Source organism: Andrographis paniculata, unplaced genomic scaffold (assembly GCF_009805555.1).
Source record: "Andrographis paniculata isolate CXL003 unplaced genomic scaffold, ASM980555v1 Contig10END, whole genome shotgun sequence".
Taxonomy (NCBI): Eukaryota; Viridiplantae; Streptophyta; class Magnoliopsida; order Lamiales; family Acanthaceae; genus Andrographis; species Andrographis paniculata.
In genome coordinates this window covers 2,590,154-2,660,088 of record NW_026137380.1, presented here as the reverse complement: position 1 = coordinate 2,660,088, position 69,935 = coordinate 2,590,154, and the positions used below count along the sequence as shown (strand labels likewise).

Here is a 69,935-nt window from a genome sequence, read left to right as displayed (position 1 = left end):
TTCTCACGGGTACTCTTCTTGGAAAGATCTTACCGACGGTTTTGCGAGTTTCTGTTTGGCGGGGAAGTTTGTTTTGCAGCATCTTAATCACCGCCATATTGTGATTCGCCTCACTACCGAGGCTGACTACATGCGACTTTGGATTCGGGGGACTTGGTTCATCAAAGGATTCCCGATGAGAGTTCTCAAATGGACCCCCGATTTCAAAACTACCGAGGAACCTCCACATGTTCCGGTGTGGGTTACGCTCCCACTTCTTCCTCTCCACATGTATCACAGAGATCTTTTATTTACAGTTGCTGCTGGCATTGGGACCCCTCTGAAGGTTGATACCCCTACGGCGACTCGGAGTCGGTGCTCCCACGCCAGAGTCTGTGTGGAAATTGACCTTACGAAGCCCCTTCTGCATGCCTTCGAGATTGATGTGGGTACTGGTGTGCTCGAGCAGCAGGTCATCTACGAGCGGCTCCCTAGCTTCTGCTCACTCTGCCGCCATCTTGGGCACAAAGCGGAGGCTTGTTTACGCAGACCTTCTTCGCAGCCGGTACCAGTTACCATCTCAGCTGCGCAGGATCCTCCTGCTGCGCCTTCTGGTCGCCATGACTCGGTGCATGGCCCTTCTGAGATCTCTGCAGCCCCCGCCTCTGGTGATATCATGGAATCCCGGCCCCCCACTGCTCGACGCCGTCGTCGGCGCCGCAATCGAAATAGGGGTACGCCTTCTACTGGTATTACTAATGCTTCTGGCTCCTTGCAGGCTCCTCCTCAGCTCCTCCGACGGGACCCCCAGCCTTCTACCCGGAGACCTTCCGATGACATCCCGGAGTTGAATGGCTCCAGACGTCTTCGCTCTGGTGTGCGGGTGACCTTTGGGGAGATACAGGTGGCCCCAAATCCATCACAGACGCCCGAGAAGTCACTGCAGCTCACACCGGCGCATCTCAGCGGCCCTGCGGAGGCTCATCGCCCCCACGCCCCTCCTCGGGTGACCTTTGCCCACTCACGGGGGGATGCCTCCGCGATGCTGCTTACTTCTGGTGTTCGAGTTACCTTTGGGGACTTTCTGGCGCCTTCGGAAACCTCGCCGGCCCGCCCTCTGGCCGGACAGACTACAGCTGAGCCTCCGATTGACAGTCCTGCCTCCCCTCTGGATGACTGTCGGCTGAGTCCCACTCCAGCGACTCCTGCCACCGCCTCGGCCCTTGGTCTCCTTCCGCAGCCCCTATTGGCCACTCAGGTACCCTCGTCGCCTTTACCACTGCTTGCTGATGATATGCAGGTGCCGCCGGAGCCTGTGTCGCCTCCTCCTGCTCAATCCTTGGCAATTTGGGGACTCCCCTCTGGTCATGGCCTGGATAAGGGGAAGGCAGTGCTGCTCTCTGAACCTCCTGCATCCCCTATCCGCGATCGACGTGATCTTTCAGTGGACACATGCCTATCGGCTACTGGTTCCCCTTCCTCGGACACCCAGCGGGACGAGGACTCTGCACTACAAGCCACCTTCGCCGAGGACTCGGATGGTGACTCGCCCCTTATTAAGGATGGCCAACCGCCCCTCCTCGATTCACTATCTCTTTCTCCGAGAGGTACCACTGATTTTCACTCTGGTGATCTACCTGCTGATGCAATTACAGGGACAGAGCTCCTCCCTGAATCTGGTCCGAACCCACCCCTCCTGCGGACTTCATCGGAACCGCTCCCTGTTGTCGCTCTGTCGACGGAGTCGCATCCGAGCAGGGGGGTGTGCGTTTTAAACCAGGCCGCTGAACCTCCGTCTCTCAGCGGATCTTTGGAGACAGTGTCAGATGACCGGCCACAGGCTCTGCCGCCGGCCTTCTCTAGACCGATCACCCGCAGCATCTCCCGTCAGCAAGTAAGTGCCTCTCGTCGCCCTTCTGCCAGTTCCCGATGACAGACACCTCCCTCTTGGTTTGGAATGTGCGCGGAGTTGGCAACCCCCGAGCTCAACGAGAGGTACATTGGCTCTGCAAGCAGCACCGTATCCGCATTCTTATTCTTCTGGAGCCTATGGTTTTTGCGGATGTTGCTTTCTTTTGCCGGCGTTTTGGCTTCTCCCAGATGCTTACTAACGCGGTCAATTCTATCTGGATTCTTGCTGATGACTCCTATAAACTGGAGCCTATTTCGGAGATCGATCAGTGTCTTCATGTGCAGGTTTCGTCTCCGCAGCACCGCCGGCCCTTTTTCCTATCTGGGATCTATGCGCGATGTTCTGTCACCCAGCGCCGTGCCCTCTGGTCTTTCCTACAGGTCACAGCGGCCTCGTCATTGGGGTCTCCTTGGCTTATCGGTGGCGACTTTAATGCCATCGCCGACATATCTGAACGGAAGGGCCCAGGTCGCCCTAAGTTGCGCTCTATTCAGGATTTCTCAGCGGCTATCCTTGATGCGAATCTTATCGATGCCGGTTTTGAAGGCTCCCCCCATACATGGACAAATCGACGAGTTTGGGAGCGCCTGGACCGCATTCTCTACAACACTGCCTGGGAGGATTTCGCTGAGACGACTCGTGTCAGACACCTCCCGCGGATGCATTCGGACCACGCCCCGCTCTTGGTCCGATTCTCGCATGAAAGACACCGCCTTGCCTCTGCATTCCGGTTTCAGAACATGTGGACCAGACACCACACTTTTCAGGACCACGTCCGCCAGAGTTGGGTTGTCCCGACGGGCACCACCGGTCTCCTCAACCTGCGACTGAAACTTGGACGACTCAAACAGGCTCTGAAGTGGTGGAACAAACAGGTATTTGGGAATGTTTTTCAGGTATTGGCAGCAGCAGAAAAAGACGCAGAGGAGTGTGAAGCGGAGTTCGATCGGGATCCCTCTGACGCCAACCTCCTCCGCCGTCAGCGTAGCGCTGCGGCTTTGACGCACGCGATTGCACTGGAAGAGGCTTACTGGAAACAGAAAGCAGCCTGTCGGTGGGCGGTCGAGGGAGAACGGAACTCCCGTATGTTCCATTCCATGGTGAAGGAACGACGCCGGCGGACGACAATCTTCTCGATGGCTGACGGTGCTCGTACCCTCACTGATCACTCAGATATTAAGCAGTCAGCCATTTCCTATTTCTCTGGGATGTTGGGACAGCCTGATGATGCCGACACGTCGGAAATGGATGCCTTGGCAGACCCACCGCCCCAGGTTCCGCCGGCCGAGTGCACTCGGTTGCTTGAACCGCCTACACTTGCGGAGACTTGTGCTGTGGTCTTCTCGATTGATCAAGATAGTGCGGCTGGTCCCGATGGCTTCTCTGCCGCCTTCTACCAGAAATGTTGGGAGATCATCCGGGAGGATGTGTTTGATGCTGTACTGGATTTCTTTTCGGGAGCCCCCCTCCTGAAGTTTTATACAGCGACGACTCTTGTACTTATCCCCAAGAAGGAGGGGCCACTTGCATGGGCTGATTATCGACCTATCAGCCTCTGTAATGTCAGCAGTAAGATCTTCACAAAGCTACTCACCACGCGCCTTAGCCCTCTACTGCCGCAGCTTCTATCGCCGCATCAGAGCGGCTTTGTCAAAGGCCGCGCGATTGCGGACAATATCCTGTTAGCGTCGGAGATGGTCCATGATCTTAATCTGAGAGGAGGCTCGCACAATTTATTGCTGAAATTGGACCTTAACAAGGCCTACGATCGGGTGTCATGGCGGTTCTTACGGCACGCCCTTTCCAGGTTCGGTTTCCCGGCTCACTTCATCACTTTGATTATGAACTGTGTTGAGCATGCGTGGTACTCGATCCTTGTGAATGGGGACCTGGGTGGCTTCTTCCCCTCCTCGCGAGGCCTTAGGCAGGGAGACCCCTTGTCCCCGACCCTTTTTGTCTTGGCTGCAGATCTCTTATCACGCGGCTTGGAGCGCCTCTACAGCCGTTTTCCGGATCTGTACTATCGGTGTCGTGGTCGGTTCCGGCTGACGCACCTTGCTTATGCGGATGATGTCCTCATATTCGCTAATACCTGTGGCAATCGCATCAGCCTTCTGACCGACTTTCTGACGACTTACGCACGGATTACTGGCCAGAAGGTGAACTGTCAGAAAAGCCAGCTTGTTTTCAGCCGCCAGTGCCCGGAGACTATTCAACGACAGCTCCAATCGGTGACTGGTTTTGGCGCAGCTGAACTCCCTCTTACATATCTTGGCGCGCCCCTCTATGTGGGCAATCGGCGCAATATTCTTTATGAGGAACTCCTTGGAAAACTCCGTCGTTATCTGCAGCGCTGGGATCGCTCGGTTCTATCTCACGGGGGTCGATTACAGTTAATCAGGAGCACTTTGTTCTCGCTCCCCCTATATCTGCTGCAGGTACTTTGCCCCCCCCAGGCGGTACTTCACTCTGTGGAGCAACTTTTTGCTCGTTTTTTCTGGGGTTCTTATCACGGGCACCGCCGCCGCCATTGGATCTCCTGGGCGGATATTGCACGGCCACAGGAGGAGGGTGGGCTTGGCATTCGTCGCCTGGCCGATACGGTTCGGGCCTTCTCGTTTAAACTGTGGTGGCGACTCAGAGATGGCTCCTCCCTTTGGGCTCGCGCGCTTCAACAGAAATATTTTCGGAATTCCTTTCCAGGACTTGCACCCTGCAGGAGCTACGACAGCCCGGTTTGGAAGCGTCTCTGCCAGGTTCGAGATGAGGCACAGACTCAGATCACTTGGAATTTGGGGCGCGGGGACTGCTTCTTCTGGTATGATATTTGGTGTGGAGATCGTCCGCTATGCGCTGACCGCCAGGACCGCCCTCCGCCGATACGGGTGAAAGAGATGTGGGTTAACGGGACGTGGGACATGCCGCGCCTCCGAGCTTACCTCCCTGAAACCCTTGTTCAGCAGGTCTCGGCGATTCCTCCTGATCCCCAGACTGCGGATCAGCCGATCTGGAAGGCCTCGACCACAGGTACTTTCTCTACAACCTCAGCATGGGAGATGAGCCGAACAGCTGGAGCACGGAGCTGGCTCTCTTGCAGCTTGTGGTCGCCGCTTCTTACTCCTACAATGTCGGTATTCCTATGGCGTTTATTTCGCCGTCGGATACCCGTCGATGAGGCCTTACGGAAGATGGGCCTCCCTATTGTCTCTTGCTGCCAGTGCTGTCGGGAGTCTGAGACGATCGAGCACTTATTCTTCTCGTCGGCGGTTGCCCAGCGCGTGTGGCGCCATCTTGCTGATCTATTTCATATCCAAATCCCGCGGACACATGCGCCCCACCTGATGGTTTCCGCTTGGCGTCTGTCCTCCCCACATGCGCGGAGTATCCGTACTTATATACCGCTCCTGGCCTTCTGGTTTCTTTGGACGGCACGGAATGACGCCAAACACCGAGGTATCCAGATTTCATCTGACCGGATTATTTGGCGTATTCACTGTCATTTGCAGGTCTTAGGCCGTGCCGGCCTCCTTCAGCGTCAGCACTGGCCTGGGGAGGTGCACCTAGCCTCTAGTCTCGGTCTTCGCCTCCCACCTCCGGTTCTTCGGCCGCCGGTCATGGTACACTGGGAAGCCCCGTCTCCAGGCTGGTTCAAACTCAACACTGATGGGGCATCGCTCGGGAATCCAGGCGCCGCTGGAGCCGCGGGCGTCATTCGGGATGCCACCGGCGCCCCAATTGTGGCATTCCAAGTTCCCCTTTTGAATACGACGAACACTTTGGCCGAACTGCAGGCGATTCGATCTGGAGTGGACCTGGCGGTTGCCCGCGGCCTCCTCCCTCTGTGGATCGAGACGGACTCGGCCAGCAGTATCTCTCTCATCTCCTCCTCGACGGGACACTGGACTCTCCAGCCTTGTCTCCACCACCTGCGCCTACAGCTTCGCAGCATCGAGTGGAGGATCTCTCATATTTTCCGCGAGGGCAATAAAGCGGCGGACAACTTGGCGTACACCTCTGTTGCCCTTCCTCGTATGCGGACCCTTGAGCCGGCGGACATCCCAGCGAGGACCCGTGGCCTCATCCATGCTGACGCGGCGGGCCTCCCGTGCTTTCGCTTCCGTTAGCTTTTAGTTGCTTACAATCTTTATTTACATTTACAGCACTTGTACCGAACTTTGCAGAACTACGTATGGCTTGATCCCGTTGGGGTACGTAGGCAGCTCTTTGAGCCCAGCCAAAAAAAAAAAAAAAAAAAAAAAAAAAAAAACCCTAAACCCTAAACCCTAAACCCTAAACCCTAAACCCTAAACCCTAAACCCTAAACCCTCAACCCTAAACCCTAAACCCTCAACCCTAAACCCTAAACCCTAAACCCTAAACCCTGAACCCTAAACCCTAAACCCTAAACCCTAAACGCTAAACCCTAAAATTTTTTTTTGGCTAAAATTAGGATACGACAAACACTTTGGCTGAATTGCAGGCGATTCGATCCGGCGTGGACTTGGCGGTAGCGCGCGGCCTCCTCCCTCTCTGGATCGAGACGGACTCTGCCAGCAGTATCTCTCTCATCTCCTCCTCGACGGGACACTGGACTCTCCAGCCTTGTCTCCACCACCTGCGCCTACAGCTTCGCAGCATCGAGTGGAGGATCTCTCATATTTACCGTGAGGGCAATAAAGTGGCGGACAACTTGGCGAACACCTCTGTTGCCCTTCATCACACGCGGATCCTGGAGCCTGCGAACATCCCTGCGAGGACTCGTGGCTTCATCCATGTTGACGCGGCGGGCCTCCCGTGCTTTCGCTTCCGTTAGCTCTTATTTTTTGTATTTTCTCTTTACTTTTCCAACACTTGTACCGAACTCTGCAGAACTACGTATGGCTTGATCCCGTTTGGGTACGTAGGCAGCTCTTTAAGCCCATCCAAAAAAAAAAAAAAAAACCCTAAACCCTAAACCCTAAACATCCAAAGTAGGTAATTGAAAGAATAGAAATACAATAAACCAATGAAGTAGTACCTTGCTTCTAGATGTGTGTCATAAATAAACACGATTTCCCAACTTGACACCCAACACATTATGTGAAGATCAATATACAAGATTAAGGTCAAAATCATCTTGCAACACAAAAGCATCCAAAATCTATGCGAAGTGGCCATTACAAAACAATACATCACATCAACAAGTAATTGACACATAATTCAACATTAGAAACATTATTGAAATACTATTTCCAGCAAAACCCTCCAATTAGTATATGCAAACAAAAATTATAAATCTTAAAATAAGAAACTAACTTCAAATCCCCAAAACCATGGCAAAAATTTCAAAGCAAGAAAACCCAAAAGGTAATCGTATTTTAATAGAACACCCAAAATGTAAATCATTACAAAAAGAATAAAATAAAATAAAAATCATGAGACACTATAGACAAGGGAAGAAGAGATTTTGGTACACACTTTAAATCGATTTTAACAAAAATCTGAAATATGAAATATTGCAGCAAAAAAAAGATAAACTACCTTCAAAGCGGCACGGAGAAGGAAAGGAAGAACATCGATGTCGATCTGGAAGCGATGACACACCATTAGCACCTGCAGTCGAAGTCCAAGAATGAGTAGGCAAGTGGATCGATTGAAGAGAAGAACTACAGTTTGCGTTTGAGGATGTGGGCAGCGAGGCTCGCTGTCAACGGGTCACGAAGGGATGGCGGAGCGCGGTCGATGGCCGAGGCAAGTGGAGGCGGCGCGCGGTTCAAGGGTGCAGAGCAGATTACAGTGCCGAAGGTGAAGGAAGATGTATGAAAAGAAGAAGAAGAAGAAAACGAAAAAGAAAAGAAAAGAAAGAACGAAGAAGAAAAGACGAAGAAGGAGATCGAAGAAGAAAATCAAAGAAAAAAGAATAAACATTGAAAGGGGGAGGGGCGGTGCATTAAGAAAAATATTGAAGTTTTTATTTTAATTTTAATTTTTAATTGTATATAATAATTTAAATTTTAAATAAATAATTATTTTAATTTTAATGTGCATATATTAATATATAAGTATTATATATGTATATATGATATATTATTTAAAATTACTTTAGATTAGTTTGAAATTAATTAAAATTAAAATTATTGTAATTGTAACGAAAAAAATACCGCAACAAAAGAAAAAAAGTTTTTGTAACAAAAAATTTATAGCGAATAAGATTTCGCTATAAATGATCATTTTTTTTTAGTAAAATTGTACATTTCAATTTTTTTTTAAAATCAAATTGAAATTAAATTTCCACGATTTTGATTTGTTATTTCCGATTTGAGTTTCAGTTATGTCGTTTTAGTTCAAAAATCATTAATTTTAGTTTAAATGCTTAGTTTATATATATATTCCTTTTTAATTCTTCAGTTTTATTTAATTTACAATTAAAAAAATATATAATTTTGATTTATTTTTAGACTTGTAATTACACAAAACTAGAACAGTTATTCTTAAACGATTAAACAAACCAATCAACAATATTATTTTGTCCATTTGTAATTATTTAGTGCCCAAAAAACCTTAAATACCAAAAAACACAAACAAACGTAAACCAATTTTAAAATTCGAAATTAAATGAAACTCACTTGATTAATGGGAAACAATCAATATATATTTTACCAGTTAAAAAAAAAATTAATAATTCAATTCAAATATTATTTTTTATATTAACATTCTAAATTTTTATATTATAAATATATATACAAAGTGACCCAATATTACCCGAAAATATGCCCTTCAGATAAATTAAATGCGGATGCATTCACAATGCAATCACCCACCTTGAAGTTGCAGCAGGTTAAGGTTAGTTATGCAGATCCACATAAAAGGCCACCAACCCTTCACCCAATCTCCATGTTTACATTTGAAATAAATAAAACAAATTAAGCCTCACGAACACCACATGTGCTTTACTTTATGCTAATTCGTATCAAAATTAAATACTTAGATCATATATAATTAAAATATGCTATCAAATGATTTAAGGCTTTGTTGATGTAAGATACTTTCACTTCACACTATTTATTTTTCAAAAAATATCATATCAAATATTTTTTGTTCATAAAATATCAGATCAAATACTAATTTTTTTTATTTATTTATTTTTTTTACTTTTATTTTTTAAATTTTCAAAAATCTCTAAAAAAATCTCTATCCTATCTAAACAGAGCTTTACTTTCTGGGGGTTGATTTGTGTTAAGAAATAGTCTCACCACGAGCATTTCATAATTCTCCAAGCACGAATCCTTTCAATCGATCGAGTAAGAAAAATAATTAAAAAACAAAAACCTTAGAAATATAAAATTTCAACAAGCTAGGTACGTAACCATAGATTGGTATGAATAAAAATGTTGATGGACACATGAATATGATCGAACATATAATGCTAGCTAGTTATGCGCGCGGCTGTATGGGATACTTATCGATACAGTCAAACCATGGGTTCGAGCCGCACTCTCGCGCTGGGATTTCCCTCAAAGCTTTCCAAACAGCACTGTTACACTTGAAACCCGACCCGAAGGCAATCTGCCACACTCTGTTGCCTCTGGAGACCCTTCCTTTTGCTTCCGTATAAGCTAGCTCATACCACAGTGAACTGCTAGATGTGTTCCCGAAGCGGTGCAGCGTCATTCTAGATGGTTCCATGTGCCACTCGCTCAGCTCCAGATTCTTCTGCAGTGCATCTAGCACCGCTCTTCCTCCAGCGTGTATGCAGAAGTGCTCGAACGCAAGCTTGAAGTCAGGAATATAAGGCCTCACCCCGCTGCCCACCACCTTCCTTTTCACCAGTGTGATAAGAAACATCAGCTGTTCCGACAATGGCAGAACCAGAGGTCCCAGCGTCGTTATGTTAGTCTTCAGGGCGTCACCGGCCACCGCCATCAACTCTCGAGCTAATGAAACTCCAACTGTGCCCTTGTCGTCCTCTCTTTGGTACACACAGCTGTAGCTGTTGTTGTCCGATCCTTTGTGGGTCCGAATCGAGTGCAGCAGCTCGTACTTTGACCGCCGCTTGTCTTTGCCCTTGTTTGACAGAAGAACGGCCGCTGCTCCCATGCGGAATATGCAATTGCACAGCAGCATGGAGCGGTCATTTCCAAAATACCAGTTCAGGGTTATGTTTTCTGTGCTCACGACGACTGCATACGTGTTGGGGTTCGCCTGTAGCAGGTGCTTCGCCAAGTCTATGGATATCAGGCCTGCGCTGCATCCCATCCCCCCAAGATTGAAGCTCTTGATGTCAGTTCTGAGCTTGTAATGGTTTACGATCATGGAAGAGAGCGATGGGGTTGGGTTGAACAGGCTGCAGTTCACGATGAGAATCCCAATGTCCTCCGGCTTAACCCCCGTCTTGCAAAAGAGGGAGTCCAACGCACCGAACATGACGGCTTCTGCCTCCAACCGGGCTTCCTTCATGGACAGGCTCGGCGGGCTTGAAGTGATCCCCCTTGGAAAATAGGTTTCGTCACCAAGCCCCGAGCGGTGTGCTATTTTCTTCTGGAAGTTGATTGACTCTTGTTCGAACGCCCCATTCTCATTTGTCATCTTCAGGAATGAATCAATGGACAGCTTCCTTTCATCCTCTGGCTTGTAGCAGGAAAAATCTACCAAGTAGACGGGCCGCGGTCGCTTTGCCCAGCAGAGGCCCAGCAAGAACATTAGTGCAGTAGATCCAATGACGACGGTGGCGGCGGTATCTAAGAGGATGGTTTGAGTGATCCATATGCCAGAGGAAAGGCTGATTGCTAGGCCAGTGAGCTGAGTGGCGGCTGTGGCGATTAACAGAGGCAGCAGAAGGAGGGTGGCAGGATTGCACGAGTAGCCGTACCCTAATTTGACGTACTTGAGCTTCACAGAGTGCAAAAAGTCGGGCAATTTTTGCCGGATCCTGATGACCATAGATGAAGAGTCCTTGAATGCCACTTCCGCCAGCAGCCTCTCGTCATGCATCTCTATGCTATTATTCATTTCTCCACCGGACCCCTCCATCTGAAAAGGAGAAACTAAAAAGCAAGGAAAACGAATTCGATCGATCAATCGGTCGGTCGGAAGACTCTAGCTAGCTAGCTAGCTAGGACAAGCAAGGTAAACCCAATATAATCAAACCCTCGAAGAAAACACCACTGAACTGAAGGAGAGGGGTGGGGAGAGGAGGGATTCGTTTGCTCAATCGATCGTCTTCTCGACTCGCAGCTGTATGTATATTTGATCTTGTCTAACACGTCTCCGCGCTAGCCAGCTGTAAGCCTGTATAGACCGAGGGAAACAAGTATATGTTTTTATAGGGATGGTACCGGTACTGGTTATGTTAAAGATGGAAGAGTGGCGGAGAGAGACGGGACGAAAGTGTGCAAGAAAACTTGCCTAATCGGCTTAACAATAAATGACAGGAAATGCATTCGGACAGAGAGTTCACCTACCTCTCCGAAATTGGATTGGGAAAAGTTGGCATGTATAAATTAAGAAGAAACAATTAATAATAAATTCCCAGCCTGTCTTCGGAGTCTAGTCTAAATGTGCCAACCAAATTATAGGTAATGTTGTTGATCGGTGTGGGGCTAGAGACCAAGTGGCCATGTGAGATTTCGTCCAAGCAATAACATTTGAAACATATCACGATAGGCCGGTGGGTGGGTCTTTGCTTTATGGATTGACCAATTATATATAGTGGAATGCATACACCAACCTGGCTTTTGTCCAAGTTTCTCGATCAGGGTAACGTTGCTAGCGTTGCTTGTTTGCTAATTCTCACCATTGATTTGCCTATAGTGTGAAAATTGATCTAATCTAATTTAAGAAAGAGATTGTTCTTTTATATATATAAATATATATATATGGAATTAAATTTGATAAGATAAATCACTTAAAAAAAATTATCTACAACCGTAAAAAATTTTCAGTCAAACTAGACCCTATAAGATAAGTCATACTAGGCTAGGCGAGCCATGTATGACAGTTGACCTGAGGCGTCGGGGTTTGAACCCATGACCTTATGGTCAAAAGTAATAAAGAGAGATAATTTGATAGTAAAAATTTAAAAAATTACTATTATTAATAAGAAATTATCCATGAGTTTGGAATTTATCAATTTTTCAATAATATGGCATTATGAAAAAAAATAAGGATACTTCAAAAATGGAAAGACGATGCAAAGTATCTCTTAATGGAGACAATAAATACAACCTCCTAAGTGATAAATAAGATCTATTTAGGCCATACATTCACTCCACGCCACATATAATTTGGAAATTGAAGAAACCGAAGAAACCTAGTACTTAATATTCCACACTTTTTGATGTAAGTATTATGTTTTGAGAAATAGACATTGTAAGTTTGATTTGAAGACGGATGAAATTATATTTTTGGAAGATTCCACTAATAGTCCTTCGTATCTTCAATTTGAACACAAAAAAAGTGGTAAAATCTCCCAAGGTGAAGCTTGTTGATAAACTGAATATAGGAAAGCAGCATAAATATGATCATATTAGTCATTATAGTCTCAGACATAATTTGAAAAACACTCACATTGAAAGAAATTCAGAATTTTGGACTATTTTAGAGATAATTCAAACCCAAAATGAATTACATGACGAATTTATTTAATAAGAATCTAGTATTAACAAATAACTCAAAACTCATTAAAGAATAAGGACAGTAGCTATGCAATAAGAATTTGTTTAATTCGAAAGGAACCAAGTTTAAAAATTGGTTGAACCATCCTTAGATATCAATATTATTGATACAAAATAGATTTTCAAAAAATAAAACCGATAATAATAAAGATGTGATTCAAAACAAAGTAGGACTTGTTGCACAAGAGTATTTTCAACTTGAAGGGTTACACTATGAAGAAATATTTGTTCTATAGCTAGAATTGAAGTTGTTCATTTATTATTATCGATTGCTTTCACTTTGAAATTTAAACTATAAACGTCAAAATAGTTTTTTTTAATGATTATTTCAAGGATGAAGTTTATGTTGCTCAATCAAATAACTTTAAGGATTCAAATCATGTCTATAAATCTATGTGCATGCTATGACGTTTTCATCTCACTTACTTGCAAAGAATTACAACATAGACTTTGTGGACAAAATTGTATTCTTCATATGATCAACAAATGACATTGTAGTCATTCATATTTATTTGAATGATGTCATTTTTTGTTCAACCTTAGAAAAATTGAAAGATAGGTTCATAAGAATCATGTTAAAAGAATTTGAAATGTTTATGATAGATGAACCCAACTACTTTCTAATATTTTAAATCGAACAACATTTAGATGAGATATTTCTTAATAAGAGTAAATGTGCACAAAATATGATCAAAGGGTTTGGATTGGACAATTCTATGGAAATTCAAACTCCAATAGGATTACAAGATAAATTGACAAATAATATATCTGGAAATTCAGAAGCTATATCGAAGCATAATTGGAAATGTTCTTTATCTAACAACTATTCGACTTAATATCAATTGTAGTGTTTGTGTATGCACTCAATTTCAATATGAACATAAGGAATTCCATATGAAGGTGGTGAAAAAAATATACTCCCTCCGTCCCAAAACTATAGTTTGGGTTGGGTTTGACACGGAATTTAAGAAATATTGATATTATATTGATAGTAGGTAAAAAGTACGGGTAAAAGACTTTTTTGCTCTTGTGAGTGTATTAGTGTAAAAAGTAGTGGCAATTGTGTAATAATAATGAATAAATAAAGGTAGTTTTACAGTGATATAGTTATTTATGGAAATGAGACTATTATTTTGGGACGGACAAAAATGGTAAACATGACTATTGTATTGGGATTGAGGGAGTATTAAATTAACAATAAATTTGAGATTATGATACACAAATGATTCATCTCTGAATCTGATCGAATATACAAATGTCAATTGGACCAAAAGCTATGATGATAACTGTTGGATTTTTTGTCCTTCGGATCCACCCCAATATTATACACAACACACCAATTATCTAAGCAGCCCATTCGAACCGGGCCTGGCTTGTGACCCACAACCCACTTACTGACTCTTACCTGTAATCCGCACCCGCGCCCATGACCCGACCCGTTACCCGGCTGGGGTCCGCGTCCCTTTGCGATGCTTGATCTGGGCCGTTGATTATAGATCTTGATCTTGGCCGTCCATTTTCATTTGGCATGTATATATAGAGAGAGAGTCATTCTTTGATTAATCTTTCTAATCTCACTCTCTCTCTACGCTCACTACTCTCTGGCCTTTCCCCTCTCTCTCTCGACCCACTGCTCTCCTCTTTCCAGTGACTTTCACGGCGGTTCACGGCGGTTTTTCAGTGGTGCCTTCCTCTTGTAATCTTGTGGAGTTCCTGTGGCATGTTTTCCCTTTTGTGTGTAGTCGTTCGTAGCCGAAAGGGGCTCGTTCGACGCGGTAGGCCTTCGGGTGCCTTGTTTGTGTCGATGTGGGGTTATATGTCGTGTGTATCGCGGTCGCGGCCGGTTCGTTTGTGTAGTCGTTAGATTAGGTGTGTATTGTGTCGATTTTGTGCTTTTCTGAGTTGGTTGGGGCTGAGCCTAACCAAACTAGTTCAATATTTGTGTTGTTACTTGATTTCATAAATAAAATACTTAGATCCGTTAATAAATTTCATAACAAGTGGTATCAGAGCTTCGGTTGAGTTTTTTATTTACGAAATCGTGATTTATTGTTGATTTTGTAAAGTTCTACTCAATACTTGATAGATCTGTGTGAAATCGAAAGGATCTGGTTGAATCGAACCTGTATTAGTGCGTTCGGTTCTTTTTTCTTTAGATTTGTTCAAAATCAGCCCTGTTTGAACTCGATCTGTGATTTTTAGGTCACTGTCGAGTTGTTTTATGTGTTCTTCGAACAAAACCGCTACTGTATTCTGTAGATCGGTGGAGTTTGAGTAAGTCTCGGTTGTTGTTTAAGAAAATAAACCTGATTTTTTTTTTGCTCGCCTTATTATTAGTTAAGATCTGTGTTTGTTTGGTTTTGAATCTAAAAGTTTTTCCAAAATCGTAAGTGTTTTGTTAAAACTGGTTTGGATCTTGCAAAATTCTTTTAGATCTATAAAACCGTCATCTATATCTTGTTAAAGTCTTTAAGAGACTTAAAATCGGTCTCTGTATTGAATTAACCTTTTTGAATATCTTGAAAACCGATTTGAAAACTGTTTTGTGTTTGGTTAAAATGTGTTAAATTGTAATCTGTTTTTCAGTTAAAAGTTTTAAAAACCAAACTGTTTCTTTATAAATCGGTTTATTCTGAATTTCAGTGGTACATATCTGTTTCTGTTTGTATCGTGCTAAATATCCCCTAAACTTGTATTTCTATGATCTAATATTAGTTAGAAGAGAAACAGTGTCATTGTTGGAGATAATTGTTGTTATATATTGGCTAACCCCTATTCTCGAAAGAGTATAGGTTTATGTATATTTTTTCTCTTGTATACTGTAGGGAAAATATTGTTACAGTGCTTCAAGGGTAAAATCTAAAACCTTAACTTTTGTTACTACTTTTTCAGTCACTCTGTTAATTCCGCACAAATCGATTGTAAAGACTATTGGGATACCAAGGTTGCAAAACTCCGATCCTCACTATTGTGAGTGATTTTTCGAGTACCTTCGGTTGAATAGTCACGAGTGAATGTTGTAATAGATAGCTTTATTAATTGCTCGTGTTTGATTTGTTTGTGTGCTATGATTTGTGGTATTTGTTTGGTTCTCATTTTGTTTTTAAATAATTCGTATTTTTGATAAATTGTTTTTAAAAAACTATTTTTTAGCCAAACAATCTGTGTTCTTCTCAAAACTGTTTTTGAGTAAACTGTTTTCGAAATTGATAATCATGGCTGGACATAATAACAATAGTAATAATAATAAAAGAGCACATGCAAGTGACTTAGCCAATTTGATTGATGTGAATCGAAATGTGGGGGATGTGTTTGATGTTATGACAGATTTAATTTCAAATTCTTTGTGTGCAAATGAATGGATTGTTGATTCTGCATGTACATTCCATATGACACCTTTGAGAAGTATTTTTTCTGAATTTAAAGCTTTAACACACAGTTATGTTACTATGGCTGATAATCGTGTGTGTAACGTTGAGGGAATTGGTGTTGTCAATTTGAAATTTAAATCTGGTAATGTGATAAAACTGCATGATGTGAGATATGTGCCTGGTTTGTCAAACAATTTGATGTCATGTGTTAGATTATCTACTTTAGGTTTAGAAGGAAAGTGGGGTTTAAATTGTATGAAAATAACAAAAGGGTCTTTAGTGATTTTAAAGGCAGATTTAAAAAATGACTTTTATATAACCTCTGCTATACCTGCTAATGCATGTTCTGATTTTGATAATTCTGAAATTTTTAATTCTGAATTATGGCATAAGAGGTTAGGTCATATAAACAATAATGGTCTGAAAATTCTGCATGAATCTGGTTATTTGGAAAATGAGAAATTTTCTGTTGTTCCCTTTTGTAATATGTGCAAACTTGGAAAATTAAATAAAGTTCAATTTTCGTTAAAAACCCCTGAAAATGTTATTTTTTCAAAAAGTATTTTGGAATATATACATTTAGATTTATGTGTACCTTCTAATAAACCCACTTATGGTGGTAGTAGATATATCTTAACCGTAGTTGACGATTTTTCTAGAAAAATTTGGATTTTCTTATTGAAACCTAATTTGTTTAAGGTTTGCAAGAATTGGAAAATTCAAATTGAAAGTGAAACTGGCCGAAAAATTAAATGTATTAAAATTGATAATGGTTTAAATTTTTGTAACACCTTGTTTAATAATTTCTGTGTGCAAAATTGTATTAATTTTGAATTTGTCCCAAAGGCATCCCAATTTAATGGGGTTGCTGAGAGGTTAAATCATACTCTTTTGGAAAGAGTTGGATATCTTTTGACATCGTCTGGTTTACCTAGAAAATTCTGGGGTGAGGCTGCTGTAACAGTAGCGTATCTTTTAAATCGAACACCCTCTATCCCCCTTAATGGTGAAATTCCTGAAAGTAAGTGGTTGGGTAGAATTGTCGACATGTCTAATGTTCGTGTGTTTGGGTGTTCTGCTGTGATATGTATTTGCACAGATGGTTTAGATAAGAAAACTGAAAATTGTGTTTTCTTGGATTATGGTGTTACGGATTATAGGTTATGGCTTAGTTCTAGACCTGATTTTAAAACCATTATTAGTAATAATGTGACATTTAATGAAGATGTTATGCCATGTTTGAATGAAAAGTCTAAGTTGTTTGATTCTAAAATTGCTAATAATTGTACAGATTTTAATAGTGTTTTAAATAAAGTGGAGCATAATCTGATTGAGGTAGAAGAGGTAGAAAATAATTATGAAGAGTTTGATTTTCTTTTTGATTTAAGTGGTAATCAGCATGTTGTTTGTGAACCTAAAACTGTGCAATTTCCTATTTTAAAAATTGCTGAAATGGGTTTTGAAAATGTTTCTAGAATTGCTGAAATTCTCCTTGTTTTCAAGAATGAAAATTCAGAATATGAGAGTGAAAGTGAATTTAAGAAATCAGATACTCGTTTTGATTGTACTGTTGAGCATTGTACTGCTGAGCAATGTAAATATTGTGAATCTAAAGTTGTGCAATTTGATAACACTGAAGTTGCTGAAATTGATTCTGGAAATGATGATTTTGCTCATAATGCTGCTGCAAAATTGTTTACTGTACAAAACGAAAATATAAAAATTGGGAAGGAAGACGACTGTGTTCTCAATTGTGGTTATATTAATTCTGGTTTGCATGAAATTAATATTCAATATGCTGATAATGTGCAAATTGATGCTAAAATTGAGTTTGTCAATTTTGAGAGAGAAGTTACCTCTGTTTGTAAAAATTGTATTCAAAGTGAGGTGGAGACTGATATAATTGACATTAGAGAGAAAGAAATTGAAAATTCTATTTTTCGTTGTCATTCTGAAAATTAGAACATGGTTGCTGATTATATAAATGTGCAGTTTTGTGATATACATGTTGATAATACTAGTTGTGAATCAGAATTTGTGCATTGTGATGTTCAAACTGATGTTGATATTGTTTTTGATTCTTTGTTGTATATGAAAACTGCTGCTGAGCAATACACTGATTTTGTGAATGAAAATGTTGTTATCTAGAGTGTATGGTTGATAATGAGGAAAGATCTAGTGAAACTGATATTTTTGTTGGTGATTTTCAAATTTTATCTGCTCCAAAGCAGTTTGTGAATAAAATTGAAAATACAGTTTCTGAGATTAAAAATAATGTAGAAACTGATTTGGATAATAGTAATGAGTTAGAAAATTACTTATTTGTTAGAAATGAAGTTAGGAATAGTCCTAAGGTGTTCTCTATGTTTGGTAATTTTGATTCATCTTCTTTACCTGGAGGTATGTTTGAGAGCTTAGATGTGGATAAACCTATGAGTGATAGGAAATTGTTCAATCCCGAAAGTAAGTCTCAATATTTTGTGTTAAAAGAAGATAAGAGCTCATTAGGTGGTAATGAGTGTTTGAAATCAGTTTCTAGGCTTTGGTATTGGCTTCTTTGTGTTATGTTATCATTGGTTGTGAATGATATGAAACTTGTGAAGCTTGCTACTGTTTTTGTTTGTATATTGTGTACTATATGTTTCTGTTGTATGATACATTTACAATGTAGAGAAGGTTTGTCAACAATTGAATTTAGAAATATGTCTGCTGTTGAAGATACAATATTGTGGAAAATTAAGAAAATTGTATTTTGTTTGAAAATTATGTTTTGATACATTTGATTAGCTGTGTTTAACATGTATAGATGGTAAGCTAAAGTAATGTATTGTTTGACTAACTTGTATATATCTTTTTCTTTATGCAGGTATATAATCCAAAATTTAGGCGATGATGATCCCCATTTACTCGGACAAAAAATCAGGTGGAGGATTTGTTGGATTTTTTGTCCTTCGGATCCACCCCAATATTATACACAACACACCAATTATCTAAGCAGCCCATTCGAACCGGGCTTGGCTTGTGACCCACAACCCACTTACTGACTCTTACCTGTGATCCGCACCCGCGCCCATGACCCGACCCGTTACCCGGCTGGGGTCCTAGTCCCTTTGCGAGGCTTGATCTGGGCCATTGATTATAGATATTGATTTTGGCCGTCCATTTCCATTTGGCATGTATATATATATATATAGTCATTCTTTGATTAATCTCTCTAATCTCACTCTCTCTCGCTCACTACTCTCTGGCCTTTCCCCTCTCTCTCTTTCGACCCATTGCTCTTCTCTTTCCAGTGACTTTCACGGCGGGTCACGGCGGTTTCTCGGTGGTGCCTTCCTCCTGTAATCTTGTGGAGTTCCTGTGGCACGTTTTCCCTTTTGTATGTAGTCGTTCGTAGCCGAAAGGGGCTCGTTCGACGCGGTAGGCCTTTGGGTGCCTTGTTTGTGTTGAAGTGGGGTTATATATCGTGTGTATCGCGGTCGTGGCCGGTTCGTTTATATAGTCGCTAGATTAGATGTGTATTGTGTCGATTTTGTGCTTTTCCGAATTGGTTGGGGCTGAGCCTAACCAAACTAGTTCAATATTTGTGTTGTTACTTGATTTCATAAATAAAATACTTAAATCCGTTAATAAATTTCATAACATTATCCGTTAGTATTCCATGAGCAAAATTTATATCTTACCATGAACAGTGTAATCTGTATATATTGCATATGTAAATGAATATGCACAATTTTTATGGATGAAACAATTATGGTTTGATTATGAATTTCAATTTAATGAATTTTTTATCCATGATTACGTTTTTTTTTTTTAAAAAAAAAAAAAAGAAGAAACATGACACTATTTTGTTAGGTAATGACAAAAAATATAAAATAATAATATCATTGTTGTAAGAGTGTGTTGATATGACTGTAAGTGATATGTGATTAAATAAAATAAATGAATATTTCATATAACACGAGGTGATGGAAATAAAGTGTGGGATCGTTTTTTGTTCATTTAAATCATATTCTTGAAACTACTAATATTTTACCTTAAGAGATGTATAAGGAGACTTCAGTGATATTAAGGTTAAGAACATTATATATTATAAATAAATAAATAAATAATTGTCACTTGACATTTTTTAAATCCAATAAATAAGGACATATGTTTAATTAATTATTATTAAAATAATTTCATTAGTGATTTTACCATTGTGCTACTATTCTTTAATCATAATTAAATTTAAAACAATAATTAAATATGTCTGACAAAGCTATGAACTACTCATTCATTGGTATTGTGATGATTAATCATTCTCTATAACTTTAGATAGTTTATGTTGATTTTAATTTGAAATATTAAATGAATAAACTGAGCACATACTTCATTTGTTTTACTTTATTTGTCAATTATTTCTATTTTTTTATATCTCATCTCATTTTTTTAAAAAAAAATAATTATACATTTTAATTATAATTTAAATTTTATAATTAATATTTTTAAATTTTAAATTAAACTAATTAATTATCTTAATTTTAATTTATAATTATTTATTAATTATTGTATTTTACCTAAACTTCCGTATTTATATTAAATTGGACATAAAAGTGGGATGAAATAAGTATTTTTTATATATTTTTTTATTTAACATATTATATAAATAATAATTTAATAGAAAATATTATACTATTAAAAATTTTATCTAATACTTTAAAGAAAATTAGCGAAATAAGATCCTGATATTATTTATTTTTATATGAAAACACAAAAATATATATAAAAATATGTCAATAATATAACAAAATATTTTATATTAAATTATTAATTTTATTTTTTTATAAATATATAGAATATATACTATGTATTATTTTGGGGTAAGTATATATAATGTTTTTTATAATATTAATAAAAAATGGTTGTAAATAAATAAATCTGATGATCACGTTTAAGAATATTTTTATGCTTTTTAAATACAAGGTTAAATTAAGCAATTTTCCATTCGTGCGAAGTGAGAATTGTGGTACATAACTACATATAATTAAACGTCGTCTTCTCGGCACGTGCTGGCCTTGGCCTGGCACAGCGGAGCACAGACAGCCAGTCATTTTACCCGGTCAATACAGCAAAGCGCGTGGGGATAGAATAGAAAACTACGCCCCTATCGTAGCCCCGTCATGTCATCAATCATAAATTCAATTGTAGTATCCTAAAACAATGAACCAAAACAAATAATTTAGTAAGTACTAGTATCTAAAAAGGACAAAAAGCGGACCACGAAACGACGGGTAGAAGGGATCGCGGATGAGAGATGAGATGCAATCAAACAAAACCAAAAAAAAAAAGAAAGGCCCCAGGGCTACTACTGGCTAGAGCTGGGCGAGTACCCAATGCTCTCCGTCAATATCGACGCGGAAACCGTTGAGCCGAGCGAACAGGTCCACGGCCCTTCTGACGCCATAGTCGGCCTCGTCGTTGAAGTAGTCGTGCCCGAACAGAACCCCGTCGGGCCTCAAGACCCGGTAAGCCAGGTTGATGTCCGCCCAGGCCGAGTGGAAGTCATGGGCTGCGTCCACTTCCACTAAGTCGCCGTAGACGCCCCAATCACACAACCCTCGCAGCGCCGTCCCCGCCGAGAACGGCAAGAACACTATCGACTCGGTGGCGTTCGCGTTCATCACGTTCTTCATGAATTGGTATAGCAGCAGCACGTCCCCGTTCACCATTTTCAGGCTGTTCTTCTGGTCGATGTACCCCGGCCACCCCCGAAAGTCGTCTATGCATATAATCTGGGTCTCCAGCCCCAGCCGCCGGGTCAACCCCGCCATGTGCGTGGCCGATGCCCCAAGGAAAGTCCCCACCTCGACGATGGTCTTGGGCCTCACCCGGCGGATGAGGTTCTCGAACACGGCCCCCTCGGACCCCCACCCCTTCTTCCATTCCTGGAAAAGCAGCTTCTTGGCGTGGGCGGGGGGGAAGTTGTCCCAGGGGGATGTGCCGTTGAAGACCCGGTCGAGGATTGTTTTGCGGGCGCGGCCGGGGGGCAACGGATCGGAGCACTGGCTGCTGTCGGAGAAGGTGTTGTGGTCCACCAAGTCTCTGGCCTGCTGAGAAATCCTGGGATTTGAGTGGGATGCGTATCCCAGGACGTACGACAGGAGGAGGAGGACGCAATAGGCCGCTGGTTTACCCCACTTCTTGAAGGCGAGGGCGGCCGTCCGTTTCTGGTGGATGCGGTGGCGGAGGAGGTCCGAATGATCCTCTGACTTCATGTTGTTGTTGGCTGGCTGGCTGGCTGCTGTTAATTCCGATTTGATGATGCCCTCCTCTTCTTTTCTTTTCGTTTCTTCCTTCTTTCGTTATTGCCTCTATTTGCCTGTTGTTGCCTTGGAACGGAAACAGGGTGGGTCGTTTTTCTGACCCGTGCTAGGAAGGAGCCGTGCTGATCTAGCGTTGAAAGCTCCTCCTATTTAATAGCCCAATATGGGAACCGGAGAATTTCCGGGTTGGACTGGAGCTTGTGCGTTGTGTTGGTTTCATCCGTTATATGATAAAATAGTAGGATCCATGAATTCAGTATTTTATTATGTTTATTTATTTTCTTCAATAAAATATTGCTTCGTTATTTATTTATGTAATAATTATATAATTTTAGCTTAGCAATATTCATCTTTAGTTCATAATAATAATTGATATATTTTTTATTTTAAATTATCTCATGCCAGTTCATATATTTTTATTTTTATTAAATTCATTTATTTTAAATATATTTAACAAATATAAATAAATTTAGTTAAATTTTTAATTCTATAAAATTCATTTAAAATCTTTTTATTTTTATATATTCTTAATAAATAATTTTTTTTAGTTAAATTTTATTTTATTTATAAAATTAGTTTATATTTAATGATAAAAAAAACTATATTTTATTAATATTATATTATATAAAATTTTATTTTCTATAAAATAATATAAAAAATATATCTATATTTTTTAAGATGTAGCATTAAAAATACTTAAATATATATATTTAAATTTTTTTTCGTATATATTAAATTATATTTTTAAAAAATTAACAATAAATGAACTAACTATCCCTGTGGATGTTTGTTTCGCATTATAACAAAGCATAGATCGTTCATAGCATTTAAATACGCAAAAACCTTGTTAAATTGTTTAATTGTAATAAGAATTTATCCTTTGAAGAGTGATCATTTCAAATTTGAGTATATTATTAGTTGTATTTTTTATTTATTTTTTTATGAAAATCATTACAATATTCTCCTTTTGACTTTTTATTTTTTTTCTGAAAAAAAAATATATTTTTTAATTTTATTTTAAATTTTTAAAATTATAATTTTTTAAAATTTTAATTAAATTAATAAATTATCTTAATTTTAATATAAAATTATTTTTATTATACAATAATTATTTTTATTAATATATTCTTAATTATTTTCTAAATTGACACAAAAAGTTTGCAAATTTTTGGGAGTTAGGCGGACAAGCAAACTATTTATGTTAAGAGTTGACGTCTAAGCCTGCTGGTGTTTTTGTCTGTTGGCAACTTTTGAAATTTTCAATTTAAACTTCGTATTTTTCTAATTTTTTAAATATATATCACATTTATTAAAGTTTGGATCATATAAATAAAATATAATGATTGTATCCGTCCCCGCTATGTATAATATAGTAAAAATAAATAAATTATTATTGATAATGTAAAATACTCATATGATATATTCAAAACTCTCTTGTTTATATGTTTTTTTAATAAATAAATATATAAATTTATATTTACAATTTTTTATATTTTATAAAATTAATTTATATTAATTATAAATAAATAAATATTTTTTTATTTATTTGTGTTATATAAAATTTTATTATTTATAAAATAATATTTATATTATATATATTTTATTAAAATATACTAATATTTTAAATATATATGTCTATTTTAAATTTCTTTTAATCATATATTAATTTTTATTTTAAAAATAATAACAATATCAATTATATAATAAATAATAATATAATATTATAACTAAATTAATTTAGATAATATTATATATTTCATCCATCCTAAATAATTTAAATATAAATTATAATTATAAATAATTAAAAAATATATTAATATAAATAATAATAAATTAAGATAACTATATCATTTAATTAAAAAATTTAAATTATGAAATTTAAAATATAAGTAAAATATATAAGTATATTTTTTAGAAAAATGACAAATTATATGAAACGAATAAATATAGAAATATAGTCAAATGATGTAGAATAAAAAAAAAAATTGAATAGTTATTTAATATGCTCTCCGTTTACTTCTAATGTTTACATATTTCAATTTTCGTCCGTCAAATTCAAATATTTATATTTTCTTTTTTAATAATTGTGGACAGTACCACTAATTACTAATACTTCTCCTGTCTCAAAACTATAGTTTGAGTTATTATATTTACACTGGTTTAATTGGACCAACTTGCAAATTATGAATTTTATTTTATTTTATTTTACTTAATTTTCATGTTAGTGTTGGAAAAAATTGTTACTTGGTCTCCACCTCCACGTCAGCTTCGATGGTGTTCACATCAGCTCCGGTTTGTCCACATCAGCGCACGTGCTTCTGATATGCATTTTTCCGGCATCGAAAAATAGAAATAGTGACAATGCTTCAATTATTGTCATAAAATCAGATGTCAAATAATTACTGTTTAAAAATAATAATTGGATCCAATTACATAATAAAATTTACAATTTTTCCAAAAAATATATTATAAATACTAAAGCTGAATGAAGAAAATATGATATAAATAGATATGTTGATATAATATAATAAAAAAATTATTTTTTAAAATATTATAAATATAATGACATATTTATTTTGTTATTTCTTAAAGAAAACAATTTTTAAATTGAAAAAATTCACACAGCCTTATACATCAAGTCCAATCCAAATATGCATATGACTCTGGTTGGCAAATGCCTATAAAAAAAAATAAATATTAATAATAATATATAACGTATTATATAAATACATATCACAAAATATATATTAGGAAGAGGTAGGCGTGGGCGGGCGGATGACCCAGTGCTGGCCATCGACTTCAACTCGTAGATGATTTAATCGAGCAAATAAATGGACAGCTCTTCTAACACCTCCGCTGTCCGCGGAAGTGAAATAGTCATGACCAAAGATGACTCCACCGGGCCTCTTGAGGATCTTGTAGGCTGCGTTGATGTCGGACCAGGCGGCGTGAAAGTCGTGGCCCGCGTCCACTTCCACCAAATCCCCAAACACCCCCCACTCACACAGCTTCACCAGCGCCGAGCTCGTCGAGAATGGCATCATCACCACCTGCTCCGTCGCCTTCAAGCCCGCCACGTTCTGCATGAACTGTTGCATCAGCAGTACGTCTCCGTTTACCATCTTCAGCTCCTTGAACTTCTCCTATATGTCGTCAGTACACAGCAGCAGCAGGCACCAGTCCACCACCGCGCGCCATCAATTTAATTAGCGAAGAGACAGACACACTAGTTAGTTAGTTAATTAATTAATTAGCAACACAAGCTAAATACACTAGTATGATCTTCATCCATTAGATCTGCAGCTAGCTTGCCTGAAACCCCGGCCAGCCACGGAAGTCGTCAACGCATACTATCTGGGTGTCGCGGAGCCCGAGATTCCGAGCCACGCTGACCATGTGGAGTGCCGACGCACCAAGAAATGTTCCGACTTCGATTATTACCCTCGGCCGCACTTCCCGAATGAGATTCTCAAAGACGGCCCCATTCGAACCCCATCCTCTAATCCTACGCGGACGGAGCAAGGGTGCAACGTGCGCCGGGGGGAAGTCTTGCCAGGGGGAAGACCCGTTGAAAACCCGGTCAAGAATTGTTTGGCGGACGTGGTTTGAAGCTACTGGGCTGCCACACCGGGTTAAGAACAGGTTGTGGTCGTCGTCTCCTGCTTCTGCTCGATGAATTCTGGGAGGGGGAGGGAGTGGCTCGGCCAAGGAAATTGGCGTCGTCGGTGCAGCTTCCCGGCTGGAGGAGTAGGATGGTGATGATGATGACGACGATGACGAGAGGCGACCCAGGGAATAGAAACATACCAGGATTATCAAGTACCCTCCATATCTCGTGAACTTAACAGCCACTAGTCTGTTGCGGTGCAGGTGATGGTGGTGCGGCGCTGGCGGCAGGCTTGATGCCTCTGATCGTGTCGTCGTCATCATCTTGCAGACTAATTTACATCGATCCCACTAATTAAGCTAGTAGTAAAAAGGAATTTGTTACGTACGAAATTTAGAATTAGGTTAAAAGCCCAAGGTAAAACGAGGAATGGGCCTGGCAATAGGGTTGATTGAACTGGCTGAAGGACACCGTGAGGAAATCAAGGAAAATAAATTTATTTATTTATTTCTAAGAAAAATTCAGGACGGAAGGTCTTCAGGTCGAGAGGTCCGCAAGACGGAAAGACCTCAAGTCGGAAGGTCTTCAGGTCGGGAGGCCCTCAAGATGAAAGACCTCAAGTCGGACGGTCTTCAAGTCGGGAGATCCGCAAGACTGAAAGACCTCAAGTCAGACGGTCTTCAGGTCGGGAGGTCCGCAAGACGGAAAGACCTCAAGTCGGAAGGTCTTCAGGTCGAGAGGTCCGCAAGACGGAAAGACCTCAAGTCGGAAGGTCTTCAGGTCGGGAGGCCCTCAAGATGAAAGACCTCAAGTCGGACGGTCTTCAGGTCGGGAGATCCGCAAGACGGAAAGACCTCAAGTCGGAAGGTTTTCCGGTCGGGAGGTCCGCAAGATGAAAGACCTCAAGTCGGACGGTCTTCAGGTCGGGAGATCCGCAAGACGGAAAGACCTCAAGTCGGAAGGTCTTCCGGTCGGGAGGTCCGCAAGACGGAAAGACCTCAAGTCGGAAGGTTTTCAGGTCGGGAGGTCCTCGAGACGGAAAGTCGTTGAGATGGGATATCCGCAGGTCGGGTAAACTGTAGGTCGGATAGAAGGACGAAGTCGGGCCAAAAGAGCGGAAGGTCTGTGGTCGGCTCAAGGAGTGAAATATAGGGAATTTTGGTCTGCTGGGGACACGTGTCAGCATAAGAAAGGTTGGAAGACGGTTGAGAAGGAGACGTTGTAACCGTTCGGGTGACGGTTTTCAGTACGGTTTCCCAGGGAATATTTAAGGATTTGGATCATCATTTGGCAAGGCATCTTCAATCAACTTCAACAAAGCAAAGTCAGATTTGGGGATCACCACTTTAAATTTCAGTCTTTTATTTTTCAGTTTATTTTCTATACCATACAGTGTTTAGAGATTCCTAATCTCAGGCACTAATTAATCAAGTTTAAGGATATTTTCTATATCTTTGAATTTTACTTTATTTTTGTTGAAAAATTACATCAACAAATTGGCGACCACAGTGGGAGCAAGACAAAATTGCTCATTCCAATTCCGGCGATAATTTCATACGTCTTAGATCCGGCCGAATCATCGGAAGGGTCCATATGGCAGGGTCACAACCGCAAGCATCTTCGACACCGGTGGGAGAATCCGTTCCACCACCCATTGTGCCAAATGCCGGGGAAATCCCACAACCACCAACTGATTGGTGGTCTTATGTTCAACAAATGAACAACCAGCATACCTTGGTTATGCAGAATATGTTGCGTGAGCAACAAACGAACATGTTGCGTGAGCAACAGAGTCAGTTGCAGAACATGATAGATCAAGCATTGTCAAGGGTTAGTCTTCAACCCACTCAAACGCCACCAGGAGTGTCACCGTCCAGACCACAGGCAAATTTCGCAGGGCCATCATTCGTGGATAGTACATTCCCAAGTGCCACAAATCCCAACCGAATGGATCGGGGAAAAACTCCTTTGACTTTTCCCAACAATGTTCCACTGGGACCAAGGGTTACCAGTTCGCAGCCGAACAATACAAGGGAGGACAGGCCTGAAGGATATATACATGATCCGATTCATATTCCTGTGCAGGATCCGTTCCAGGTTCCTGATCATCAACGCTTTCATGTAGATCCTGATGAGATTGCACATATATTAAGGGATCAGTATGGATTAACTCCTCAGATGGCTAACCGCCCTGCATATCAAAGACCTTTCCCAGAAAGGATCATTCATGAACACCCTCTCCCAAGGAATTTTCGACCACCCGACTTTCATGCATTCTCAGGGGAGGACGGATCTTCCACCATAGAACATGTTGGTCGGTTCACAGCACAATTAGGAGAGGTTGGCAATAACCCTTTTTATAAGTTACAGCTGTTTGGTTTGTCTCTTACCAGAACGGCGTTTTCATGGTTTGTAAGTCTACCTCCTGGACAAATTCAGACATGGGAAGGATTGGAGATGGCATTTCACGCTAGATTCTTTAATCCTTTACCAGTTGTTTCTTTAACTGATTTACTTGAATTGAGACAGTATCCAGAAGAAACTGCTTCACAGTTTATAGAAAGGGTGCGATTGATGAAGGGACGATGTCCTACGGTAATCAGTGAGAAAGAGATGACCAATTTAGTGGTCCGGAATATGCATAATCGTTTAAGAAAGGCACTCACTGCCCTGGATGTTGAGGATTTGGCAAATCTTGCATCCAAGGCAGGACGTCTAGAGTCTTTGTTCAGAGAGGAAGATCAGCATAACAGGCGTAATAGAGGCCAACATATGGCGAGTATGGGAACAGAAACATGCGACTTTGATTTTAATCAGTCAGAAGAGATGGCAGCCGAAATCCTTTCTGGAAAACCGTATGTATGTCCTAAATTGAAGCCAGTACCAGGATCTGAAGGAAAGGAGCAACCGACCTTTGATAGTTCGAAAGCTGATGAAATCTTTGATATCCTACTGACTGATGGGCAGATCCGTATTCCAAAGGGCCAAAGACTTGCCACTAAAGAAGAAATCAAAGGGAGACCATATTGTCGGCTCAAATACATCACTTTAGGTGTAGACCAGCAACCATTTCCGAAAGTAACAACTGCAATGGTTGACATCCAACCAAGTTCGGAAACAAGGAAAAGTTCGGTCAATAGTGGACAAACAGGGGAGCAAACTCAGGTAAGTCCCGGAAAAAAGAAAGGGAATCAGCCAAATAGCAGCCGACCGGAAGAACGACTCAAGGTTGTTGAAAGGCCAGTCGCTGAAAAATGGGACCGTCCAGACGGTTCTTTTAACGTGGAAGTGAAGGAAAAGGTTTTAGTGAGAGACCACCCGACCAGAAAAACGGGTTCAGTCGGGAACGATTGGGCTCGAAATAAAAAGCCTTTACCCGTTGATATAGATCCTCGTTTCCCAGGTATGAATCGTACACAGATTCGCAATGCCAAACGCAGGTATGCTGCAAAGTATGGGAAACGAGTTCCTGCAGTGCAACAAAGAACCGACGAACAAAATGCGGCCGACCACTTGACAGGAGATCAGTCCATTAGAGTCTTTACAGAACAAACGACCGACGAGCAGGGAGCGGCCATTCAGTCTCCAATAAGTCGGTCCAGTCGGGTCTGGTCAGGAAAGCAACCGAAGGACGGATTAGGAGCTTCCGACTATACCAAAAGAAGTTCGTCGGGACAGGGGAAAGGTAAAGGAATGGCAGATGAAATAATTAAAGGTTTTAGATGCCAACATTGTGAACGGATCAACATCAATCCATCTCTGGAAGAATTTCGTATTGAATCCTTGACGGTTCAATCTCGAAATGAGACGAAGGAAGAAGTGGTGCCTACAGAGGAAAATTCAAGATCTGTTAAATCTCGTCTGGGACCACGAATCCCTTGTCGAATGACAGAGGTTAACCAGATGAGTGATGAACCGACGTGGGCGAGTCTGGTAGATGATACTATGGACGAACCTTTATGGGCATTCTTGGCAGATGGCGAATTAGAGGAAACAGAGTGGGCAAAGATTACAGATTCTGAGCCTCAGTCGGAAGCACCTTCAATTGTGTTTCCTCCTATTCCAGAGGGTGCGAACTCCCATTTGAAACCCCTGTATGTTAATGCTCACATTTGTGGGAAACCAATCACAAAGGTTTTCGTGGATAATGGAGCAGTCTTTAATGTTATGCCATTGAAGACTCTCAAGAAGCTAGGGAAAGGAATTCATGATCTGTCCCCTGTGGAATTCGAAATGACAAGTTTTACAGGGCAGCCGACCAAGCCTGAAGGTATGATGGTTGCCACAATTGAGGTCGGACCAAAGAAAATTTCCACTGTTTTCTTTATTGTGGACGCAGATACTACATACTCTCTTTTGCTGGGACGAGATTGGATTCATGCCTCTCAATGTGTGCCATCAACCTTGCACCAACAGTTAATGTTCTGGGAAGGAAATCAGGTCTTTAAAATGGAAGCGAATGACAACCCATTCGACGTAACAGAACAAGTGGAAGAGTCAGTGTTTTATTCTAGTCATTTGGCTCCGATGTCTCAGTTGTATATGGCCAGGGAATACCCAAACAAGGGTTATAAAGTCACTGGCCAGAACTCGATGTTCTATTAAAAGAACACCTTTATTGTATGGCTCATGATAAAGCCACACCCATTTCTGTATAAGTTGTTTGTTATGGAAGATACAACTTTAGAAGTATGTAGTTCTCTTATTAATAAGTTCTATTTAAAACAGTTATTACATAAAGTAGAAAATAATAAAGAGATTCTGGATGTTCACCTCCAAGAAGATGAACAATTTCGTTGGCCCGACTTATTAGAAAAAACAGAACCAACAGCTTCATCACAAGACCCGTTATTGGAGTTTAATTTAGGAACCGAATTGGTTCCAAAAGTGATCAGGTTAAGTGGTTATTTGTCTAAAGAGCAACAAACAATGATGCTTGAAGTTATTAGAAACAACATTGATTGTTTAGCGTGGGATTATTCAGAGATGCCTGGTTTGACAAGAAGTCTAATAGAGCATCGATTGCCCATCAAAGAAGGTTGTAAACCTTACAAACAACCTCCAAGGCGAATGAGTCCAGATCTGATGCCTCAAATCAAGGAAGAAATCCAAAAACTTCTCAAAGTGGGTTTCATTCAACCTTGCCGTTATGCGGAGTGGCTGGCTAATATTGTGCCAGTGGTCAAGAAAAATGGTAAGATAAGGATATGCATCGACTTCAGGGATTTGAATCTAGCTACCCCTAAGGACGAATACGTGATGCCTATGGCCGACATGCTGATAGATGCAGCAGCAGGGCATAAAATCCTTAGTCTGATGGATGGCTATGCAGGTTATAACCAAATATTCTTGGCAGAAGAAGACATTCCTAAGACAGCATTCAGATGCCCAGGGGCTTTGGGTATTTATGAATGGACAGTCATGCCATTCGGGTTAAAGAATGCAGGGGCAACTTACCAAAGAGCCATGAATTCAATCTTTCATGATTTAATTGGCAGATCTATGGAAGTGTATATTGATGATGTTATAGTTAAATCTGCCAGTTTTGACGAACATTTGAGAGATCTTGAAGAGGCATTTGAAAGAATGAAGAAGTACAAGTTGAAGATTAATCCAACCAAATGTGCTTTTGGAATATCAGCCGGGAGCTTTCTAGGATTCTTAGTTCATGAGAGAGGAATTGAAATTGATGCCAACAAGGCTAAAGCCATTCTTGATAGTCGGCCACCCAAGACGGTTACAGAAATCCAAAGTCTGTTGGGTAAGGTGAATTATTTGAGGCGTTTCATTTCTAATGCTGCTGGCAAGGTCAGACCCATTACTAAATTGTTGAAAGCTGGAAAAATTGCCTTTGAATGGGGTCCCGACCAACAAACGGCTTTAGATGCTATCAAGCAGGCATTGGTTCACCCTCCAGTCTTGATGCCTCCCAAACAAGGTCGGCCACTCAAACTTTATTTGGCAAATACATATGAAGTGGTTAGTTGTTTATTGGCGCAGGATGGTGATGACGGGAAGGAAAGGGCAATTTACTATCTCAGTAAAACCCTTACAGGACCAGAACTGAATTACACTATCCCAGAAAAAATGTGTTATTCATTGGTCTTCGCTTGCACTAAACTCGAGCATTATTTGCTGCCCAGAAGAGTTGAGGTCATATCAAAGGTGGATCTCATCAAATTGATTTTACAGAGACCTACTATGAAGGGCAGACTCATGAAATGGGCCATCAAATTGGCTCCTTTCGATCTTCACCATTCCCCACTGAGGGCAATTAAGGGGCAAGCAGTAGCCGACTTCTTGGCAGAATTCTCACAAGTCGGGTATTCTCTTTGTGATAGTGTCCGACCATTTAGTTGTGCATCATATCTGGATAATCTACAGGTCGGATGTGTGCCTTATATAAGTACCAGAACATGGTTGATGTTCTTTGATGGTTCTACCTCTGGAAACAAATCGGGGGCAGGGGTCTTTTTGCAAGGACCTGATGGTCAAAAGATCAACTTACAACTACGATTGGAATCCATGACCCATAATTCGGCAGAATATGAAGCTTTAATTTTGGGTTTGGAGGCTTTAATTGCCAGGAAGGTCCAGTCTGTAATCATAAGGGGGGATTCTCAATTAGTAGTCAACCAGGTAAACAATCAATATGTGTGCAATTACCCTCATCTTCGCAGATATAGGGACATTGTGAGTCGGTTACTGACAAAAATCTCAGAAGTAATAATTGAGTTCATTCCGAGGGAAGAAAACCAACGTGCTGATGAATTGGCTCAAAGGGCATGTAAAGGAATTCTGGAGGATATGTGGTCGGAGGTCAAGTCGGGCATAGAAGGAAAGACAGACCCGATCTGCGACGTTACGGTCGGGCAGGAGACTATCGGACAGGACCCCGACTGCGAAGTTACGGTCGGGCAAGAGGATATCGGTCAGGAGTCCGACTGCGAGGTTACGGTCGGGCAAGAGGATATTGGACAGGAGCCCGACTGTGAAGTTACGGTCGAGCAAGAGGCTGTCGGTCAGGAGCCCGATTGTGAAGTTATGATCGGGCAGGAGAGTGTCGGACAGGAGCCCGACTGCGAGCCTGTCGGGCAGGAGACGGTCGGTCAGGAGCCCGATTGCGAAGTTTTTATCGGACAGAAGTCCGATGGCGAAACAGTGTCCGATTGGAGAATGGAGCTTATCCTGTATTTACAGAATCCTGGTGCGAGTGTTTCAATTGCGATACGATTGAAGGCTTTACGTTTTCAATTGATAAATGGAATTTTGTACAAGAGATCATTTGAAGGTTTACTTTTGAAATGCTTGGGATCTGAAGAAGCTCTAGAAGTGATGACAGAAGTACATGGTGGGATATGTGGAGCTCATCGGGCAGGTCTCAATATGAGATGGGCCATTCATCGCTTGGGTTTTTTCTGGCCTAAGATTTTTGAGGATTGCATACAATTTGCAAAAGGCTGCCAGGAATGTCAGAGACATGGAAACTTAAATCATTTGCCAGTAACCGAATTACAATTCTTGGCAAAACCATGGCCTTTTAAATCGTGGGCTATGGATATTATTGGTAAGATACATCCTGCTTCATCGAAACATCACTGTTTCATATTGGTCGCGACTGATTACTTTACCAAATGGGTGGAAGCGGTTGCTTTGAAAAATGTGGATCAGAAAGAAGTGATAGACTTCGTTTTGCACCAAATTATTTACAGATATGGTATTCCTCAGTCTATAACAACCGACCAAGGCTTGGTCTTTACAGGGGAAAGGTTCTCTAATTTCTTGGCAGAATTCGGTGTTCGGTTACATCATTCTTCACCTTATTATCCCCAAGCCAATGGACAGGCGGAAGCAGCAAATAAGATTATCATTGGGATTATAAAGAAGATGATTGAAGGGAACCCAAGAAAGTGGCATTTGTTATTGTCTCAGGCTTTATGGGCACATAGAAATACCAGAAATACGGCCACAGGGTTCTCACCGTACCAACTTACGTTTGGCCAAGATGCTGTTTTACCAGCCGAAATTCGAGTATCATCCGGCCGAACAGAATTTACTGATAGTGATCTTACAAAGGAATACCAACAACTTATGTTGCAGCAGTTAGAAGATTTGGATGTTAACCGTCTCCATGCAATAGATCGAAGTGTGAAACAGAGTGAAATCAGAGCAAGGAGTTACGGAAAGAAAGTTCTTCACAGGACATTCCAAAAAGGAGACCTAGTCTGGAAGACCATTCTTCCTACATATAAGAAAACTGATCACTTGGGAAAGTGGTCGCCGAATTGGGAAGGACCATACATTGTTCAAAAAGATATTGGAAATGGCGCGTTCATTATTGTAAATCATGAAGGTAGAAGAGTACATGATTGTATTAATGCTAAATATCTGAAGAGGTATTATCCTGCCTTTTCAGATAACAAAACTGCCTGAAACCACATATTATTCAGAACCCATTTATGGGGGTTCGAACCTACTGGAAGGTTCATTTCTGTTAGTCATCGTGTAGTTGTGAGAAATTTTCTGTCTCTGAATCAGACTTTTCATCCCAGTGAGTGGATATTAGCTCTGGTTCTTCTTCAATAAGATCTTCCAAGTCTGGTCGGTACCTTTCCCATTGGCTTTGCATGTCATCTAGATCTTGGTGGGTACGTGCTTGCATGTCTGTTAGGGCTTGATGTTCACGGTCAACAATGGTACGCAATCTTGAAAAGACTTTTCGTTGATTGGAAAATATGTTATCCCAACCAAGGTCTGGAAGTATGGTTGCTGCATGATTTTCAATCATTTCCATGTGATGATGGAGATCAGGGATGCGGCTGAGGATGTCACGAAGAGGTTCATACCCCTCAATGACTTTTTCCATCAGGCGGATGACGCGATGAATAGTTCTTCTACCTCGTTGGGAGAATCGGAATTTGAAGTCTAGTTGCTTGAGTATATATAACAAGTCTTCTGCATGGCCTCCAATAGGGTGATTACCTACAAAGAAGGGTTGAAGAACACCCTCCCAGTTGCTTGATGGAACATGAGGTCGGTCATTCGCCATGTTTGTTCACACTTTCAGTGTTTTGATTTTTAAAATATGCCTGGGAATATGTTTCTTAAAATGTGAGAAACAGTGTGCTTTTAAAGAAGGAGTTTGGTTCGTTTCCTATAAAGCTGGGAATTGAAAGGTGATCCTTGTTTTGAGAGAAGAAAGAAAAAATGGATTACTAAGTCAGTTGTTGTTACAAAGGGGGAAATATTACAACAGTGCCCCTAGGGCAGTTTTTATCTGTGTCCATTTGTTTTCATCCCTGGATAGCCTTCTGGTATTGGCAGCCGTCTGATATCTTCTGATGAATTGGGATCGGGTTTGGGTTTTCAGCTCTTGATCCAATTCAGCCTCATTTTTGGTATACTTCTCAAGCAGATGCTGTTCATTGGTAATTTGCTTATCCAGGGTAGACTGTTCTTTCCTCAGCTCCCGCAATTCTGCCTCCTTTTTCTGAATGGCATCATCAACCAGAGCTTTCGTGCTAAGGAGACCACCCAGTCTTCCAGTAGTATGCTGAAGGGATTCTCGAGTCTTGGCCAAAGAATTCTCCAGCGTTGTTTGATCGAAGTCGGGCTGGGGGGTTTCGGCTGACAGAAGGCCAATGACTACCACTTCAGTCTTGAGCTCTGTAAGTCTTTCCATCAGCCGATGCAGAATGGGGACGGCTGGTGATTCCGTTGGAGTGTAAAAAAGAAGGCCACCAACCGTCTGAATGAGTTTGTTCAATAAGTCGGACCTTAGTTCGGACAGGGGACGGTTAATGGCCTCAGTGAACACAGTCTGGGCCTCCGCTGGAACCGGAACAGTCGATAGGACGGCTAAGTCCGAAGGCCCCTGCAAGTCCTACAATGTCAATAAATATTCCAAGGGGGTTGCAAATTTGTTCAAAGAAGATATGTGGTACCTCTGGGCGGACTGTTGTCAGTGAGGGGGGTAGCAATGAGGTCGGTCGAGCTGGGCAGACAGCTGGTATAACAGCAGCCGACTCGTCGGCTGCTGCGAATGGTCGCTGAGGTGCCGACCTGGGTCCCTATGGAAAGTAGTATTGGAAACAGTTAGTGTTTTTCGAAAGAAAAGTTATGACCTGGATTGGTTTAATCTTACCAAATTCACAGAAGTCTCCGAATCGGATGAAGACATTTCTTCCATTTCTGGAGGTTGGGCTGCCACAGGTGGTTCTTCTGCCTGCCATTCGATGGCTAGGGGGGGCGCCGCTGCTGGTAGGGCGATTGCAGGTTGGACGGCTACATCTAGAGCCACTGCAGCCAGGATCTCTGGGGCACCTTCGATTTCGGGATCAGCAGCATCAGGGATGTCGTTCTGAGGGTCAGCTTCGGCGAGGGCGGCTGGTTTTTCCTTTGATATAGATGAGTCTGATGCCATGTATGACGGCCGACCCATCTGGGAAGTAGTCCCCTCGCTGTCAGAAGAGACCCCTGCTGCTGATGGGATGGGTGAAGGTGTCTATGGAAAAATCATGAAGATGTTTGTTGTTAAATATATTAAGGTTGATCATCCGAATCTTAAGTCTTGCTGATAAGGAACTTACTGGTTCTATAGGCACTGTTGGTAAAGATTGTTTCCTGGTCGGGGGCCTGGCCCGACCACTCCTCGGTACGGGAGGAGGGGTTTGCCTCTGCGTCGGGTCCTCCGCCCGACTGCTCATTGGCAAATTGGTCTGGACCAAAGGCCCGATTGAATGGTCGGTTGGTGCTGGCGTCGGTTGCTTGGTCGGTGTCACCAAGGTCGGTTCTGGGGAATGAAATGAGTGAAATCAAAGTTATGATATAGTGAATTGGTTCACGGTGTTAAGAAACATTACCAATTCGGGGTCGGGTCCTTGCTGACGTCCTAGTTATTCCAAGGTCTGCTAGTGTTTGCTGGTCGGTCTCCGAGGTCGGGGGTGTTTGCAGCTGGGAAGTTTTTCTTTTGCGCGTGGGACCCCCAGATCCGATTCCCGGGGCGGTTGTTTGTTTTTGGGTGCTAGTATGTATCGCCGCCCCTAGAACCAGTCCTTGGGGAGGGAGGAGTACGTTCAGCAACCGACCCTCATCAGGGGATATCAGGGACCATACGACCGACCACCATTCATTGAAAGTATCTACACTCTCAGGCTTGTATTGCGAAGAAGGAATAAACCAGGAGTGTTGCAGTAACTGGTGTAGTTGCTAAGGGAGTTTCTCGAGAAGGTAGTGCTTTATGAACTTCCAAACATTTATTGGCGTTTGAAAGTCCCTTGGCGGCGGGCAAGTTGTTACGTACGAAATTTAGAATTAGGTTAAAAGCCCAAGGTAAAACGAGGAATGGGCCTGGCAATAGGGTTGATTGAACTGGCTGAAGGACACCGTGAGGAAATCAAGGAAAATAAATTTATTTATTTATTTCTAAGAAAAATTCAGGACGGAAGGTCTTCAGGTCGAGAGGTCCGCAAGACGGAAAGACCTCAAGTCGGAAGGTCTTCAGGTCGGGAGGCCCTCAAGATGAAAGACCTCAAGTCGGACGGTCTTCAAGTCGGGAGATCCGCAAGACTGAAAGACCTCAAGTCAGACGGTCTTCAGGTCGGGAGGTCCGCAAGACGGAAAGACCTCAAGTCGGAAGGTCTTCAGGTCGAGAGGTCCGCAAGACGGAAAGACCTCAAGTCGGAAGGTCTTCAGGTCGGGAGGCCCTCAAGATGAAAGACCTCAAGTCGGACGGTCTTCAGGTCGGGAGATCCGCAAGACGGAAAGACCTCAAGTCGGAAGGTTTTCCGGTCGGGAGGTCCGCAAGATGAAAGACCTCAAGTCGGACGGTCTTCAGGTCGGGAGATCCGCAAGACGGAAAGACCTCAAGTCGGAAGGTCTTCCGGTCGGGAGGTCCGCAAGACGGAAAGACCTCAAGTCGGAAGGTTTTCAGGTCGGGAGGTCCTCGAGACGGAAAGTCGTTGAGATGGGATATCCGCAGGTCGGGTAAACTGTAGGTCGGATAGAAGGACGAAGTCGGGCCAAAAGAGCGGAAGGTCTGTGGTCGGCTCAAGGAGTGAAATATAGGGAATTTTGGTCTGCTGGGGACACGTGTCAGCATAAGAAAGGTTGGAAGACGGTTGAGAAGGAGACGTTGTAACCGTTCGGGTGACGGTTTTCAGTACGGTTTCCCAGGGAATATTTAAGGATTTGGATCATCATTTGGCAAGGCATCTTCAATCAACTTCAACAAAGCAAAATCAGATTTGGGGATCACCACTTTAAATTTCAGTCTTTTATTTTTCAGTTTATTTTCTATACCATACAGTGTTTAGAGATTCCTAATCTCAGGCACTAATTAATCAAGTTTAAGGATATTTTCTATATCTTTGAATTTTACTTTATTTTTGTTGAAAAATTACATCAACAGAATTAAATTAAAGGGAGGTGGAAGGAAGGATCCAACTCTGTCTCTGACTGTGAGTGAGGGATGCTGAAAGATATATATGTGGCTGGCCTGCCTACAGAGTTGGGTTGCGTGCTTGCTACACCACCCCCGGATGCGGTGAGTGACAGCGGCCGCCTAGCGTCTCTGCTAGACTTTATCAAGTCAATATTAATGAATGGATCTCTTTTATCAGCCCTACAGGCTAACCCCGGAATCCGGATAATGATAATAACAGCTAATTACTTATTCCTTATTATTTAGTGCAAGCAAATGCCATTCCAGAGTATCATTATTATATCTGGTTAAATACTTGAATATGGTAATCCGTAAAGAATTGGCATGGCTGTTTCAATTTATTATTTTATTTTTTCAACGTATCCTAACCGACACCGGACGACTAAAACATACATATGCTTGGTATATGCAAACCGTGGAAACCCCAGCAAACGGGAAACCTGGCTTCTCCTCGCATTCTAAAACGCTTGTTTCCCCTCCGTACGGCCCATAGATCTCACCGTTTGATCCCGTCTCCAACCGGGAGAGGCATCCCACATGCCTTTATGGATCTAAATCCCTTCCGTCTATGCTCCGGCCTCAAGTTCCTCGGCTACTTTATGATCCTACTCCTATTGGCTTTGATTGCAATCTCTTACGACGCTGTCATCGTCCTCACCTGTGTCCCGCATCTCGTCGACGGTGGCTTTAATACAGTATTGTATTTATTTGTCGTCACTCTATTTCACGTTCTGGTAACTGCACGGACTTATCACTTTCCGCCTTGGTTCATATTTTTGTTTTCATGTTGCTTCTGATCGAATAATTTGTTCCCAGAGCTTGTTGTTTAATCGTTCAGTGTTTTACTGGTGCAGTAGATTATCTGCTCCGAGATTGTTTTAGAAGAATTCAAGGGTAAGCAATTAGTGGAAACATGACGCAAACTTGAAAATCTTAAACTAAATAAAAATTTCAGTAGACTCGGTTGGAAATAAACAAAAACGGTATGAGAAACTCTTTGTAAAGGCTAGTGCTATGAGAAACGGTATGTTCAAATAAAAATTTCAGTAGACATAAACAAAAGTCAGTGCTCTAAACTTTTATTCTGTCCTTTATATCAGTGCCAGATCCTTGGAAGGGTATTAGATGTATGCGGACATTAAAAAGTTTCAGTACTTGATTTCTGAATGCAGGAATATTATAGTGTTTTTAGGAAACAATAGATTAGCTAGGAGAACTACTTTTCTATGACTGATAATTACTTGTTAAAAGGCCGGTGCTATGTTTAAATGAAAAATATTGTTATATGGTGTTAATCAATCATATTATAGCTTACATGTGCTAGTGTGATCCGTGAATATGGTCACACATGCCAACGTTATATACAACACTTCTGAAAATAGATCACTTATGAAGGATGTAATGTTTTAAATTCCATGTAGAAAATATGGAATGAAATTCTATCCAATGTGGCTTAAAGCCTGGTATTTTGACTGTATTTAAGGATCTTTAATTGGTCCCTCATCTTTGTGTTGGTACTACTGCCATCTCTGCTAAGGATTTTGATAAACTTGCAGCTTGTATTATTGACATGGAGCTATTTTATGGTTGCCTTCCGGGACCCAGGCTCAGTTCCTGCAAATTGGGGAGTGTTACCAGCACAGGATTCAAAGGATGAGAATTATAATATACCTTCCAATTCTTTCACGGATAATGTATCACCTCTATCTTCTGAGGGGATAGAAAGAATTACCGTTCGTTACTGTAATCTGTGCCAAAATGCAAAACCACCTCGGTGTCATCATTGCTCAGCCTGTAAGATGGTTTACTAATTAATTTAAAAAATATTCTTGTCCAGATTATTGATTACATTGTTTACTCCTTAGTAATTCTAATTTTACTCTCTTAATTTGCATTTTTCACAAATTTTCATTGATCTTATCACAGTGGATTCATGATATTTATGCTATTATTATTTGTTGTAATGTATTATTGTTGCCGCATTTCATCTCCTATTTTATGGTCATTTATGTTCTTGGAGAGAACCCAAATTTAAAACATGGAAACTTTTGAATTACCCTTTTTAGGTTTGGTATATGCTGCTCTTAATAATACGGGCATGCTAATGTTCACAATAGGTTTTTTTTTGGATACAAGATGATCTTTTAGGGTTTTATGCAGGCCAACGATGTGTGCTCAAGATGGATCACCACTGCATATGGGTAGTAAATTGTGTTGGGGCATGCAACTACAAATTTTTTCTCCTATTTGTGGTGAGTAAAATTAATTTCGAATCTGTTGTTCCTCCACTATTTTTGAGTGAATTATGAAACTATATATCTTTTCCCTTGTACTTGGAATAAATTAGATTTTGATATTTGTTCATTTAAAGTTCAGCAAATCAACTACCCCATATCTAGATTCATTTCCCACTTTCTGTGGATGTGTACCCCAAATCATACAAAGTTCACAAAGAGTTCATTTCTTTGTGAAGTATCACTCAGAGGCATAACTTTGAATGTATGATTATTACAATGTAACTGTTGTTGTGTCTTCCTCTGCTTGGGATTTAGTAGAACTTTCACAAAGGAATCTCTGAATTCTTATACTTGAATTACTTCATCTCGGTTTTCTTTTATTTAGGACAAGGAGCTAATATCATGATATGCTTCTTATTACCTTTATGTGGTTTATTCTTATGTATTATGTAGGCCAATGCATGAATTGGTATCTCACCTTTCATTTGCTGTTACAAAAGAAGTCATAAATTCGAACTACATATGAAGTAAATTTACCTTACACCTTAGCTTTAATTGGCTGAAGTTAATAACATACTGTGAACTAGTGCCTGAAAAAAAATGCTTTGTCTTCATGTGAAAGCTTATGAAATGCTGAGTTCTTTGCAGAAGCATTGGTTTAATTAGTTAGTATCTCTTTCCTGCTTATGTGTGAAACTAACTAATGTTCATGCTTTTGTAGTTGTATAGTTTTATGGAAACAGGGATGGATACTATTATTTTGCTTCCTGGTTTCATAAATTTTTTTCGACAAGCTGGGCATCATTCCAGCTCTCCCGGGAGGCTTGCAATCACATTTTTAGCTTTTAGTAGGTGTTTTTCTTTTTAAACAAATAATCATTCTTAAATCCTCCATATTATTGTTGCATTTTTAAATTCAGATTCCTCAATAGTCCATACAAATTCTATTCATTGGTGCAGTTTTGAATCTGGCTTTGGCGCTGAGCCTTCTATGTTTTGTAGTTATGCATGTCTCACTGCTGCTCAGTAATACAACATCAGTTGAGGTACTTGTGGTATCATAATTTGAATCACTCATTTCTGTTGAATATAAGTAACTTGGCGCACACACGTGAGATTCATTTGCCAGTCTAATTGTGCACGGATAGTTTAATGCCTAAGATGTCACACCTGTGTGAAGTATTAATTGAAGCATAACAAGCCTCAAAAGCAGTGGTTGTTCCAGGTTCATGAGAAGAAACAGGCTGCTCGTTGGATGTATGACCTGGGATGGAAAAAGAATATTGAGCAGGTCCAACAAAACTTGTATTTTTATTTACTTTTTTGTGTTTTCTCCATCAGAAGTGCTGCTAGTTATCCTTGCATGTTTCATGCTTCAAAGTGTTTATATTTCGTGATCATTTTGAATTTAAACATATCAGCAACGTTCTATGAATGATAATCACTTCACATAGAGTTGTGTTGTGACTTGTTGAAACAATGCCTGTCTGTCTGTCTTCTGAGTTGTCTTTTTTTTTTTTTTTTTTTTTTTTTCCTGGAGATGATGGTTGTTTATGTGATTTTCTCCACCTAAGGACTAGGTGTAAGAATTATGGTGTCAGTTGCCTTGTCTCTCTCTCCCTCTACAGCACTGCTATTACTTTTAACCATATTATCCCGTCTTTAATTATTCCATAATTAGGTTTTCGGCACTAGAAAGGCCCTGTGGCTTTTTCCAGTGTTCTCAAAGGAAGACTACGAGAGTGTACCGGCTTTGTATGGTCTAGACTTCCCAACATGTTCAGTTGTCAACGTATGAGGTAGTTCTTTGTCCAGATATCTATCATTAACTGCCTTATACCTGTTTTATACATCAGTTCCCCATTTTCCAACATTTTATTGTTCCTTTTGGTGTCAATTATTTTGTATATTAAGAGTTGATATTGCCATAGCAGTAACTTGAATGTTATTCCACATTGGCACCTGATCATAGTTTAATGTAAATGTCAACTTTGTTGTTTTTGAAAAGGAGATTTTATAGTATATAGCAGACCATCTTCTTGATGTAGTAGACAAAATCATCTTTTAGGCGTGGGCATGAAATGACTCCATCATTTGCTACATCACTTAGGTTGGTAAAGATTATAGATATAATTGAAATATATGAATTGGGGGAATTTGAAAGTTGGGTGCTACAAGAACAACTCCTAATGCAAAAATGCTATATTCGTTCGATTTTATATTTAGAAGTAGTACTCATATATACTAATGCAAATATCTCGTGGAAATTTTACATTCTAAACTTTTGCAATAGCACCTAATATATGAATTGAATAATGGATGTGAAAAAACTCTTGCCTCAGATGGAAAATATCATTCATGGAAAGTTCTTTTAAAATATTCAGTTTTATAAGGATACTAGATACATTATCTAGTGTAAGATAAAATATGGAATTAGTCACATTTTAGAAGTGTTTTGGAAATATAGGGTGGATATATTGTTAAAAAGAAAAAAAAAAAAAAAAGTTGATAAATAGGGCAAAAATAAAATTAAAAAATGTAAGTAGACAACAATATTCTTCTGCCACCAATCCAATACTTGTGAAGCTAATTCAACCATAGCATGTGGAGAAAAATATAGGTAAACATGTTCCTAGTGCGTGTGTGGGTTAATGTTTTGTTTTGAGTTTTGATATTTTTGAGATAAAATGATTAGTTAAGGGTGATGGTTCTTTTATTTTTTTTGGGAATGAGTGTTGAACTCAATGTTTTCAGAGGGAAATTGTGAAATTGTATAGTGAGAGAGAGAGAGAGAGAGAGAGAGATTTAATATAACTGTCCATGGAAGAGGAAGAAGTGTTGGTTGCAGAGAGAGAGAGAGAGAGAGAGAGGCCACATGATAAACCATGATAATACATTTAAGGAGCGTGGTGTGGGTGTATGAAGAGGGTGTTGGGTCTGGCATGAAAATGCCGTCAATGTATAGTGGGTGTGTTGAGTGGATTCATCTATAGTATCATCCTGAGCCACATGAAGGCTGGATGTTCTCCTGTGTTATGTATGAGAATACCCAACGCCCAGTTAATTTAATTCCAACTTGATGGTGCTGCTCCTTTTGCTTTCTTCTCTTCTTCCTCTTCGGGATCAAGAGATTATACTCTTGGAATTATATGAGGCGTCATTGCTCGCTCGCTCGCTCATGTGCAGTTTTGAGGAGTTATGTTTTGCATCCCAACCTATGGAATAAATATTATTAATGTATTTGCGTATAGTTGTGAGTTTTGCATGCTCTGGAGGGGAGGGGAGGGGAGGGAGGTGCGCATGTAAGTAAAATGCTGCTTTGTAACAGGCAGAGATGCAGCAGGGGATTGGTGGTTGGTATGCATGCCAGAGCAACAATTCGCCAGGTTTTGCAGCGGAGCTTCAGCTAATATCATACTGACTGATAATATTATCATTATGTTGTCGTGTGTCTGTATCTACCACACAGCTTCATCGGATACATCATCACATAATCATATTATCCATACGAATGGATACATTCATTCATTCGTTTGTTTCTTCTTTCTTTCCATTGAAGAAAATCAATCAAACCCTGCTTGCCTGCAACAACAGCAAGAGGCTGAAGCAGAAGCAGCATACCAGAAAAGCCTTTGCACACTGCCTTCTTCCTTGGGGCGGGGGCGGTTAACAATCATCTCTCTGTTTTTTGTTTTTTGTTCTTCTTGATCAATGAGAATCCAAATTACATTGCTTCTAATCTAGCACCACAGCACAACGACACCCCATCCATCCTAACCCTAAAAAACAGAACACACCCTTTTACCTAGCTGGTCTTCCTCCTCCACAGAGAAGAAGGCCGCACACAGACAGACAGCTCTTCCTTCCTCATTCGAATGCTTTCCTCTGCCTCTCTCTCTCCTCTCTCGCAGAATCGTTGGGTTGGGTTGTGCGCTCAGCATTGGAGGCCCAGAACGGCCCCTCGCGTGGCCTCAACCGACACCCCACACTTGACCCTACTCTCCACTCGGTGCATGAACACCTTCAGCACCCTAACCCTCCCCGCTAGCTTCATCCGCGTCTCTATCTCCATGGTCCCCCCCTCCACCACCCCGATCGCGGCCTTCGCCGGCGCCGGGAGAGGGTACTTCTGCAAGTCGAATTTGGCCGACATTTTCTGCCTTCCACCGCCCACGATCCTGCCCGCGGGGATGAAAACGACCCCCACGGGCTCGCCGGAGTAGACCAGCTGCAGGGAGCTGTCGTAGTGCGCGAACTCGTCGCGGTTGGGGTTGGTAACGGTGACGTACTGGAAGAACTCGAAGTTGACGGTGCCGTTGGAGACGGAGAAGGCGGGGAACTGAACGGCGTTAACAGCGATGAGAGGGGGCTTGGGCTTGAAGACGAAGAAGTAGACGGCGACGGCAGCTGCGGCGATGGCGAGTAGGAACACGGTGGCGACGGCACACGATGCTAAGTTAGTGCGGCCGGTCCTGGATTTGGCATCATAAGGATAGGGAAGGAGGGGGTGGTTGTTGTTGATGTTGTTGTTGGATCTGGAGAGAGCAGGAGGAGGGGGGAGGGGAGGTGCAGGGCGAGGAGGGCCACCAGGGCTAGGGACAGGGGCAGGGCCAGGTCCACGGCCATTCATCTCTCTCGTGCGCTGGCTGGCTGGCTCAAGTAAAACAGAAGGAAATAGAGAGAGAGAGAGAGGGGGGGCACAGAAGGAGAGGAGAGACGAGACGAGGGGGTCAGTGCGTAGTGATGGGTTTTGGAATCAAGTACGGATTACTCTACTCTCCCCTCAGCTCCTCTCAAGATTGTTGGTCGAAGAAAGAGGAAAAGGTGGGACCGTGGGGGAGAGAGGTATTGGAGAGGAAAAGGAAAGGAGAAAGGAAAAAAACCAAAAATAAGGAGTATACCGCACCGGTAGGGTCGATGGATCGGGTCGGGTCTCTGCCATCCAGCCAGACGTCAATGTTAATTTACTCTCGATGGATTGGTGTCTGTCCATCTCTATCCTCCCATCCATCCATCCATCTATCCATCTAATCTATCTATCCATATCTAGTTGAAAGGAGAGAGGGAGAAAGGGGGGCGGTGGGTACGTTGGAAGGAGCGGAGTGTGCTGTTCTTTTGGCAGGAAGGTAGTTGGTTAGAAGCTGCACATTCAAATCAGATCTCGATCAGATCACATAACATCACATCATAATTCATTTCATATCGGGCATACCGGCAGTCACTCATCCCGATTGACTTGTGCCAAGTTCAACTACATACATACATACATACATATTTAGGATGGCGTGGGTGGTGCCGTGCCATTTATGAGCTGTAAGTTTCATTCAGTAAATACAACGGTGCTGTTGTTCATCCTGATGTGGCCGCAGTAATTGGCAATGCTCGATCGAGGGATGATACACCGACCGCTTGATGATTGTCATAAACAGAGAGAGATAATAATAATAAAAAAAAAAAAAAAAAGAGAGAGAAAAATTCCGCTTGATGACCTCTTCTCATATTTTGAATGAAATGGGAAAAATTCAGATACTTCGAGTAATATCTCTGCATCTCATCTGTCATATCCTCACTTGCCGCTCCATTTGGTCAATGTAGAGGAATTTTATATTTTCTATGAGATTCTACAGGCGGCAAACATCCCAACTACTACTATTTGTTCGAACCCTAAATTCTACTCCCAGTGATTTGTTACAATGTGTTAGATCCTACCCTGTGGAAAAATAGATCAGGGGAGGTAAAATATTGGTGGTAAGTGGATCTGAAAGAATGCTATGTATGATTCCATTCCAGGACAGATTTCTCAAAGCGCACAGCGGAGGCGCTGGGTGGGTTCTGGGAGTCGGCTAGCTAGCTAGCTGTGGCCATACAAGTCCATATGTCATGCCACAACTACCCCAAACCTGCTTCAGCTTTGAATATTCAACTGTATTGTCTTCTTTCATCAACTAATTTGTTTCCTCACAACTCACTGAGATGGAATAATGGTTATCTGGCCTTCCTGTTAAGAACATCACATTATTAACAAAACAATATTACTCACTCTTGAGAAAGAACCAGACAGGTTTATGTGAACTAGCGGTTGATCAGAAAAAGATGGTAATACACACACACACACAAGTACAGCAGGGGCCTGCTAAATTGTCTAAACCTTACCGTTCAGGACGGGGGGAAGAAGGTTGATCCCGTGAAGTACGGTGCCCAAAGTTCCCGTGGGATCTGTGGTGCTCAAAAGCCCTGGTTTGTGTTCCATCATGCAGCTGTAACTGCGGATTTACACCTTGGAAACCTAGTGGACCCAAAGAACCAAACTCAAGCTGGTCACTATGAAAAACATAGGCTGCATTATGCCCAAACGGATATAGCATCACAATGGGTGGAGCTGACCCATTAGGGACCCCACCAGGATTGGCGACAGCCAATGAGTACATGTGCGCTACACTTCGAGGATTATTTTGACTAGAACTTGAGTGCAATGAACCATTCTGTGACTGGCTTGAAGGGATTGAGTTTTGCCCCTGTGAACTCCAAGAATGATCACCTCGAACCTCACTATGAGCCGATCCCTCTGTTCTTGAGTTCATTTTATCTGTTTGACTACGACTGCGTGCAGCAGATCGTGGTTTTGAGATACTCCAGTTTCCTTCTCTGTCGCCAAGGCTATCAGTTCTATCATGAGTATAGTATCCTCTTCTGTTACCAGATGAATGGCGTTCCCTTACAGAAACTTTCTGAAGCAACAAAGAGTCAACAATCACAAAAGCAGCAACAACAATAAAAGATGAATTAACATTGGTAACACTGAGACACACTATATGAAGCACATACTGTAGCTAGATAATTAGTACAAGCCACCCCTAACATAACTTGAAATTCAATCTCCTGATTGTTTGTCAAGCTTATGATGCATGATGCAACTTCTAGTCAAACTTTCCGGAAAATGGGCCTTCCTAAAGTTCTAATCTGAATAATTTTACATTAGCATATTGACACAACAGTGGTCCCATATCAAACTCCACATCTACTCTTGATCAAGGCATCCATCAATTTAATGTGTTTCTGCAAGTATAATACAAAGTACGGACCATGATAAAAACAGAAATGCTATGACAAGAACAATAAGCACGCACATATTTAACAAAAACGATTGCTACTCTGGAGCTGAAAATGGAAAATCACCATAAGATGTTATATTACCGGATTAGGCAAGTATGTTCCAGTTCCACCACGATATCTTGGCATCTCATCCATGAAGCTTTGATAAACATTAGAATTCCTGCTGGGAACTGACTGAAGGGGAGAAACAGGAAGCTGGTGGCCATAACTTGCCATGATCTGGGAGACTATATTTGAATTGCTAGGAAGGCCTCTACCAAAGTTGTCAAATGGAATGCGTCCTTGGACATAAACAGGTGGAACCATGACAGGAGAAGGATAGAGTAGAGGCCCTTGGTACCGAGGATTTTGACAGAACCTTCCAAACTGCAAGTTTTGCCAATGGCTAGAAAAATCGCTATTGAGAATATCAGGCTTCCGCTCTTCAGATGTTTTCATATTAATGTTCCCTCTTATGGAACTTAATGAATTTAAGTTCCCAGGGTGATCAAATTTCTTGGGACTGAAATTTGTCCCAGACTCATTAACCAAGGTCTCATCACCTCCAAATTGGTTACATGATGCATCAGGACTTGTCTCGGATGGAATGTTACATACATGAAGCATTGTTAAAAATGGAATTGGTGGTCCAGTTGGATAGAAAGCAATCACTCCAGAATTATCATTTGTTCCCTGCCTTGAGCCAGGACCTATGAACATTGGAGCAAATGGGATCATTGATCCTGATTCACTTGTCTGAGCAACTTCAAATCCAGATATACCGTGTCTTGGTATCTGCAAACGATTAATTGGATCAGAAAAAGGGTTCATTTCAATCATTCCAGTCCCAACATTTGATGATGAACCCCATTCCTTGTCATCATCCTCGGTGTCATTGGATACATGCTCAGACACAGCTTTTCCTTTTCCACGATTAGCAGCTAGATCAAAAGACACAATTCTCTTCCCCCTTTTTTCTTTCATAGATTTATGCACCTTCACTGACGATCCATCCCAGGAACTTTCTGACAGAGTTCTACTTCTCAAAGAATTACCATGAGTAACTGATGACAGCCTTGAACTTGTAGACCGTTCTTCCAGATAAACTTCATTACTTCTAATATCCTGAACTATAAAATTGTCAATACTTTCTAGTGCCCTTCCGTGTTTCTCCCCAGGATATTGCTGCTGAAATATTGCAGAACTGCCTGAGCTGCTTACTCGAGCTGGTGGAGGAACATATTTCAAACCAGACATTGATGCTGGGGGTGTATCATCCAATTGAAGTGTTTCAAATTTTCTCTCAAGGTCATAACCAACTGAGGAGCCAATACCCTGCCCATGAAAGCCAGAGCTTCCCACAGGACCAAAGTTCTCATTATTTGGCTCAACTGAATCTTTGGATGTATGCAGCTCAAAGCCAGGGAAATAGCGAGTCAGTTGTTGTGGAACCATACTATGAGGAAATTGCACATTTGAAAATGATGAATCCACCAATGGGATGCTGGTAGGGACAAATCCCGGTGTCTTAGGTTGAGTGTATCCCATCGAAGCAGCAAATGATGGTGGGATAGAGTAAGGCAGATGACTGGAAGCCAGATTAATTGGAACATTAATGTGGCCAGTCATACCTTGAAGTGAAGCAGAGGACATCATGTTCACAATATCTTGTTCTTCTTTCTGCGTTGACTGTCCCGATGAGGCCAATAATTCTTCATTAAAAGCATCTGCACTCATATCTTGAAGGGGTCTAATTGAAATGCTATGGGAGTCCGCAGCATCATGACTTTTCGGTGACGAAACACCCCCATACCATGAAGTATCTTCAACAGATGAATAATTGCTGTGACTTGCCATGCTTTCAGATTCAACATTTTTTCTCATACTAATAGAGTCCGGCCTAGTACAGGAAACAGGAACTTCGACAATTTCTGCTTGTCTATCACATTGTGCATGAGAAGATTCATCACAGAAGTTATCAGTGAGATCAGGATTGGATTGTGTTCTGGCAAAATGAAGCCTTCCAGGGCTGTCATTTACTAATGGATCTAATCTCGAGCTTCTGTGAGTATTCTCATTAACTACAGTGTGACCAAACTGTGCATCTCTTCCAATTTTTTCAGTGAACCTCAAACTTTTCAAATTGAATCGACTTTTTAAACCTTGCATGTGAGAGGTTGCAGGCAGGTCATTTGTTACTGGAATAGTTCTTGACCAATTTCTACCTTGTTGAGAGGATACACCACGGGCATTAATACCTTTTCCCTCCATGTCGTGAGAAGGGTTCTCTTTCACTGTTTTCCCACTAGTATGATTGTTAGAATTCCCAAATCCAGGAGAACTTTCCGTAATTTGTAATCTTAGGTGTGAATCAACTAATGGTGCATCAGGGCGGTGACCACTGCCATGCCTCTCCCATGTATTCAAAAAGAATTGATTCACTTCAAAAGTTAGAGCCTCTTTGGGGCAGTCGAGCAGTCTAGCAAGTTTTTTAGCTCCAAAAGTAAATGCGCTTCGTATTCGGAAAAAGTTACCTAGAGATAGAAGTTGACATTAACTAGAAAAATGAAGTTTATAAAACTGTATATCCATGTCCTAGCGTTACATGGTGGCTAACTTGCAACAGATAAAAGTATAAATTGAGTGAGATATCAAATTTGATTACCAACATATAGATTTATCTAAAAAAAATAATACAAGTCATGCAATTCTCGAAGAACAACAATGAACATGAGAATACACAGTCCCTCAGCTTAATATAAATTTCATTTTAAAGGATTTCTTAACAAACTTGTTTGAGGAAGTTTAAATTGAGTATCCAATCAAGCTCGTACGACTACTTAAGACTAGAAATTGGTCTTTCATCACCCTGATGACATGTCTAGCATATCATACTAAATAATCTGGCGATGACATAGCACATGACATTCTTGTTAAGAGAACAAAAGAACAATAAAAGAGCATAGGTCATGTTGGAAGCTTTTGATAAGTCAATGGCCATTCATTTCGACAATTTGACATTCATCATAATTAATTATGCAAACCAGAGTTCAAATTAAATGCCCAATAAAATCTAGCAAGCTCAAAGAGTTTGTTTCCAGTGTTTTTTTGTGGAATGCCAAGTCAACACTTCATATTTAAGATTATTAAAAGAGAAAAAGAAAAAACACTTCAGAAGAGTTACATGATTTCTCTTGCTTGGCAGTTGATGTGTAGTGTTCATATTCACAGATTAAACTAGGCTAAAGCCATTTCCTACGAAACTGGTTAAGAAGACTCGTAGAAATGAATGACCTACAACATTGATATTTGATACCATTTCTGTTAATAACATGAGCCCTAGGTGCCCTCCTCGTCTACTTTTAAGCTAAAACTACAAGACAGCATAATGATGTTGGGACCATGGTATCAACCAAATAAAAACCTTCAAGCAATAGCAACTCAAATACAGAAAACATTGAAATTATATACAATAAAAAGGATAAAACAAGTTTAATTTCTTCAGAAAATTAGCTTTCAAATGAAATGAATAGAGAACACAAACGTCTGAAGAGATCACCTAAAGAAAATGAAACTGTTAAAGAGGAGAAAGATATGATGGAGAAAGTTCTGAACCTTACCTTTACTAACACTTCGACCAAGATTGTTGTTCACACGTAAAGGATCAATTACGTTAAAATGCTTTGAAACAAATTGCTGTCCATTACTTTCCTGACCGCCAGGAAAAACAGCATATACAGAACTACATGCATCGAGAAACAGCTTGCTGAGCAAAAGATCCCCTCTATCCTTCCTAGGTGGTTCCGCTACAAACCAAAAGAAAATCCATCAAGGAATGCACCAGCATATACTACATATAACAAGACAACAGTTTCCAAAATACAATACCAGATACATCCGGTAATGAAATAATGGGCACAGGTCCCCATAAACTAACACAAAAATTGTCCCAATCAAAATTGCTGAAGAACTCCAGAAAACGATATAGGACCTGCAGCAGTTACATGGGTTGCTTCAGAAAATGAAAAAAAAAAAAAGGATAAACACACAATTGTAACACTGACAAAAGTAAGAATCAGTCACCTCAAGTGGCCCATGAAAGGAATTGTTGAACACATGAAAGATGTACAGAACGAGGGTTTCCAGAGCATATGTAGATATAAGTCCATGATGAGCACCCAGTATACGACTTTCATAATAGCACCATGCTTTTATCAATATAATACTACGCTTGAATAGATGATTCTGATTTATTAGATTGTCAACCTATGCAACCAAAACAATTTCAAAAAACCACATCAGACAAGTTCGTTATTTTGGTAATTTATATATATATATATATGTGTGTGTGTGTACATATGTAATAGAAGCTCTAACTGATGAAACAATTCTGCAAGTAAATTTAAAAACTACTTACCTCGTCAAGGAAGCAGAGAGTACATAAACCACCAACTTGATTAAAAGATATGTCCACCACAATGTTCTCCACTAGACACTTAATTATTTTCACCTGAAATAAAAAGTAGAAAATAAACAAATATGACGCACCCATACACATAAGAAAATGACACCTACTAGTGTTATGGGCATCTTAACCACAATGTCTATCATACAGCAAATTTTTATCATTTCTAATTATCTGATGACGAAAAATGGATGTAAACGGACAGCTATTACTGGAGAGTATTTCTGTCAAATGACAATTAATAATCACAGTTTCTGGAAGCAGGACAAGAACATGATACCACCCAAATAACTTGAAAAAAGACCAAAGCACATGGTTCAACCGTTCAAGATATTTGGGCAGAACAAGTGTTTGAATGTAAACGCCTGCAAATCAATCCAAAACACGTTGCCCTAAACATATAATCCATAAATAGATATTACGTCATCTTGTAATCACCCTACTTGTGCTTAATTATTTCACACATCCAAGATTTTGATAATTTCAAGGAAAATCATAAACATTGCAATATTTGGATCTAAAAGAGACATACTTCTGCTTGGATATACTGAACCTCCTTCACGCGAAACTCAGCATTTTTATTTTTCTCCTCATTCTCAAGCATATCTCGAACTTGGTTTGCCCAAGAATCTTTCAAACCCTGATTGTGACTAAAAGCAGTCAAATCAATGTCTCCATCAGGTAGATAAGTCTTCAAAGGTACAGAACCAAAGGTACAGACCTGCAATAATGGATAAGTGATTAGAAGAAGAGAACATTAGAAAACTAGAGATTATCTTTAAAATAATTTTCATATGCAAATAGATAGTTCTGCATTTCTGTTATGTTACACAACATGCTAACTTTCCACTTCCAAAATCAAATAATCAAAAGAATTATACCTATCATTCAACAAGAAAATATCGTCCTCAATTATCCCCATAATGCTACATGGTCGAAAATAGCAATGCCAGGTTAAATTTCTTTTTACCAACCCAACAATCACAGGTTTAAGAAGTGTCTGCAGAATCAAAATTTTGAATTGATCAATTTTATATGATTACAATGGATTCATAGTGTCCAGCCGAACTACAAATTCAAACCAATCATTTTTGGTTTCACCTTATGCTGTATTGTAGGTGAACCAGGACAGGTAACAAAAAAGGTAAAATAAACCTCCAGTCTTTCAATCCTTAATCATATGTATATGAGCATCAGGCAAAGCAAACTGGAGGTACTGCAAACATTGATCAAAGAAATAATTTCTTTCTATAGTTGAAGAATAGGTGTCCATATTATAATAATTTAGACCATGAGCATAACTCTAATCCTGTGTAATATAGCAAAATATAAAAGAGTCGTATACATAATTGGAATGAGATTAAAGCTTTCTTTTCTTTTCTTTCCCCCCTTTTTTGTGACAAATCTCTTCATGAAAATTGTGGACTTGACGCCCATGACACCAGGTAGATAGATGTAGCACAACAGTAGACAGAGGTCATGAATTATTTTGCACTAGTACATGGCAAACAGAATCTGCAGCTATATGCCATGAATAGGCAAACATGCATGATTGTAGTGATAATAATAATTTATAACAACAACCACAAGTAACAGATCATCAATGCGGTTTATACAGTCAGAAACCATTCCTATCAATGCGGGCATATTATTAGGAACTCATTCTCAATGCATTATCTGAGATACAAGTTCGCTTCTACCCGTATAAACTGGATGACAACATCATATTGTAAAAATAAGACGACGACGATACAAGCCCTATATCTAACAGAAAAGTGACAACCTGTTGAATGGAAACAGCATTCCAAATAGAAATGCATTTACAATTATATCAACTCTAGTGCCGCATAGCAAAACAAGCAAATATTAGTTGCATCATTTACAGCTGCTGAAGGAACAGTGTTCCATCTGCAAGAGATCACATAATAAAACTCCAGAATTATTCCAACAACCTGGCTGGGGAAGCATTTCATTATAAGCCGCTGCACATAATCTGCAACAGCATTCCTCCGTCCCTCAGACAGCGGATTGGGCTGAATGCAAGCAATGATCTCCGCAGTCCGTTCCTCAGCTTTCATCCATCTTTCTGTATCAAGGGGTTGCATTACAGGACCTGCCCCGGGTAAGAGTCCATTTGGCAATGGCCCTCGTGGCTCAGACGTTCCATCATTTTCGTCCATATTTTATCGACTCTCTAAAATCTTATAATTCTCGGAGTAGAGAAAACTCAGTTTCGATATTAGTATTACCGTGTATCGATAAAAGCTTATCAAAATGAAACACCAAAAGCAATGTAGTTCATACCAAAAAAATAGAACACCCTTTCCCAAAATATGGGGAGTTATACAACTGTGCCAAAACCCTAATTGAAGGAAATACACCGAGAAAGGCGTCGAAAACACGACAGATGCACCGTGTGCTCGTCGGAAAATGCAATAAGCATTATTCAGACTGCTAGAGGGAAATAAAAAACAGCGAGCTTTTTTAGCACTGCATCCCTAAAAGAGAGAGAGAGAGAGAGAGAGAGGAAATTAACAAGCGGAAAAGACAGACCAACCGAAAATAGGGCAAAAGAGTAGGGGGGAAATATAAGAAGGAAAAAAAGAAAAAAAGAAAAGGCAAGGAGCTGATCAAGCGATTGGAGACCAAAAAAACCCTAATTGGAAGCGGATTAGAAGGAAACGGATGCAATGCAAAGTGAATGGAAAATGCGAGATGCAGATGTAGTTGTTGGTTAAGGGCGAGAATGGGAAAGGGAAGCAGTGTTGGGAAAAAAAGTATAAGATGGTCAAATTTGAGGAGTTGGAGGAGGAGGAGGAAGAAGAAGTGGAGGCAGCGAGTAGCTTAGACGAGAGGGTGTCCTGAGTCTCTGAAGTCTAAACTGGTCTGGTCCGGTCCGGTCTGGTCTGGTCATTAGCAGTAGCTTACTCTGAGGAGTGGTCTGGCTCTGGCTCTGGCTCTGGCTCTGGCTCGGGTTGCTTCACTTGGTGTGGATGTGGGTGGGACTAGTCAGTGCGATGTGAATCGACTACAATTCATATGGGCTCGGGCTCGGGCTCGGGCTCGGTTAAATCAATCTAAATTAGGGATCTTTCATTAATGAAATATTGATTGTGTGAATGGAAAATTATGGTGCTCCATTTGATTTGGTTCGGTTTGGTTTTTGTTTCATTCTGAGAGTGTCTGATCTGAGACGGGGACTCGGTATTGTTTGTTTGTTCGTCGTCTTACTCAATCATTATTAGTATTTATTCTTTATGTGGAACTAATGAGTGATGGGCTTTTCAGGCCATTTGTAGTCAAGATATTCACCTAAATATTTCTTTATTTTTAATTTACATTTTTTTTTCTTTCATTTCATTTTTTTTCAATTCAACAATAAAAATATATATATTTATATTTATATCAAAATTATTTATTTTTAAAATATATATAATATAAATATAAGAATAAAATTTTATATAATAGTATATAAATATAAAATAAAATAAATAAATACAATTATAATAATTTTTTTTTAAAAAAAACACCAATCTCCTAACATTCTGGACATGATGGGTATGTTATTTTAGAGACTCTCGTTTTCAAAAAAAAAAAAATACATTTTTTTTCTCTCATAAATTATCGTATAAAGCATTATTTTAATATCAAATTCAAACAAAAATTTTATCAAATTTATCAAAAGAAATATACCCGACATGTCAGGAGATTTATGAATTTTTTGTAATCTTTGTTTACTTTTGTCATGGTCTTTTTCATTATTTTCAGTTATTATAACAAGATTTGTTATTTCTATTAAGAAATTCAGTTAATATTCAGAATTCATAAATTTTACAAAAATAATAAATAAATAATTATTTAATTAATTATAACTTAAAGTTTTAAATTTTACTCCCTTCATCTCACGTACCGTGTGTATAGACATGGTATTTTAGGAGGAATATAATTATTAGATAATTAAAAATGTATTAGTAAAAATAATTATCCAATAATATAAATAATTATTAATTAAGATTAAGATAACTAATTAGTTTAATTAAAATTTAAAAAAAATTAAAAAGTTTAAAATGAGATTAAATTGTGTAATCATTTTCCAAAGAATGAAAATAACATGCAATGTGGGACGAACAGAAACGGCAACGTGGACATGGTATGTGGAACGGAAGGAGTAAAATTTATGAATAATTTACCTATACGAATACAAATTCAAATTTATTTAAAAAAAAAAAAACTCACAACTCATCTACATATTTTTTAATATTTTTTCTATACATTCAATTTCAATCATTAAAATTTTCGTATTCAGGGCGTATTTGGCAATCAGCTGATAGTGGTTAGCTGTTGGCTGTTAGCTGATTCAATTAGCTGATAGTTGTTAGCTAATTAAATTAGCTGGTTTAACTAGCTGATTCGATTAGCTGTTTGTATTAAAATATTTGGTAAAACAATGGTTTGATATTAGCTGTTTATACGTAAAATGACAATTGAGGACATTTCTAATTATTTTTTTTTTCTAATATAGTCAATTATGTTCTTTTGAGTTTAGAATATTTAAAATTTTTTTGTTATTAGTTATTGAAAATTGTAAAAGTGCTATAAAAGTATTTATTTTTATTACAGTTAGATTTAAAAAATAATATATTTTTATTAAAATATATAAATAGTTTAATCTATTGAAAATGATGTAAAATATAAAATAATAAATTTTTCGTGTATATATTTATTATGTTAGTTATTGATTAGTTCATTATATTTATAATTTTCAATAAATTTAATTTATTTAATTTATTTTTAGTATAAAATTTATATAATGTAATTTTAATATAAACATAAATTATTAATATTTATATTTTATTTTATATTGATTTTAATAAATTTATATATTTTACAATTAAAATAACTTTTATATAAAAATTAATTATTTTAAATTTATAAAAGTAAAACTATAATATAATAAAATATTCTAATATAATTAATAAATAATCAAAATATATTTATTTGTGTAAAATCCATAATAAATTTTTAAGGGCATATACGAAAAAAAAAATTTTACAGAAAAAACTATTTCAAAACGTCGGGTAAGTTAGCTTTTCAGAAATTAGCTTTTTTGGGTCAAAAAGCTATTCCAAAAAACTAATTTACCAAACACCTAAATTAGCTTTTGACTGGTGAAACAACTGTTCAATAAGCTAGAAGCTCTTCGTCAAACACCCCCTCAATCTCCTTTCAACTAGCTATTAACAAAATGATCATAACTAAAAATTTAGAGAAAAAATCAATTTTGGTCTCAATATAACTAAAATTCATCAATTTTGGTCACAATATAAAAACTTCATCAATTTTGATCTCAATATAAATTATTTCAATCACTTTTAGTCCCACTATTTAAAAATAAATCTAAATTGATGACATGGATTTAACGGAAGTGCTAACTTGATATATAAATATATATGAGATATGATTCTGATTATGATATTGCTGCTAGGAAAGAATGCATAGAGAGAGTATGGTGTAGCACACAGGAAGGAAATGAGTAATGAGAGAGGAAGGAACCTAGCTAGCTAGCTAGGAGGAGCTGGAAGAAGGGTTGCCAAGCTGATGATGCACAGGCACAGCCGACAGATATGCTAGTTGAGAAAGGATATGTGAACATTTAAATAGTATTCTTTCTTGGCGTGGTGGGCCTACTTGTGTGTGTGTGAGAGAGAGAGAGAGGGGGAGAGAGAGAGAGAGAGAGAGAGAGAGAGAGAGAGAGAGAGTTGAGGAATAGCTTTTGGTTAGCTGCAATGCAGCATCAGCATCATCATTGTCATTACATTGCATTATTACCTTACAACAACATCAACACTGACACTAACTTGGGGTTTTTCGAAGAGGCGGCTGGCTGGGCTAGCTAGCTGGCAAGACTCAAGGGAATGGGAGCGGAGGGAGGGCCATCCTTTGGAAGTGGAATATATATACATCCTATCCTATATGCATACATCCAGATTCAGGACCAGGCCCCATTTTCACACGGTCATGGACTGAAACGAACGTAAATGGAATTGATTTGCTAATAACATGCATACATACATGCGTGCGTACGTACAACATGTTGACTGCTTTGCTTGATGAGATGGCGGTGACGGTGAGACTGCAGCTGCACTCACTCACTCACTCACTCATGTTCATGTTGGATCCCCAAAATTACAGATCAGATCTAGACCGACGATGTCCTCTACGGACAAGCACAAACCAACACTAGCGAGTACAACGAGTCTTCTTCATTCATTCGTTACCCCCCGGCCCCCGCTCCTGTCTCTGACGTCTCCGATTGAGCAACAGCATTTCCATCATCAGATCATTCCAAGTGTCTATGGGGCCCGGCAGGCACCAGTGTAGGCAGTCATTCTGAATTTTCGCATTCTCGTCTTTCCCCTCGTACGGATGGAACTGCCTGTACACTCCCGGGTGCCCGTCGGGCCTCATCAGGGAGAGCGCAGTTGTATCCAACAGCTTCAGTGTTACCCCATTCTCCGACCCTCTTGCTGCCGCTTTCCCAAATTCCTCAAGTTCTGCTCTCCTCATTATCTTGTCCACCACATTCAATTCAGCTTCCCCTGCCTTGAATGGCCTTGTCCTGTTGCAGTAGCCCCCCGTGTCCCACTCCCCATTCTCAAAGTGATCTGGGGTGGTGGTTCTGAACAACACAGACGGCCTGTGCTTCGATCCCGTGATGAATTTCAAAGTGGAGTTGAGCGCCTTGCGGTAGGCGTGCTCGAATTCCATCTCCGTGATGTTGTTGTTATGACAATTATGGCAGCCCACGACTGTCTTGTTCTCATAGTAAATTGCCGATTTGAGAAACCATTTCCCCCCAGCAATGATCACATGATCAAATTTCTCATACTGCTGCGTCCATGTTGTGTCCGGCTCATCCAGATACAGCTGGGTGATACCTGAAGAAACTCCATTCTCATCCTCAAAAGTAAGGGCCTTGGTGAGGAAAGGAGCCCACACCAGAGAGACATTGAAGCCATGGGAAGGAAAGGACCAACGCCTGTTTTTGTAGGTGGTATCATGGTAGACTTCAACTGATTGTTCAGCCTGCAAGATATATGTATGTAGTTGTTAAAAGCCTGCTTGCAGGCAACTATTTACAAGCATATCACCCCTACGTGCATATATTCACCCCTGTACTGCCAGATGGCTAGCTATTAATTCTCATTGCGTGCGTGTGTTCTATGCATGCATGTTGCTGTTTACTTACAAACTTCAGAAAGAATCCACATGACCAAGGAAATCAAACTACTTAAATAGATGCTAGAACCCTCTCATCTTATCAATGCACCTGCCGCAAATTGGATTAATCCCATGCCGGAATGGGGTGAACCAAAACCCACCTGTACTCTTGGCCCTTTGGATATCGAACACACAGCAACCTTTTATTGTGAACCGCAAAAGTCAAGAAGCTGTGATAATCCCTTCATTACGGACTTCCTGGGGGTGTAGGTGAAGGTGCAGCAAATTTAAGGACCCGCTCTCTAAACATGCCAATGCCATGCCCCCACCTTTCTTAACACCATCATAATAAAAATACTTGTCTGACACTCCAAGCTTTAATTTAAGATGATGGCACTCAATAATAAAGTAAACTAATAGTAGAAAATGAACATAGCCGACATGAGAGGGAATGGGAATGGAATTATCAAAACTTAAATTGGGGGGTGGGGGGGGGGGGGGGGTGGAATCACAAATTACTTGCATTACCTGAGAGAGAAGGCAGAGCAAAGACTGGACATGATTACGCATGATGGAATCACCAATAAAGGCAAGTGATTTGGCCTTCATCACGTCCAGAAATTTCTTGGGATCAAGCCTGGGCAAACTACAGCCTCTAGGGTTCCATCTCCAGAAAACATAATCCCGATCAGGCCTCCCATTTTTCATACAGTTCTGGGGAGGTTCAATTGTCGAGCAGCTAGTGTTGGTGTACACTGGGCCATCGGAATCCGGAACCCAATCTCCCACGAACAAATTACATCCTTCTGCAAATACAATTGAAAGTCTTCAAATCAACAACTGGAGACATTCCATTTAGATCAATGCATATCCCTCTGTATTTTTTGTCGGCAGGTACTGATAATGAATACTTATTCCTCACTTCTCTCAACATGGAGAGGTTAAAATGGATGTAATTTTCATATTCTGCACGATCTGGGTCGATCAAAAAATTCACCCAACTACCCAAAATACAAAACTATAATTATCCACTGAATTCAAATGCAGCCGAGAGAACTCGCGTTCCCTTTGATTCCCTGAAGGATACACCACACCAAACAAACAGAGAATAGATCATGGGACGCAACAAATGCAATATCACTGGATAAAGAGGGAAAAGGGGGTGGGGGGAATAATATACCCTGAGAAGCGTAATGGTCAGGATTGAACGATGCATCTTCACTGGTTTCAGCCGGCGGCGGCGAAGTGTTGGCGGCTACACTCAATTGGGGATCATCCTCAGAAACCACAAGCGGCGAGAAGTGTATAAAAGTCGAGGATAACAAACGGTAGCCAATAGTCAATAACAGGAAGCACACCGCAAATTTCACCAACACTGAGGACAGTATCTTCCTCTGGATGTTAGGGCTGCCCAATTGCTGCTTCATTTCTGCTCCGTCAGCGGAAAACCTAGCATCTCATCTCAACAGAAGGGAATTGGAGAAACAAGGGGCGGTTGGTGAAATCACGAAAAGCTTTAATTAATGCAGTGGGGTGTCGGGGTGAAATGACGTGATCAGAAAAAATAAATGTAGACCGAGAAAATAGAGAGAGAGAGAGAGAGACTAAAGAACAAAGATGGGGGGGGGCAAATGCTTTGCTTGCGACGCTTGATTTTTTTTGTTTTTATAATTTATTATTTTAAATACATTGCTTTTTTAATAATAATAATAATAATAATAATAGAGACCATATGGTAGTGATACTGTTATAGCAGTAGTATCGTCTCTCTCTTTCGTCCTCCTTCACATCACATTATTGTGTGTTTTTTTAAAGAAGAAAAAAAAAATCTTTTAATTTCAAGATAATCCAAAATAGTTAAATGGTAGTAACAAAATGTGGTGCAGCAAGAGTCGAATTTGATGGAATTTGTTTTTAAAAAAAATGAATAATGTTAAATAAATGAAAGTATACAAAACTCATATTTTTCATATTTACAGTGTCTCGTACTCATTCATTTATTTAATTATATATATGTTGTGTAATTCTTTTGCTTTTATCCGTGGTTGGTTGGGAGTTGGGATGTTTCTATTACACAGCTGGAGCTGGCCGACATATTTTCAGATCATAAGTACTTAAAATGTCTACTTGCATTAATTGCACGGGGATTATTCATCTCTGCCCTTTGCCCTATGCGGTCGTCGTCTATAATCACGATTGCATGCATTGCGTTGCCTTGATTCATTCATTGACAAAAACAAATTAATTAAAGGGAATGCACAGACAACAAACAAGCAAAAGGGAAAGCTAAAGATATTCATTCATCCAACCCAACCAAACCCAATCAAATCTATATAGCAGCAGCAAATTTACATGACAAGCGATTTCAACAATTACCCACCTCATTCCTTTGTTCGTTAGTTGTCAAAATAAGCCACCACACCGACCAATTAAACTGACTGTACTGTATTGTACAGGCCAGGCAAGGCAGCACAGGAAGGAAGGAACAATATATTATTAATACAGATATCGCCACCATCATCCAGCCTCGGACTGCTGATCTAATCTGATCTGATCGGCTCTGTATATCTGCTGAGGCCCTCGTCTAGTCAGTCAGTCAGTCATACAGCTGCTTGTGGGGCTAGCTCCCTCATGCCAAATCCACGCTTCATTCTCTCCACGCTGCAAATAATCAATAATATACCAAACCATAATATCATGCATACCATTTACATTGATATATGCAAATCAAATCTATTCTATCCTATATATATATATATTATATAATGAAAGTAGCTAGGTGGGAGGATGGGAGGAATACTGCACTGACGTGGGCGCAAGCTTGCCAAGACCTTGTAGCTCCTCGCCGGTGGCCTCATCCAGGACCCTTCCAGAGATCTCTATGATGTATGATCTCTCCCTTTCTTTCGGGAGCCCTCTACCCCCCAGCAAATTCAACTCTCTCTCGTTCAGTTCCCTACCGTTCACGTACACAGCCGTCCCCTTCCCTCCGCTGCATCTCTCCGGCATAGGGTAGTTGAACTCTTCTATAAATGGCTGCACCAACCAACCAACCAACCAACCAACCAAAATAAAATTAAAAGGAATTACTACTAGTATATATATATATATATTTCTCCTACTTACAAACAAATAATAACTCACTCATGATTGATGACACATACATACATACATACATACATAATTATAAGCTAGTTAGCTTGCTTGCTTGTTTGCTTACGTACAGGAATTATCCCAAGACATGGACCTCCGATGGCGCCCCAGAAACCAGCCCGGCAATCGTACCTGGTTACGCACCGTACCGGAGGCAGCAATATATTAATTGCCACCACTTCAAATCAAGACAAATACTGGCCTAACCCATTTAATTAATTTGAGACAACATATATTGTGCATACCAGTAATTCCCAGGGCTGATTGGTCCGGCAAGTTTTTGAGCTTTTTTAATCAATCGATCAGGAATTAGATGCCCATTTACGGTCACACTGGCCCGGCCTAGTTCCTGCTCAACACCTTCATTGAATCTATCTGAATCTTTAAAGCTCTCCTCTACAATGCCAGCAAAAAATGACTTAGCCGCTCTGCCGGCTTTAAGATCATTACCTCTTCCTCTGCTTGCTTCGCCAGAATCCAACGTTGTTCCAGTACTATTGAACTCATTTGAAGACAAATCTATCTCGGTGGCTGATGATTCTTTCCTCGAAATCTGTCTCGTAGTACTTGTCTTGTTTCCCAAACGTTTCTCATGTTCAGAGTGGTCAGATAATAAGCTCTGTTCATTAGGAGGAGGGTCCACTGCATGATACTTGTTTGAATGCTCAAAGTAATCTTGAAGAGATGGACCTGAAAATGGTGGCTGCCCTTTGCTTTCTGTTGAGTGGTCAGCCAAACTAGAATCTTTTTTAATCTCAGCACCAGCCAAACAGTCCCAGCGCTTGTCCTTGTCTCCCTCAGTCTCAGAAGCATACGAATTAGATGTCGTAGAACGATGGGGTTTCACATCCTGCATAGATTTGTAGACGCTATGCCCAGAATCTCTATCCATACGGAGGAAACTATCATAGCCGTCGGATGAAAAGGTTGTGTGGGGTGCATCGACGCTTGTCGCCATCACATGACCTGCAGCAGGCTTAATCTTGTTAACTTGTATAGGACCATTCTGATCAGCAGGCAATCCATTTGAAGAAACAGCTGCTAAGGTCTTCTTGGACAATGCAAGAACAATAAGTGTAGAGCATGCCCCGCATCTCACTTTATTGATATTCTTAGTGAGAACTTTCCTAGACAACAGCAGCAACTCAGAGCATTTATAGCACATTAAAAATGGAGCACCACCCGCAATAGGGCTGCAATGATTTCCACCGCGTGGGCGGCGGCGATGGTGAATATAACCACTGACCTCAGAATCCACAACACTAGGCCACCTAGCCTGTGATGATTGAGAATGATGAGATTTTAATGAAGGGGGGTGGTCCGAGAATCTTGGGTTATGATGTCTTGAATTGTGATTATAAGCGAGCATGTCAGAGTAGTTATGATTGGTGTAGGCAGTTGGAAGAATAGGGGGTGCTGCTGGAAGTAGTAACCTCTGGCTGAGGCACTGGTAGCAAGGACAGGAGGGATGGTGATGATGGCGGCGGGCGTGGGTGTGGGTGTGGGTGTGAGAGTAATTCACGGGATATGGCTCTACTAGTACAGTATTATCCTCGTCGCCCCCCTCCTCCTCGGTATCATTCTGGTAGGGTGGTCCACTTCCTGCAGATCCAGTCCTCCTCCTATGTGAATGAGGATGAGGTGGAGGTGGAGGTGGTAGTGTATGTGCTTGATGATAGACGACATGAGGCAGCGGCATTGGCATGTAAGACCTCCTTGATAGACCCCCCCAGCCGTGACTTGGAGGAGGAGGATCAAAACCGGCTGGGCAGGGTGGCTCTGCATATTGATGCTGGTATTGATATTGATATTGATATTGATGATGGTATTGATATTGATTTTGATGATGGTATGAGTTTTGCCGATGAGTAATCCACATCGTCTCCCCTTGCTGCTGCTTCATTGACGATGAAGATGAAGATGATGATGCTGCAGCAGCAGCAGCATACACTTTATAAGGATCATGATCATGATCCTCCTCCTCCTCGTCCATTATCCTGGGAGCCACCCTCATCTCTTGTTTAGCCTGCTCAATCCCAATCGAATTATTACTATCTTTCCTCACTTCCAACTGCTTCAAATTCAAAAGTTGGGCTCCATCTTGCCCAAACCCAACACGAGGACCAGCATCAAAAGGCAGCATGTCTTCTTCTCCTGCTGCTGCGTTTCTTCCTCCTCTTCTACTTCTCACGAAGCCTTCCGCTTGGCCTCTTCTGTCATTTCGTCCTCGTCGCCCTGGACCCCCCAATTCATTCTCCTCAGGCCCCCAAGCTGGATGCATTTTGGCTCGCTCCAGTTCCACCGCCACAGACCTCCTTCTGTCCCGGCTGATGACCTCAGCATCACCATCACCGAGTCTTTCCTCTTCACCGCTACTACTACTACTACTTCTCAATGTAGCCGTAGCCCCCCCACCCCCATTATTGTTATCATGCACAACTACTCTAGTGCCAGCGCCAATGCTCGGCCGTCTCATCATCATCATCGTCATCATCTTATCACTCTCAGCCTCTGAATCACCATCGCTCATCTCTATCTTTCTAATCCTCTCCGAAACACTCACCAATCTTTTCTCCGAACTCGCCGCCTCGGTCCCTCCTGTTCTAATGCTGTCCACATCAGAGTTGGAGTTGACCGGGAAAGCATCCAAGTCAACACCTTTATTCTTAGCTGAACCATTCGGCAGCAAGAAGAAGAAACACAGATTAGTATATCATCAATTATTCTAAAGAAAGCCTTGCAGTTGCATAAAGACGACGACGACCACGACGACAACAACAAGAAGTAAGATGCAATCTACACAGGGACTAGTGTTAAAAGAGTTCCAACTGCAAGCAAGCAAGCAAGCAAGCAAACAAGCAAACAAGCAGTAACACTAAGAATTAGGAGGAGTTGAAGAAGAATAAGTCAGTCGATACGAGCACATGCATCCTAGCTAGCTAAAAAGACATGAATACTGCGTACGAATCTGGCACATATTCTTGGTAGTGACTAGTGATAGCCCACCCTCCAAATCAACCAATCATCATTTTCTATATATAAGATGACATACGTACGTACCTTGGAGGACAGCGCCGCAATTGCCGCATTCATAAACAGAAAAATGGGTGATCTCCGGCAACAATTTTTGACAACTGGGGCAACGAATTAAAGGAACGCCGCCATCATCATCGTCTGCTGTTTCGGCCATTGTTAACAAGTTTGAAAAGGTCCTTCAACTCTATCTATCAAGGTGGGTCTGTATCAAAGCAATCAAAGGATGCAAGCATATACATTTCATTCAACAAACAGCGATTGTTCGAAGAAGAAATGGTGGGAACACAGGCAGGAGGAGAGGAAATGGGACTGAAAGGAGGAGGAGGGGAATATGATGGGGAAAGGGGAAGGGGTTAAGTTAAAAGACTTTTGGAAATAGAATAGCGCTGGCGCAAGCAAGGCAGTATTTCAGTTAGTCGTCTACCTACCACTCTGTCAGACTCAGTCAGGCGGCGGTTAATGTTAATGTAATGGTTGATTTATGAGGGCAGGGCTGGCAGGAAGCGTTGTCGTTGACTTTGGGCAATTGTCAGTTGTCACTTTCCCACACCCTTTTATACTAACTTGGTACGCGCACACCCACATTTCGCCGGCGGGCCCGTGTATCTGCAAAGTGCCAAGAATTGGGGACAATTTTAATTTGAGTGTTTATACTTTGTTCTTATTCTTATTAGTAGTACTAATATTATTTTTAACCTGACAATATGCCGTCGCTATTCATCGAAAATGCATTGAATAAAATTTTAAATCCAATTTACAGACCATGTCAGCCAGTACATTGGATAAACCACACTAAAAATAAATAAATAAATAAATATTATGTGTGATAAACTCAATTGAGTGTCCCATTACATTATACGACCCATCCAGCCTCGCCATTATTATAATTATAATTCTTATTATAGTACCTAATTGGTACGTGGCCGCCACCCCGCCATTCTTTCCTTTAATTCGGATTTTTTAAAAAAAGAATGACCAAGTCAAATGATATTATAATTCATAAATTATAAAAAAGTTTTCAAAATACGTTATCAATGTGGGGTAATTATAGAATTTGCCTAAACTTCTATAATTGATAAATTATGAGTTCTGAGAATTTTTTATATATAAAAGAGTCTAATAACTTTTATATTTTTAATTATAAAAGTTTTGAAAACTCATATATTTTTCAATTTACAAAATTTTAATTGATTTTGTTGTATTTAAAATTTTTGTATATGGTGTGTTCGTTTTTAAAGTAATTTTTTTTTTTTCAAAACCTTTAACTTTCAGATATTGTTGACTTAATTTATTTTATAGGTTTTGTACAATATTTTATTATATATCGTTGGTAGGCAATGTTTTCCTTATATTGTATTTGTTGTTTGATTATAAATTTATGGAAAAAAATTAATTTTGGTCTCAATATAATTAAAATTTATTAATTTTGATTTCAATATAAAAAACTCATCTCCCATTATATAAACATTTTCAATCCTTTTTTATTCCATTATAAATAATTTTAATCAATTTTGGCCGCATCGTTAAAAAATTAACGGAAATTGCTGACGTGGACATAACGGAAGTGACGTGGCAGCTAGCCTGGAAACTACATGGCCATGTACAATTATACACGGTCATGTTGTTACATGACCATGTATATTTCAGTGTATAATTATATATAACCATGTTGTTACACCGCCATATATAATTTTACACGGCCGTATACCTTTATGTTTTGTTATTTTTTTAATTTTTTTTAAAAAATTAGAATAATTGATATAGTTAAAATGGAAAAAAAAATAATCATAATATAATTAAAATGTAATAATTTTAGTTCAAATATAAATATTTATCGAGTCTGTTCTTTTAGAAGATTTTGTCTAAAATTTTACTATTTACGAAAAAAATAATAATTTAATACTACTATAATATACAAAATTAAAAAATAATTGTGTAATTGAATGTTTGTAAGATAATATTTTTTTATGAATAATAGAATTTTAGACAAAATCTTTAAAAAAATATCTTATAAATTTTTATATTTGAATTAAAATTGATAAATTTTAATTATGTTATGATTACTATTGATTTTGTCCATTTTAACTATATCAACTATTTTTAAATTCAAAATAATTTTTTAAAATAAAATTTTAGACTAAAACATAAATGTACACTACCGTGTAAAATTATATATGGTCGTGTAACAACATGACCATGTATAATTATATACTAAAATATACATGGTGGCCGTGTAACAACATAGTCATGTATAATTATACATGGCTGTATTTTCCAGGTCAACTGCCACGTCAATTCCGTTATGTCCACGTTAATAATTTCCATTAGTTTTTTTATTGGTGAGACCAAAATTGATTGAAATTATTTATAATAGGACCAAAATTGATTGAAATGGTTTATAATATTACCAAAATTGATGAATTTTCTGTATTGAGACAAAAATTGATAAATTTTAGTTATATTGAGACAAAATTGATTTTTTTTCCTAAATTTATTTTTATATGATATTTATTTTGACATTGTTTTTGATAAATTAGTTGTTTAATGTTTGTGTATTTACTTGTATTAACATCATAGTTTTTTATTTTGATATTATTTGTAAGGTTTATATTTATTGTATATTATTTATATGTATAATGTATTTATGTGTATTTTTTATAATAATATTTTTATATATTACTTATTTTTATATTATTTTTTTATATATTACTTTTAGTTTTACTAGTATGTATTTTTTTTATTTTTTTTTCAAAAATAAATGATGAGTAGTGGCATAGAAAACTACACATAAATAAATAAAAAATTATATAGAAAACTACTATAAGAATAAAAATAATATATTATTTCTCCGTCTCATTGAAATGTGATATTTGTTTTTGTAAATAGATTTTTGAATATTAGTATTATATTGGATTGTAGTAAAAAAAAAAAAAAAAGATAAAAATAACCCTATTAATATGGTGTAATATAAAAGTAATGACATTTGTGTAATATATTGTAAGTTGAAAGGGTATTTATTATATTAGGTAGATAGTACAATTACTAAATTAAGAAATTGTAACCTTTCAATGCGACGAAAAAGTATAAAAATAAGCAATACATAAAAATATTACTATAATAAATATAATATTGTTTTTGTTGCAGCTAATTTATCCATTTTAGTTGAGTCACACATATATTATTTAATTAGTAAGTAATTAACAAAAGTATTAATAAAAATAATTTTAAATTAAAATTTAGTGAACTAAGGGCATCCACAACGGGAGACGCTTGTTGAGAAGCGCCTCCCACGTCATCATTTATTAAATAAAAAAAAAATTAAAACACCAATTAACATAAGGAACGGTACATTGCGAGTGTACCGTTTCTTCCAATTTTTGTGGGCCATGGTCCACTTTTTTATTCAATAAATATTAAAAATAATATTTATAATATATACTTTTTTATTTATATTTATAATAATTTTATTTATTTAAAATATTATATTCTAATTTTGTTATATAAAATTTTATTTAATATTTATAATTTGAAATATATTTTTCAAGAAATAAAAAAATTAAATATTTAACTTTAATTATTATGCAAAGTGTGAAATTATTATTTTTATTTATTTTATTTATTTATGCTAAATAATTGTTTTATTTTTATTAAATATTATAAGAATAAAATATGATTGCAAAATATAATTTTATTTTATAAATATATAAAATATTTAATGATGCGGAAAAAATAGAGATATTAAAAGGTTCTTTGATGTGGATATAAAATATGATTAGAGTTCTTTGTGATGTGGAGGAGAGAGAAGCTGATGTGGCGCATGAAAGAGAATAGAAAGAAACCCTGTATGGGTATTTGGATTGAGGATAGCCTAAATAATTTAATTAAAATAAAAAATTTATAAACTATAAATTTTAAAATATAATTAAAATGTATATTTATATATATATTTTTTAAAAAGACAATTTATGTGGGACATATGCATGCGAAAAGAGTGGACAAATCGAGACAGTATAGAAATAAGAAATATATTACCTTTTTGAAAAATTATACGGAGAACTACTATAAGAATAAAAATAATACTACCTCCGCGGCCACATATGATCCATTTCTATTTTAAGTAAATTTATAATCTTTAAAAATACTTAACAACATAAATCAATTTAGCATATTCAAAATCTCTCTATTTTTATCTATATTTAAAACTTCGAATTTTTTATAAAATTGATTTTAAATTAATTATAAATAAATAAATATATAATTTTTTTATTTATTTATATTATATAAAATTTTATTTTCTACATATATATTACATATATTTTATTAAAAATATTTAAAATACAAACAATACTATTCATATAAAAATAATAAAATAATATATAACTAATTATTAATAATTTACTAATCTATACTGTCTCAAATAACGTGTCCTTATCGGTTCATCGTTTGCGGGAATGAGGAAGTAT

General features: G+C 39.5%; 8 protein-coding genes across 20 annotated transcripts; 1 reads left to right on the top strand and 7 right to left on the bottom strand.

Annotated features, from left to right (window-relative positions):
- Positions 1-9,184: 9,184 nt before the first annotated feature.
- Positions 9,185-11,351, bottom strand: LOC127245339 (3-ketoacyl-CoA synthase 1-like). Its single transcript, XM_051266176.1, has one exon. The coding sequence runs from the start codon at positions 10,898-10,900 to the stop codon at positions 9,305-9,307; it is 1,596 nt and encodes a 531-aa protein (XP_051122133.1). The 5' UTR covers positions 10,901-11,351; the 3' UTR covers positions 9,185-9,304.
- Positions 11,352-20,880: 9,529 nt separating this feature from the next.
- Positions 20,881-22,470, bottom strand: LOC127245714 (uncharacterized). Its single transcript, XM_051266731.1, has 2 exons — positions 21,287-22,470; positions 20,881-21,108 (listed from the first exon to the last, which is right to left on the bottom strand). Exons 1-2 carry the CDS (start codon positions 22,169-22,171, stop codon positions 21,061-21,063), a joined length of 933 nt encoding a protein of 310 aa, XP_051122688.1. The 5' UTR covers positions 22,172-22,470; the 3' UTR covers positions 20,881-21,060.
- A 2,351-nt stretch (positions 22,471-24,821) lies between these two features.
- LOC127246241 (uncharacterized) lies at positions 24,822-26,198 on the bottom strand. Its single transcript, XM_051267499.1, has 2 exons — positions 25,532-26,198; positions 24,822-25,362 (listed from the first exon to the last, which is right to left on the bottom strand). The coding sequence occupies exons 1-2, from the start codon at positions 26,147-26,149 to the stop codon at positions 24,967-24,969; spliced, it is 1,014 nt and encodes a 337-aa protein (XP_051123456.1). The 5' UTR covers positions 26,150-26,198; the 3' UTR covers positions 24,822-24,966.
- Positions 26,199-38,565: 12,367 nt separating this feature from the next.
- Positions 38,566-44,045, top strand: LOC127243836 (probable protein S-acyltransferase 12). 9 transcript variants are annotated; one of them, XM_051264142.1, is made up of 8 exons: positions 38,566-39,002; positions 39,825-40,062; positions 40,429-40,520; positions 41,227-41,353; positions 41,466-41,551; positions 41,719-41,796; positions 42,187-42,304; positions 43,757-43,775. In XM_051264142.1, exons 1-7 carry the CDS (start codon positions 38,664-38,666, stop codon positions 42,301-42,303), a joined length of 1,077 nt encoding a protein of 358 aa, XP_051120099.1. In that variant the 5' UTR covers positions 38,566-38,663; the 3' UTR covers position 42,304; positions 43,757-43,775. The 9 variants fall into 9 exon arrangements, 8 of the variants coding, with proteins under 8 accessions (XP_051120099.1, XP_051120332.1, XP_051120406.1 ...); XM_051264073.1 differs by lacking the exon at positions 43,757-43,775 and adding an exon at positions 43,834-44,045 and having other exon boundaries at positions 38,567-39,002; XM_051264375.1 differs by lacking the exons at positions 41,227-41,353; positions 43,757-43,775 and adding an exon at positions 43,834-44,045 and having other exon boundaries at positions 41,508-41,551.
- Positions 44,046-44,439: 394 nt separating this feature from the next.
- LOC127246943 (uncharacterized) lies at positions 44,440-45,135 on the bottom strand. Its single transcript, XM_051268615.1, has one exon. The coding sequence runs from the start codon at positions 45,133-45,135 to the stop codon at positions 44,440-44,442; it is 696 nt and encodes a 231-aa protein (XP_051124572.1).
- Positions 45,136-46,124: 989 nt separating this feature from the next.
- LOC127243635 (uncharacterized) lies at positions 46,125-55,024 on the bottom strand. Of its 2 annotated transcripts, none has more exons than XM_051263790.1 (9): positions 54,015-55,024; positions 52,595-52,783; positions 52,015-52,107; positions 51,681-51,863; positions 51,486-51,588; positions 51,218-51,403; positions 47,700-50,131; positions 46,659-47,233; positions 46,125-46,503 (listed from the first exon to the last, which is right to left on the bottom strand). In XM_051263790.1, exons 1-9 carry the CDS (start codon positions 54,240-54,242, stop codon positions 46,491-46,493), a joined length of 4,002 nt encoding a protein of 1,333 aa, XP_051119747.1. In that variant the 5' UTR covers positions 54,243-55,024; the 3' UTR covers positions 46,125-46,490. The 2 variants fall into 2 exon arrangements, with proteins under 2 accessions (XP_051119747.1, XP_051119825.1); XM_051263868.1 differs by having other exon boundaries at positions 52,595-52,702.
- A 2,992-nt stretch (positions 55,025-58,016) lies between these two features.
- Positions 58,017-60,894, bottom strand: LOC127243769 (protein trichome birefringence-like 25). Its single transcript, XM_051263951.1, has 3 exons — positions 60,464-60,894; positions 59,812-60,089; positions 58,017-59,148 (listed from the first exon to the last, which is right to left on the bottom strand). The coding sequence occupies exons 1-3, from the start codon at positions 60,708-60,710 to the stop codon at positions 58,330-58,332; spliced, it is 1,344 nt and encodes a 447-aa protein (XP_051119908.1). The 5' UTR covers positions 60,711-60,894; the 3' UTR covers positions 58,017-58,329.
- Positions 60,895-61,552: 658 nt separating this feature from the next.
- LOC127246184 (uncharacterized) lies at positions 61,553-65,834 on the bottom strand. Of its 4 annotated transcripts, none has more exons than XM_051267439.1 (5): positions 65,497-65,833; positions 62,682-65,106; positions 62,508-62,568; positions 62,084-62,319; positions 61,553-61,944 (listed from the first exon to the last, which is right to left on the bottom strand). In XM_051267439.1, exons 1-5 carry the CDS (start codon positions 65,624-65,626, stop codon positions 61,884-61,886), a joined length of 2,913 nt encoding a protein of 970 aa, XP_051123396.1. In that variant the 5' UTR covers positions 65,627-65,833; the 3' UTR covers positions 61,553-61,883. The 4 variants fall into 4 exon arrangements, with proteins under 4 accessions (XP_051123396.1, XP_051123405.1, XP_051123410.1 ...); XM_051267448.1 differs by having other exon boundaries at positions 62,093-62,319; positions 65,497-65,832; XM_051267449.1 differs by lacking the exon at positions 61,553-61,944 and having other exon boundaries at positions 62,201-62,319; positions 62,464-62,568; positions 65,497-65,834.
- Between the last annotated feature and the right edge of the window lie 4,101 nt (positions 65,835-69,935).

Bases quoted from the DNA above. Each gene is read 5' to 3' on its own strand.
- LOC127246943 (XM_051268615.1), bottom strand. From the start codon at position 45,135: ATGAATGGCCGTGGACCTGGCCCTGCCCCTGTCCCTAGCCCTGGTGGC.
- LOC127246184 (XM_051267439.1), bottom strand. From the start codon at position 65,626: ATGGCCGAAACAGCAGACGATGATGATGGCGGCGTTCCTTTAATTCGT. The intron at 65,107-65,496 runs GTACGTACGTAT...CGAATGGTTCAG, and splicing joins TTGCGGCGCTGTCCTCCAAG to CTAAGAATAAAGGTGTTGAC. The intron at 61,945-62,083 runs GTATTCCTCCCA...GATTATTTGCAG, and splicing joins CTTGCGCCCACGTCAGTGCA to CGTGGAGAGAATGAAGCGTG.
- LOC127243836 (XM_051264073.1), top strand. From the start codon at position 38,664: ATGCTTGGTATATGCAAACCGTGGAAACCCCAGCAAACGGGAAACCTG. The intron at 41,552-41,718 runs GTACTTGTGGTA...CCTCAAAAGCAG, and splicing joins GTAATACAACATCAGTTGAG to TGGTTGTTCCAGGTTCATGA. The intron at 41,797-42,186 runs GTCCAACAAAAC...TTCCATAATTAG, and splicing joins GGAAAAAGAATATTGAGCAG to GTTTTCGGCACTAGAAAGGC.
- LOC127245339 (XM_051266176.1), bottom strand. From the start codon at position 10,900: ATGGAGGGGTCCGGTGGAGAAATGAATAATAGCATAGAGATGCATGAC.
- LOC127246241 (XM_051267499.1), bottom strand. From the start codon at position 26,149: ATGATGACGACGACACGATCAGAGGCATCAAGCCTGCCGCCAGCGCCG. The intron at 25,363-25,531 runs GCAAGCTAGCTG...GACGACATATAG, and splicing joins GTGGCTGGCCGGGGTTTCAG to GAGAAGTTCAAGGAGCTGAA.
- LOC127245714 (XM_051266731.1), bottom strand. From the start codon at position 22,171: ATGAAGTCAGAGGATCATTCGGACCTCCTCCGCCACCGCATCCACCAG. The intron at 21,109-21,286 runs GTACTCGCCCAG...TCATTGTTTTAG, and splicing joins ATATTGACGGAGAGCATTGG to GATACTACAATTGAATTTAT.
- LOC127243769 (XM_051263951.1), bottom strand. From the start codon at position 60,710: ATGAAGCAGCAATTGGGCAGCCCTAACATCCAGAGGAAGATACTGTCC. The intron at 60,090-60,463 runs GTATATTATTCC...TTGTATTTGCAG, and splicing joins TGACCATTACGCTTCTCAGG to AAGGATGTAATTTGTTCGTG. The intron at 59,149-59,811 runs GTAATGCAAGTA...TATATCTTGCAG, and splicing joins TGCTCTGCCTTCTCTCTCAG to GCTGAACAATCAGTTGAAGT.
- LOC127243635 (XM_051263790.1), bottom strand. From the start codon at position 54,242: ATGGACGAAAATGATGGAACGTCTGAGCCACGAGGGCCATTGCCAAAT. The intron at 51,404-51,485 runs GTATTGTATTTT...TTTGGTTTGTAG, and splicing joins TTCATTACCGGATGTATCTG to CGGAACCACCTAGGAAGGAT. The intron at 50,132-51,217 runs GTAAGGTTCAGA...TTCTATCTCTAG, and splicing joins TGGTCGAAGTGTTAGTAAAG to GTAACTTTTTCCGAATACGA.